The sequence below is a fragment of the Lampris incognitus genome, chromosome 2 (assembly GCF_029633865.1).
Source record: "Lampris incognitus isolate fLamInc1 chromosome 2, fLamInc1.hap2, whole genome shotgun sequence".
NCBI lineage: Eukaryota > Metazoa > Chordata > Actinopteri > Lampriformes > Lampridae > Lampris > Lampris incognitus.
The window spans coordinates 100609898-100681986 of NC_079212.1; the positions used below are offsets into that span (position 1 = coordinate 100609898).

The 72089-nt window shown below is 44.3% G+C and overlaps 1 protein-coding gene and 1 long non-coding RNA gene across 2 annotated transcripts; both read right to left on the reverse strand.

Annotated features, from left to right (window-relative positions):
* Nucleotides 1-3253: 3253 nt before the first annotated feature.
* On the reverse strand, nt 3254-42935 carry LOC130108335 (uncharacterized). Its single transcript, XR_008809873.1, has 3 exons — nt 42842-42935; nt 41303-41485; nt 3254-3306 (listed from the first exon to the last, which is right to left on the reverse strand). It is a non-coding gene; the product is annotated as an uncharacterized LOC130108335 (long non-coding RNA).
* Nucleotides 42936-52718: 9783 nt separating this feature from the next.
* On the reverse strand, nt 52719-64428 carry lsm3 (LSM3 homolog, U6 small nuclear RNA and mRNA degradation associated). Its single transcript, XM_056274573.1, has 4 exons — nt 64380-64428; nt 61684-61794; nt 58365-58460; nt 52719-53298 (listed from the first exon to the last, which is right to left on the reverse strand). The coding sequence occupies exons 1-4, from the start codon at nt 64398-64400 to the stop codon at nt 53218-53220; spliced, it is 309 nt and encodes a 102-aa protein (XP_056130548.1). The 5' UTR covers nt 64401-64428; the 3' UTR covers nt 52719-53217.
* Between the last annotated feature and the right edge of the window lie 7661 nt (nt 64429-72089).

The following is a 72089-nucleotide window of genomic DNA, read 5'->3' on the forward strand; positions in this document are numbered from 1 at the left end:
TTAGGTCATTAGTGGATTATTATCAGTTACCACAGCGAATGTATTGCCATAGTGGTAGTCATGGAATTTCTCCACAATTGACCATTTCATGGCCAGAAATTCCAACTTGTGAGCTGAATATCTTGCCTCACTTTCTGTAAGTCCTCTACTGGCATGGGCATTGACTTGCATTTTATCACCCTACTCTTGATACAGAGCAGCACTCAAGCCAATTATACTTGCATTCATATGGAGAACATAAGCCTGCTTTGGATTGGCAAATCTTAGTACCGGAGATGATGTTAACCTCTCCTTAATACACTCAAAGGCTTCCTGACAAGTAGATATCCATTTGTCTGCAAAGGGCTCCTTGAGATTTAGATACTTCCCTTGACAAGCTGCTCTCTTCTGCCCCTTTCTGAGAGGTGGGTAACTCATTGTGAGGTCATTTAAAGGCTTGACTATCTTAGAATAGTCTTTCACAAAATGCCAATAATAACCGGCAATCCCTAAAAATCACTTTAGCTGTTTGAGAGTCTGAGGTACTGGCCATGTTTTTATGGCAGCAATTTTTTTCAGGATCTGTCTCTACTCCATCTCTTGAGACAATATGACCCAAGTAATGTACAAATGTCTGGAAGAATTTGCATTTTTGAGGAGACAGTTTCAAGCCATTTTCCTTTAGGCACTGGGGAACATGGTATAGCCATTTTTTATGTTCCTCTAGGGAATCGGAGAACACAATCAAATCATTCAGGAACACAAACACTTCTTTCAGATTTGTGTCTCCCACTCACCACTCCATCAACTGTTGAAAGGTGCTGGGCGTGTGGGTTATCCCCTGGGGCATTCAATTGAACTTCCAAAACCCCAATGGGCAAACAAAGGCAGTTTTGGGCTTGTCATCCTCCTCCACCTCGATTCGATAGCAGTCGAACCATCTGGGTATTTTGTGCTTTGAAATGGGTGCATGAGATGACGTATTCAGGGCAGCTTTCTTTACGTTTGGGACTTGCATTACTGTTGGTTCCAGTTTGTCCCTAAACTGGAACAGAGCCTAGTTTAAATCTGGTGGATTCCGTTCTTCCCAGGATCTGTGCTTTTCTTTTAGTCCTTTTCGCTTGGCTTCAATAGCATCAGGGTTGGGGTCATCGGTGCACAATGTAGCTACATGTCCATCCTCACCACAATTAATGCGATACCAAGGGTGAGGTTTCTTATTGCTCTTGCCAAAACTTCAAATGGACTGTGGAAGGCTCTCTGCAGTTTCTTTTGGCTTACTTTTCTTTGCTTTTAATGCCTTAATACGAGCTTTCTTGTTTAAAGGTTCATCTATATAGGCTTTTAGCTTTGCCAGCTGTGCTTGAAGTTGTGCAATTTGCTTCTGCAGCTGTTTTGTCACTGCAAGAGTTGTGTCATCAGTAGTAGCTGACATATCTATGTCTGAGTACACACTTTGTGAATTGGATTGAACCTTTAACTTCTGAGAATCTAAGGTGCTGTGTTATGTGGTTGGATTTTGCAGCTCGCTTATCCTCCTCAGTTCGCACCAAGAGTAACAGCTAAGAGAATGGGGTGAGTTACATTTCTTTTGTTCCAACTTGAGGCTTGCGATTAAGCTGTTATCCCAGCCTCCCCTGCACAACTGTTTTAGTGGTCAGAGTCAATAGTTGCAAGTTGCAACGCCACCTCCTTTCACAACTTTACTCAATGTGCTCTGCAGGTATGCAGAGGGCTTTTTATCTGCATTTTGATTGGTGTTTAGAGATTTTGCAAACATTTCATCAACATCATCCACAGTACCATAAGCCAAATCAAAGAAGCTCAGGAAATCCTGGGGGCTGGAAAGAGGCTGAGATGTTTCCAAATGTTGGCAGCACGGGCCAAGAGACTTTCTATGGTCTTCCTGACTACTTGTCTCTCTGGAACAGGAGGATCTGCAAGATTGAACTCAACCAAAATTACTACACCAAATATCATAGTCAACCACCAGGTTATGTTATGGGTTTTTCCAGAGAATGGTCTTAACTTAGAGGAGCCTTGGTATGGTTGAGACAAGTCGCTGTTCTTCATGAGGTGTTAAACCACAACTCTTGGACCTCAGGTATACTAACCTGCTCAGGTGGCAATCAGTACACTGATCTCTAAGCAGCTGGTGAGGCTTTGGAATCTGACTTTCAAGTAGTTGGTGGGATATCACAAATCCGACATAGTAATTGACCTTACTGGTCCGAGTTTGATCTGGTTGCAAGGAGGCAACAACATTTGTGTCAAGAGGTAAGAAGGGCGGTTTGAGCCTCTGTATGCTCCTCAGATGGAACTATGCCATCACTGTCTTTTGATTTCTCAATTTTGCCTAGCTTCTCTAGCAGTATCCATAGTCTGTACCACTCATTTTTACAATCCCTTTTAAGTCAGCTAAGTAGGACTGAGTTAGGCTAGTGGGTAGCTTAATACTGTAGAGTGTGGACAAAAGTTGAATACCATGGGTGACACTAGGATCAGAGGTAGGTCTGTGACATTTTAATTTGTCATGAAGTGCGTTAATAGCTGTACCAAACTTCAATTCAACTATTGCTGTGTTCTCAAACTCAGGGTCAGCACTGTCAACTGCACTACTCTTGATATTGTCACAATATGTCTGCAAAAACTCAACCACCTCTTCATCTGTCTGTGTACCAGTCAATTTGGTACCTTAAGTTTTGAGACTCTATAACATTCAGTAGGTACAATGAATACCAACTTGATGTTTTGAGACTCTATAACTTTCAGTAGGTACAATGAATATCAACACTAATGTGTTATGGTAAAATTGCCAAACTGTATTCTATGTATCTGTCTATAGTTTACCAACCAAAACTCTTGGCTGGCTCGCCAATTTTTATGTAGCACTTGCATTCAACTTAGGCTATGGTTCTACTGTTTACTTAGGCTCTGAGGAGTGAATATGAAAAGATCCGAGTGGCTAACGAAACAGTTGGCAGGTTTATTACAGTGCATTCAACATTTCTCTTAGTTTTCGTAAACTGTAAAAACAAACAAAACAAAAACAAAAAGACACACACAATGAAAAGAGCTCTTGTAACCAAAAATAAAATGAAATAAAATAAAATGCCCTTAGTGCCCCCCCCCCCGGGTGTCTCGCTACCCAGGTAGGATAATTTGGTGTGTGATGATTAATCCTTACCTGGCAATTTCCTGCGAATCCATTGTCAATCCTGTAAAAGGGAATATGAAGCAGCTGGGCACACTGCTTCCAACTTTCGCTCAGTGTTTCACCACTGGGACTAGCTCGCCATCACGTTCCAGCAGAGTATTAACTCCAAGCTACAAATCAGGGGTCATAAAAAAATAAATAAAACAATCTGCATGTACAGCACAGAACAAATCATCATACAGTCTACTTTTCAAATGAAATCTATCCACTTCCTCAGAATTCAATTTCACAACCCTACTGTCTAGGGCTTTTTCTTATAGTTTTATAGTATTCCACCAAAAATGTGCTTAATTTGGTATCAGTAAAGCAAACCGTTGCTCAAATAAATTAAATAATCCTATAACATATAATTAAAATAGCTTTAAACAGGATATTACAAGCAGAATAATTTTTTTGCTGGAAGTGGCATGGAGAATGGATGGATGGATAACTACAACATATTGTAGCGTTCACCGTTATTAGAAAAAAAACACACTTCTTAACTTCCAACTGAGCATTGCTTTATTCACGGCTGTTCAATCAATCAAGCTTTACATTTCTGGTCAAATCTCGGCCACAGCCACGCCGTACACACCGCAATTAAGCCCGCCTCACAGGTCGTCTCTCTCACTTGTCCCGACCCATTAACCCTTGACCCGGAAACAGCCCCCCCACCCCACCCCGGAATTGCAAAACATCTCCCCCAACGAACACATATACCACCCTCGTGAACCTGAACACGCTACAATATTATCATGAATACAACCAATAAAAATACATTTGGACACGCCGTTTGCATCAAAAATACTTTGTAGAGCTGTTCAAAATACTTGGTCCTATTCTCTTAAGCTAGCAAAACGCTATACCGTTAACTAGCTACTAGTGCAGGCTAATTCAACTCACCGGAGCTTCCAAAGGGGGAGAAAATAAAATAGAAAACAATCCCAACTCCCTTGGCATATGTGACAACATAGTTCTAAAACTTCAAGAAACACTGATGATAGTCTAGTTGTACTTTATAACTCGTTTCTGCACTTCTCTTGTTTATCAACCAGAGTTTTCAGCTCTGCAGTTTCACACGCGTCCCTTTTTCTCTCGATCGGTAGGATTGGCGCTAACAGCGGGCACGCGCTCTCACTGAGCTGACGGGATGCGCTGAGGGTCAAAACAACCTGACTCGTGAGGAGTTGGCCCTTTGGTGCCTATATGTGGGTTACACATTCAACACCAATTTCATATCTGTTTTCAAACACACAAGGGCAAAAATCATAAATGAACGAATTCTTTTCATAACTTCTGGCCCTTTGTGGTTTTCTCCAATAACACCGAATTACAGAGTTGACTCAGCTAAAAATGGGTCTAGTAAGCAGCCAAACACCATCACCTGAGCCCACACAAGAGGCACAGACCCAATCTGAGACGAAAATCCTAGTATCCTTAAGCCAATACTAATTTGTGTTGGTAAACTCTTTAAAGCCCTTGCAAGGTAGCGTAACCAACCCCAGCTCAGTTAAATCTAATGAGCACTGAAACGCTGCCTAACTGTGACTGCAATACACAGAGGCAGACAAAAACAAAGTCTCTTAATTACCCATGGTTAGATCAGTTGCTCCTAAATTCCTGCAAATAGATACCAAAATCTGCCCACTTCAACTTCATTTCAGTTATGACTGCCAAAACCTAATAACCCCAACATGCAGACATAGGCTCAAGCCAAGGCAAAACAGGACCTGTGTTAATTTGTGTGTGGTTGGACAAGATCTGCAAAAAGAGTTGTGAAGAAACCAAGGCCTCAAATCATGCCATACTCAACGCAATAACAACCACATTTCCTTGGCAAAAACCCACCTTTCAGATGCACAAAAACAGTAAAGCTTGTGGCATCTAGCAGCCACAGCTAATTGTCAAAATCTTGATTAGTTATCCTCACGAACTCTTGTAGAGTCAAAACCAAACCTCAACTCTTTTCCAAAACAACAGCAGTCTCCCATCCAGCATATACAGACCTGAGCAGATTTGAAGGCCGAATCTGTAATCTAAAAAAATCAAAAGTGGAGCCCTGCTACTGAAATTAAGGATCAGATTAAGGGTATTTTTAGATGCAAAGCACCTCATGAACCTGGTTTCTAACTCACTCACAAATGGCATTTAGTCTTGCATTATTGCTGTACCATTAATCAAGTTTGTTTTTTGGGGGGGGGGACTCCAAAAATGTTTGTGAGTACATCTGAAAATATATGCTGTTGTAAAACTAACGATTTAGTGTTCTTCTTATTTCACATCATAATCCTCAATGGTAAGAATATCGGCAAAGTAGCTTCTTTCTTAGCCTCTGCCTTGTATTCTATCACTTGGTATTGTCCACGCGGTTTTAATTTGAGGTAGGATTTCACAGAGACGCCATCAACAGAGATGAATTAAAATGTACTCTATTATCCTTTACATGCTCAAACAAATCAATCTTCTGATAAAAGTTTTGGAGGAAAAAAACTGTTTTAAAAAGCGTTTCTGGTGTGTCAGCTTGCTTTTCTGGGTTTTTTTTTTTTGGTTAGCTAAAATCATGTTTCAGATGAGCTAGCTTTAGTGATGAACCATTGAAAAAGCAATTGATTTAAAATCTCAATGTTAAGTGTACAACTAGGATATCATGTACATAGACACATAGATAGATTGATAGATATTTATTATTTATTGTGTCATGCCACACCAATAGCCCATCCCTCATGTGATTACAGAACACCATTATAAACATCTAAGACATCAAACATCTGATGGCCCAAGCTCCAAGTTAGCATGGCCATTGAATAATTCCAAATAAAAACAATTCATATAAATAATGGAAATAATATGCAAAGTTAGCCACTCAATTGAAAATGTGCAGTCATTTCGAGGCCTACTTCTAATTACACTTACAAAATTACAAAAAATTGCCCCCTCTCTCAAACAACAGTTGCATTTCCCACCCATGACACACTATGCTTCTTTGTTTTCACAAGATGCAGGGTGGACCAGCAGTAAGAGTCTATTGTTGTGAGAATGTGATACACATTCGATCATCTTTGCTACCAATATTTCAATCAACAGCCAGGTTTCATGTCAGAGTGACTTTAAATAGACAAGAAACCCCTATCCAATTAGTGCAGCTCAGCTAAATGCCTATTGGTGCTGTTATTCTCAAAACTTATTCACTGATCTTTGGAGGCAAGAACTAAGAACTGGCTGTGGGTGAATACAAGGTTTTAACCTACTCTTAAATTGTAGATGGTTTGCCTTTATTAGTAATGTGTGTAAACAGCTACCTGAAAGGCCCTGTAACAGTTAATTATGATGTATTAAGAAACTGCAACTATGGGTTCTTTAAGAGTGACGTGTGTATAAACTCATATCAGTTAATATGGAAGAGAAAAACTCTGTACTGATCACATCCTGCCAGGATTTTGCTCCTGCATCTCCTCGCATCTGTCTGTCTCAAAGCTTTCCAACAGTCTGTATCAATAAAGGAAAAGAGAATTCTAAGGTTGCCCGTCCTATCATTATGGGCTGGGGCTTTAAAAACCCAAGCAGACCATCGGTCTGTACTAATTGTCCATGGTTTGATCAATTCTGCATGAACATCCACTTTGCGTCTGGGTTCCAAGTAAACAAATGCCTGAGGCTAACTCAGAGCTTGTTATGGCGTCCATAGTGTTACATAATACAAATTCCTTGGCTCATTAGGTTGCTTGCAGAATGCCCTGTGCCATGTTCAAAACATCATTACGTTTGGTAATCAGATCTTCTCTCTCATTCTCATGTGAATAAGTAAATAAACATGCTGTGAATTTTTGGGGCCCTTTTCATATACCAGCTACTGGTTTGTCTATTGATAAAAACATTTACAAGAGCTTAAAATTTCAAGTGAAAATAACAAGGGAAAAAAATCCATCATAATATAGCAACTCAATAAAGTTGTATTTCAAAAGGTAATTTAAATGATGATGCTCAGTTTCATTTTTATTACTTTCTCTAATGGACATGATAAAACATGGGGGTCAAGAGACTGGGTTCCTCAGAGGTGACGTTACCTAGAGCCAATGATATCATCTTCACACACTGGCCCTGAAGTCTCAAGGCAAACTTTGACTGACAGCCATTGAACAGAGATCTGGTTAACTGATGTAACTCCTGGAACATGGGAGCAAGGGAGAAAATAAATGTAGCATAGAGATGTCAGACAAATAGATGAACGTCTGAGGTCTGTCTTAGCAGCATGGCACTAAAATCACAGTTTTAGACATGGAGCTGGACTGGGGATATATCTGATGATCACTGGCCTCTATCAGGTAATCTACACTATGTATGTACGTATGTATGTATGTAGTATGTATGTGTTCAGCTAACTAGCTAGCTAAGTAGCTAGCCATCTGTGTGGTTGAATGTAAATGGCAAATCTGAATATAGGAAGCTGCAATGAATCCTGACCTCACTGCACAGGTTGGCCAAACAGAGGGCCTCCAAGCTGCCAATTTCAATTCCAAGCTTCATACAATGACTGTGAAAGTTGAAAACATTCAAGTTACTTGACCGTTCGCTTTACAAGCAGGTGATAGTTGCGAGATTGGGCCCCTATTACTCATCCAAACAAGAGGAAGTCTCTCCGTCTCTCCAGCCAATGTACTTTGAGCTCTGGTTGGTTTCAGGGTGTGAGGTGTTGACCCTCTCCCACCAGGCCATAGTAAGTCTGGCTCCATCACAAGGTTATGGGCGCAAAGCATTTGACCTGAGGACCCAATGACCCAATGACCCTAACCTTAACCCCCGTTTTAGTTAATAATGTTTTAGACAGACCTTTTCTTGTGAGCAAGAATAGACATTACCAAATAGGATAAGGATAATGATGAGACAGTGGGTTAGAGGAACAAATGTGTAAGGAAATAAGTAAATTTGGTCAAAATGCAACTTGATTGATTGATTGATAATTCGTTCACAGTGAAATAGTTTGTCTCTGTTGTTCTCTGTTGAAGCTTACATACCAGCTCCTCTGGTCAAGTCTTTCGACTTTGATATTGGTCAGATTCAGGAGGTGAGGTGGAGACACTGTCCCAGACAACTATCAGTCACGTGGTTATGACTCCTATCCATCTGACCTTAGGAACCTAACCCAGAAATTTGTTAACTTCTCAGCCAGGTACCAAATGTCAAGTTTAGACTCTGACTGTGGGACCAAAAACTCATTAAAACCCTGGTCCGGGGGTCCAGAGGGCTGAGGTGCACATCAAGATTCAAGATTCAAGAATATTTTATTTGTTCTGAGGGAAATTTATCTTTGACATAAAGGCTGCCATATAAAATTAAATACACTATAGTGCAGTAACAGACATAAAGTGTATAGTTCAGACAAGTGCAGACATAAAGAGCATTCAAATACATGCAACATAGCCCCTTTCACATACTCTTTATGTACTGAGTTTAAGAGAATCACTGATAGAGGAGTGGAAGAGTTTTTATACCTCTTCATGTATATTTTTATTTAATTGGAACTATGAAGCGTCTACCTGATGGGAGTAGATCATATTTTGAATACAGGACATGAGAGGGGTCAACAATAATTTTCCTAGCCTGTTTAGCTATAGTCTTCTCAAAGAGCATTTGGAAGGAGGGATGTTCCCTCACCCCAACACTTTCATTGCTGCGTGGACCAATCTGTTTATTTATGATTTTAACTTAACTGATACGTAACCAAACCAAGGTGAGATTCTGTAATGTAATATACTCTCTATCACAGCATGATACCCTCTGTCCCACCCCAAATGCCCTGAGTCTGCCCAAAAACTGGATTCACTGTTGGATCCTAGTACATACAGAATTAACATGGACATCTCGAGACAGATTACAAGATTAGAGTCAATATGTACACCCAAGTATTTGTAAGCATGAACCTGGGTAATATAAGTGTTAACCATGTCAGAAGACAGTTGATGAGACTTCACGCAAGCAAAGCAGCAGGCCCGGATGGTGTTAGCCCCAGGGTGCTCAAAGCCTGTGCCCTCCTGTTATGTGGAGTGCTTCATCATGTCTTCAACATGAGCCTAAGACTTCAAAGGGTCCCCGTGCTATGGAATACATCCTGTCTTGTACCTGTACCAAGGACCACAGACTGGCAGCATTGACCTCACATTATGAAGACCCTGGAAAGACTCATCCTGGAGTAGCTTCGGCCCACGGTCAAGCCACACTTGGACCCCCCCCCCCCCAGTTTGCCTACCAGCCCCGACTGGGAGTTGAGGATGCCATCATTTACCTGCTTAACCATGCCTACGCCCACCTAGATAAGCCAGCGAGCACTGTGAGGGTCATGTTCTTTGACTTCTCTAGTGCCTTCAACACCATCTGGCTGGCTCTACTGGGTGAGAAGCTGACAGCAATGCAGGTAGATGCCCCCTTTGTGTCCTGGGCGATTGACTACCTTACTGGTAGACCACAGTATGTGCGCTTGCAACACTGTGTCAGACAGAGTGGTCAGCAACACTGGGGCTCCACAGGGGACAGTCCTGTCTCCCTTCCTTTTCACACCTCTACACCATGGACTTCAACTACCACACAGAGTCCTGTCATCTTCAGAAGCTCTCTGATAACTCTGCTATAGTTGGATGCATCAGTCAGGGCGGGGAGGCTGAGTACAGGGCTGTGGTGGGAAACTTTGTCACATGGTGTGAGTGGAACCATCTGCAGCTCAACGTGACTAAGACAAAGGAGCTGGTTGTTGACCTGAGGAGGGGCATGACACGAGTGACCCCTGTTTCCATCCAGGGGGTCACTGTGGACACTGTGGAATACTACAAGTACCTGGGGGTGTATATAGACAATAACCTGGACTGGGCTAAGAACACTGATGCCCTCTACAAGAAGGGACAGAGCCGTCTCTACTTTTTGAGGAGGCTGAGGTCCTTCAAAATCTGCCAGACAATGCTCTGAATGTGGTATGAGTCTGTGGTGGCCAGCGCTCTCCTGTTTGCTGTTGTGTGTTGGGGGCAGCAGGTTGAGGGTTGCGGACGCAAACAGGCTCAATAAACTGATCCGCAAGGCCGGTGACATTGTGAAGGTGGAACTGGATTCTCAGGCGGTGGTTACTGAGAGGAGGACGCTGTTGAAGTTATGTGCCATCATGGACAATGTCTTCCACCCACTCCATGATGTGCTGGTCGGGCACAGGAGTACTTTTAGTTATAGACTTATTCTGCCGAAATGCATTACAAAGTGACACTGGAGGTCATTCCTGCCTGTGGCCATCAAACTTTACATCTCCTCCCTCAGAGTGTCAGACACTCAGAGTTAATGGTCATTGGACTGGCCCTTCACCTTGTTTTACCCAGTCGGGTTTCGTTTGTGCTGTTTGTTTTGTGCTGCGGTAGTGCAGTATAGATAGGGTGATGTTTATATATTTTGCTCTTATTTCTATTTCTTATTTTATCTTTTATTTTTATTTGTTTGTTTTTCTTTTATTTTCTATTTGTTTCTATTTTCTTGTTATCTTGTATCTTGTTAGTTTTTAGTTTTTTCTTTACTAGAGCATGAGTGTCTGTATTGGATCCAATTTCCCCCTGGGAATGAATAAAGTATTCTGATTCTGATTCTGATTCTGGATCAGTAGTGGAAAATGATTCCCCAGATGTCCTGGATCAAAAATAATTTCTTCTGTTTTCTTAGTGTTTACAATGAGATAATGGTCATCACACCATTGTAGAAACTTTTTAACCTCCAAACTCAAGCCAGAAATGTCACTGTCTTTATCCATAATTCACAAGATGGCAGTGTCATCAGAAAACGTGACAACAAAAGTGCTGGGATGACTACTTGCACAATCATTTGTATATATGTAAACAGAATAGGAGAACTCGCACATCCTCAAGGAACGCCTGTGTTAATGACTTTAGACTCAGATAATGTCTGGTTCACTTGAACCTGTCCTATCCAAACATGCCAGGGAAAAGCCATCCAACTCAACGAGTGAGCTAGAAATGTCTTGATGCAGCCAAGTTTCTGTAAAATCCATGATACATGACTCACGGTACTCGTAGCAGGTTCTGGTGTAAAGTTTGAGTTCATCCATCTTATTCCTCAGAGAGCACGCATTACACAGGGTCATTGATGGCAAGGGAGGCCTATTCCCTCTTCTTCTGAGCCTCTGTCTTACTCCCTCTCATTTGCCCCTCCACCATTATCTCCACAGCCTTTCCCTGTTCTTGGACTGGTTCTCTCACAATTGGTACCTTCCTGGGCTTTTGTAGTTACTCAGGCAGGTTGGCAAAAAGCTGTATGCTTGCCCTGCTGAAGGTTCTCAGTGACAAGAGCGTTTGCCTGTCCTAAATGTGTGTTTCCTGGTTCTTTCCGTGGAATGTTGTTGTTTTGACTGGCTTACTGTGAAAAGTAGCAAAAGCAGTCCTTCGCAGAGAAATCTCCAAAAACTCACCATTCTGCAGTGTAACATAACATTCATACAAAAACAGAAATGAAACCAGGACTTATTAATCACTCAATCACTATTAGCACACAATTTATGCAGCAGCGCAGTTGTCTGGGTCACCTGCTGAGCAGCGCAACAGGAAGTGCCAATCACAGAATTGTAATTTCATCCAGGTTATTGCAGAATTTTTCATACACTCAGAACTAATTGATTTAAAATGCATGTCTATGCAATGCCATATTGTCATATATTATAATACCATCAGTATGTTATTATTACCATTAGTATATGTGCACAGTGTATTTGTGTATTATCAATAATTATCATTATCTCCACCAATATTGCATTTGGTCGTGTGTGTGTGTGTGCGCGCGCGCGCGCGCTCTTGCGGCAGCCTCACCCAGTACACCGTCGATGCAGTGTCTTTGTCCACGTCTGCGTCTAGGTTTTTGGTCTTCGTTTGTTGGCTGGGAGAGCTGGCGCTGGATCGGCTGCCAGAGCTTGGTCTGTTGCGCCGTGGGCCTAGGGACCACGGCTTTGTCCGGAGCTGCTGCAACCGAGGAGGTAACAACGAGGGCGGTCTGGCGGCGGCCTCACCTGGCTTTGACTGGTGTTTTTGATGTCGTCGTGTGGAGTACGGGGAGGTGTGTCGAAGTAGTCGAGCTGGCGCTAGATCGACTGGAAGGGCTTGGTCTTCTTCATCGGGTTGCCACAGGGTCAGGGACCATGGCACTTGCGCCCGAGGAGGAAACACGGAGGGCGGTCTGACAAGACGCGTAATCGGGGCGGGCTAAGCTAACTGTTAGCCTATGCAGACTGGCGGTTCCGACAGTCATCCTGGCTGGCGTTTGTTTGTTTGTTTGTTCTTTGTTTGTTTAGCTTGGATATAGTATGTGTTACTTTGAATGTGTGTTCTTGTAGTTCTTGAATGTGTTTTTGTTTGTATGTTGCACTGCTGTGGGCTGAGGGAAACAGCATTTCGTTTCATTTCATGTGTGCAAGTACATGAGGTGAAATGACAGTTTCTGATTCCTCATATCCATCTATCTATCTATCTATCTATCTATCTATCTATCTATCTATCTATCTATCTATCTATCTATCTATCTTTGCTTCTATGTATCTGTCCTTGATCCAGAATGACATTTTTTAGCATCATCAGTAAGTATCAAACACATAAACAATGCTCATAAGGGGAACATATTGATTTAATGCTGCTGCTCAGTATTTATGTGAATATTTTGTGCATGACCAGATGTTCCAGTCTCAAAACACAGAAGGACATTTGATAATGACCGGAAAGAAGTCAAACAATGAAGTGCAAAAAAAAATTCTCAACGCAAGTTCACCCAAGTTCATCCTTTTTTATGGTAAAACTGCTGAGTATTCCTCCGAATGATCAGTTAGATCAAGCGCAGCTGGTCAAGCGCATGCCAAAACAGATAGCTCAAGTTTGTTTAAAGAGGCACAAGACAGACACTACATCTGTCTCTCTCCTATTATCTCATTTCTGCCAATGAAACTTATAGGGAATTAGTTCTGGACTGTGTCCCAGTGGTTTGTACCTGTGTGTGTGTGTGTGTGTGTGTGTGTGTGTGTGTGTGTGTGTGTGTGTGTGTGTGTGTGTGTGTGTGTGTGTGTGTGTGTGTGTGTGTTAAATATATGCATATACAAAGTTTTATGTGTTGTTAATGCCCCCAATTCTCACTGAGATAATTAAGTCAACACAGAGATACCTCTTTTGACTCTGTGTGTATGTGTTTGTGCGTGTGTGCGTGCGTACATCTGCACGTGTTTTGTAAATGCGTGTTTGTGTGTCTCCATGCACCCCCCTCCCCCGCACTGGCTCGCTTTCACTTTCTCATCCACTTATAATACAGTGAAACCCATTCATTTATCTAGTTTCTGTGAAGTGGCTAAAGTGGGTAAATAACGTTTCAAGGTGAAAATTCTCCCACCTGGGCAATAGAAGTTATTATTAGAGGCGGATGTTTGCCAGTGTTAACAAACCATCAGTTATGAGAAAGAAAGCCAGTAAACTGTCTCAGGGAAAAAATGCCCCCATCTCCATGAAATTATTATTATTATTGCGAGTGTGGCTTTCAGTGTAGCTGAGGTTATGTCAGAGAAGCCACAAATTACCTCAAGTAAATTTCCCTCCGACCTCTCGTAAATTTGCTCTTACCAGAATTGTGTGAGAGAAATTAATGTTGGATTCATAAAATTTTCTTAACTGCCCAAATTTGCTCTTACATGTTGAATGTTGAATGCCTCTTGTTCGCCGGTTGAATGTGGGTGCCAGGGATCCTTTAATTCCTTCAATTTGTCTAGTTAAAGCTCTCAAAATGTAAGAGTTTGGAGTGCATTGTGCCAAAACGACAAAATAACATTTGGAGGAATCCGAACAGATGATCGGGGTTTATCTTTACATCAGAACATGTTGCTATGAACAGGATCTAAGGGGAAAATGGAAGTTTACAAGTTCAGACATCAACATGTTGCTGGCAGAATAGACATAAAGGTATAAAACGCCATCTGAAGGTTTATACATTAATGCGTTCGTAAAGTCTCACCAGTTTCAGTTATACAAGAGCAGTTTTATCTGTATTTACCCCTCTTCCTTTATTTGAATCTGTAATAATTAATAGCTATGCAAACGGGTTTTTTAAAAAGCTGACGCAGCTCTAAACAGAACATGGGTTATTAGTTCACTTGATACTATTGTGTTTAGAAATCACGTCAGGACACAGCGCTGTCGCTCGACACAACCTCTGTGTTGCATTCTTTATTTTGACTCACACAGTGTCACGGGCAGACCCGATCAAACAACCCAGAGCCCGCAGGCATCACCAATTGATCCCAGCACAATAGAACAGCGCCAAATCAAATGCAGCACTGTCAATGTGTGCAGCCATAACACCCCCCCCCCCCCCCGGCAGGATTTAACAATAACAGAACTACTGGGCATCACACATCAATCAAGGTGCAATAGAACGATGCCAACATCAACCAAATGCAGCACTGGTGATCCAGTGCGCAGACATCACATTTCAAAGATTAAACAATCACAGAATCACTAGGCAACACATATCAATTAATCAAGGCACATATCAATCAATCAATCAAGGCACAATAGAACAATGCTAACATTACTAAATGCAGCACTGGTGATCCAGTGTGCAGACATAACATCCCCCCCCCCCCGGCAGGATTTCAAACATGAAAGGTTGACACGAAGTCCTCTAGGTGGCCAGGGCGTAAACATGTGCAAACAGGTCGCGAGGCAGCCTGAGGCTGGGCAGGCCAAGGTGGGGAGGGGGAAGGCAGGGGAAGCTGAGGCCCAGGAATGTCTGGGGCCCATGTAGGAGCTGAATGAAGCCCCGGGGCGTCTTGCCATGCTGAGGGAATGGCTAAGGTTGTGTCACCAGCTGTGTGTGGCAGAGCTGACACCTTACGCAGACGACTGGAGTGCCACCGAGTGCCATCGCTGAGGAGGTAGGTGGTTGGGCCCAGCTGACGGGTGACTTGGAGAGGAGAGGACCAGTATGAAGCCATTTTATTGTCCCTGTGGGGCCTGTGGACCCTGACCCAGTCTGACGCATTAATGTCTGGCACCATGGTTCGTTTTGACTGGTCAAACCGTTGCTTCATCCGCGTCTGCTGATGATTGACTGAGGCTCTGACCCCAGAGGGAGGTGCCTGGGGTGTGGAGGGGTGGAGTCTGTCAAGGGGCATGCACAGTTCTTGGCCCAGCATGAGAGAGGCTGGGGAGACGCCTGTGGTCGAGTGCTGTGTGGCCCGATAGTGCAGCAAAGTGTGACGGATGGCCTGCGTGAAAGAGCACCCTTGGGCCATGTGTGCTCTGAGGCCGTTCTTCAGTGACTGGTGAAAACGTTCACCACCGCTATTGGCCTGGGGGTGGTAATATGCAGTGTGTATATGACGGATGCCCTTGCTTTCGAGATAAGCAGTGAACTCAGCAGAGACCAGCTGAGGACCGTTGTCAGTGGTGATGGTCTTGGGGAGGCCCCAGCGAGAGAAGAGAGAGTCCAGGACGTCGATGATGACTTGTGAGGTCACAGTGGCGGAAGTGGTGAGTTCAGGCCATTTTGAGTGTAGATCGTAGGCGACCACCATGAAGCGTTGGTGGTGGGGAACTCCATGGATCTCACCACAAATGTCCAACTGCAGGTGTTCCCAGGGCTGAGAGGGCCAGGCGAGAGGTTGCAGGGGTGGTGGAGCCTGGTGGCCAGTCTTGCCACTCACAAGGCAGGCAGAACAGTCCTTCACCAGAGCCTCAATATCTCTGTCTATCCCCGGCCACCACACCAGGTCTCTGCAGTGCTGTTTTAGTTTCACAATGCCCAGGTGGCCTTCATGCGCCATATTCAAAACACGCACACGGAGAGCACCTGGGACCATTGTGCAAAACCCATGTGCCACGAAGGTGTCGTTCCAGCAGGAGAGCTCCTGTCTGACTCGGGAAAACGCAGCCAGCTCCTCTGGGGCCTTGTGAGGCCAGCCGTTCTGGATGTAGGTGCGGAGCTGGGAGAGGACAGGATCCTGTTCGGAGGCTGCCCTCAGCTCCTGCAGAGAGACATTGGCCAGGAGGGGTGTGTGTAGCATTTGGACAATGTCCTTTTCCACACAGTCAGTGTCCGTCTATGGAGCTGGGGTGGAGACAGAGCGAGAGAGCAGGTCGGCGACAACATTGTCTCTGCCTGGGGTGAACTGCAGGCTGAAGTTGTACTGGCGGAGGCGGTCAGACCAGCGGTGCAGCCTCAGGGGTTTGTGGCCTGTCCCAAATGTGGACAGCAGCGCTGTCAGGGCCTGGTGATCTGTCCTGAGGGTGAAGGAGCGACCATAGAGGTAGAGGTGCCACCTTTCACAAGCCCAGATGCAGGCTAATGCCTCACGCTCACCCACGGAGTACCGCTGCTTGGTCAGGTTGAGGGCACGGGAGGCGAAGGCGATGGGCTTCTCCACACCGTTCTGGGTTTGAGACGGCACAGCCCCTATCACTGTGGCTGACACGTCACAGATCACGAAGGTGGAGCTGGAGACGTCGAAGTGAGCCAACACTGGTGGTGAAGTCAGTTGAGTCTTGAGATCACGCACAGCATCACTGCATGCCTTTGACCACAGGCATGGCTTGTCCTTATGCAGCAGCTGGCGCAGGGGGGCTGTGGTCGCAGAGTACTGGGGAAGAAACCTCAGGTAGTAGCCTGTCATACCCAGGAAGGAGGCGACCTGGGCGGCCGAGCTGGGCTCAGGGTTGGCCTGAATGGTGTCCACGTTGGATTGTAGTGGAGTGACACCGCTCGCTGACAGCCGGAACCCCACGAACTCGATGGCTGGCACAGAGAGGACACATTTCTCAGCATTGAGAGTTAGCTTGTGATTGGACAGGGCTGCGAAGACCATGTTGAGGCGCTTGTTGTGGATTTCACTGGTGGGCCCGTGTACCACTATATCGTCCAGATAAATGGCCACGCTCGGTATGCCAGCCAGCACGGAGACCATGACTTTCTGGGAGCAGCTAGAGGCGGAGCTGAGACCGAAAGGCATCCTGGTGTAGCGAAACACTCCTGCATGTGTCACAAAGGCTGTGAGGTTTCAGCTGCTGGGGTGGAGGGGCACCTGTAAGTACCCCTGTCTGAGGTCAAGCTTGGAGAACACCTCAGAGCCATAGAACTGAGCAGTGAGTTCTTCTGAGGTGGGCAGTGGATACTTATCAGGGACCACTGCCTTATTTACTGCACGTAGATCGACGCAGACACGCAGGCCACCCGACTTCTTCTTAGCCACCACGAGGTTTGAGACCCAGGGTGACGCGTCTACCGGTTCAATGATGCCAGCTTCCAGCAGTTGTTGCAGCTCGGCGGAGACCCCATCACGGAAAGCCAGCGGGATGCGGCACAGTGGTTGGATGACAGGTTTCACAGCAGGGTTGAGGAGAGGTTGATGGGCGAAGGCGGAGAGGCAGCCCAGCCCCACAAACAGTGATGGCCACTTCTGCTGCCAAAGCGTGGCAACAGTCGGGATTGCTGCCCTCCCTGTGTCAAAGAGGGAGAACCCCAGAGAGGAGAACAGGTCCACGCCCATCAGATTGGCCCCACGGCGTGCCACATGAAAAACTGCATTGGGCACCAGCTTGGTTCCATAGCGGACAGTCACTTGGAGAGAGCCAACCAGATCGATTTTGGAGTCACCATACCCACAGAGGACAGCTGAGGGTGCGGACAGTGGCAGTGAACTGAAAAATTGACTGTCAGTATCAACATTCAGGAGAGACACACCTGCACCGGTGTCCAACAGTAGGGGGATGCACACATCATTAATGTTGACTGTGCATGATTTGAATGATACTGGCCCACAGCTCACCTTGTGAATGATGACGACTCGGGTGTGGCCCTCTGACCCAGCCGGGGAAGATCGACAGACGTTGGCAAAGTGATTTTGCTTACCGCAGCTACGGCATGTCTGGCCACGGGCAGGGCAGTTCTGAGCCCTTGAAACATGAGACCGAGATCCACAGTTACCACAGGACTGTTGAGGGCGGGGCCGAGAACGCCGTCGTTGCAGTTGCAAGACGTCCCCAGCGGAGTCGGCGCCCGCCTCGCTCTGGCTGGGTTGGGTCCCGAGGGGCAGCCGTGAGTAGAGGGAGGAGTCGTTGGCAGCTTGACTGGAGGTGGCCACTTGCTGTGTATTTAGCATAGCAGCACACTCAGCTGCTCTCTCAACTTGTAGTGCGATGGTAATTGCTCTGGACAGCAGCAGATCGTCTTTTTCCAGCAGGAGAGTCTCACGCACCTTTGCATTGTTGGTGTGTTCGATAAGCTGGTCGCGAACCATCTCGTCCTGAAGCGCGCCAAGCTTGCATGAGCTAGCTAGCCCTCGCAAATTAGCTACGTACTGCTGCACAGACTCACCGGGCAGTTGGTGTCGCTGAGGGAATATAAATCGCCGAAGGAGGGCACTCTGTGGAGCAGCGAAATGGGTGTTCAAAAGTCCAACAGCTTCGTGGCTGAGTGCAGCGAGGCACACCTGATCCCCATGTGCAATTACCCACCTCTCCTCCATAAAAGCCTGTGTAGCCGGGTGGTAAATCTGTTAAATATGTTAAATGATTTTCCACTTAAATTTAGTATAGTTTAGCTGTTAATATATGTAATTGTTACACTGTCAAGCCATGTAAAATGTCATTTGATGTATTTAAATTGTGAGGCAGATTGTGAGTGTATTTTTATAGTTTTGGTTGTCATTGCATGTTTTGACCAGTAAGTGGCAGTGGCGGACTTTTATTGTAACTCCGTGCAAGTTATCCAAGTGCATCTTGGGTATTCTCTCTTTTTTTCTGGTGTGGAGCGCCTGAAGATTGCGGTGTGACAGTGCTCTGACTCCGTAACGCTACTGGAGTTGATGTTCGGTGATTTTGGGCGCGAGCCGTCGACCGCTGTTCGCCATTGCAGGCATGACAAGGTAACTGACAGAGTGAGAAGTTGCGCGATCTTCAGGAAGTTCCACATGTCTTTGTTAAACCCTGTTTAACGTACATAGTCCACTGCCGTATTTTGCACCGTATTTTGTATTTATTATTTCCCTTTTTTTAAAATCTTTTCTGTTAAACTTGCCACATCTGTGAACATTTATGATCTGTTTGCTCGAAAGACACAGGAATGTATGCACTCAGTAAAACGATCTGCATTCGAAGGTTCAAACAATAAAATTAAAGCTACAAGAACCCCGGAAGTAATTGTGTCCTGTGTGGTATCTAATTCCCCGGGCTACATAATTTTGGTACCAGGAGTGGGGTGTAGCTAAAACATTTTTTTTAAAATTGGCAACAGAGTGGCTTATTTTTACTTAAAAAAAATACGGCAGTGGTGAAGATTGCTGGTGACGTCCGTTGGTGTTGAGTCTGAAGCCATCCTGCTGTGGAGGTGGTGACCAGCGAGAGACGACGTGAGGGCATCTAAGAGGTTCTGGTGCTTCCTGTTTCACACGACTCAGCCGTACCAGCGCAGAGGACTCCAGCGCTAACTTCAGCTACAAAGGCCAAGATCCAGCAAGGCTCCAAGTTAAAGACTGTCCTTGTAGTATCCTTGAACCAGGTTTTGAACTAAATATCATTTATACTGGACTGAGTAAAGATTAATATATCATTATGTCTAGTGATTCTGGTGATGAAGGGAGTTCACGTAATGATAATGGCCACACCTCAGGTGGCATAATGGGTATAGGTGAAGGTGCTACAAAAGAAATGCAGACCACCATGCAAGAGCTTGCCAGACTGCGAGATGAGCTCACCAGGTTAAATGGTGAAGCAAGGGCTCAGAGAGCAAGTGATAACAGTGCACCCACACGTTCATACATCTACGTTCCAAGAGAACGCCAGATCCAAGCATTTAGTGGGGAGTGTGGTACAGACAGGAGATCTGTCGAAGAGTTTATTGAAGAGGTTGAAAGGGTTTTAAGATACAGAGAGCAAACAACAGAAGAACAATGTGACTATATACTATCTCTATTGCATGGCCCTGCATTGGAAGAGGTGCGACTATGCATGAGGGGTCAGTCAGTGGGGCCCAGTGATTTATACTCTTACCTGAGCAATGCATTTGGGGAAAAGCGCAGTTCCACACAGCTTTTGCAGACCTTTTACAACCGTAACCAAACTGATGGAGAAGACCTCCGTGACTACTCCCATGCACTATCCCAGATTTTGAGCTCTGTAGTGAAACAGTCCACAGATGTAATACCTAATGAGAAAACTGTGCTCAGAGACCGGTTTATTGAGGGTTTAAGAGAAGCAGCACTCAGGCGTGAACTCAGGAAAATGGTTAGGGACAAACCAGAGAGCAGTCTTCTAGATGTGAGGAACGAGGCCCTCCTGTGGGAGATGGAGGACAGCAGGTCTCATCGTCCCAGGGTCATAAAGAGCAACCAAGTTACATCAGAGGTTCCGGAAACCCAGTGCTCTATTATTAAAACAAACAATGACCAAGGTATTGCATTAAATGATGTTCGGAGAGCAGTAGCCCATCAAGAAAAACAGCTAGCAGAGTTAGGCAAAACACTCGCTGATCTAGCCTTTGCTGTAGGTGAACTGAGTAAGCGCAGCACTCAACAGACATTCCTAGAGCCCAAGCCACGACCTAGACCCCAGCCAAAGTTCACACCAGATGGTCAGCCTATCTGTTTCAAGTGTAGAGGCATAGGTCACATTGCAAGAAAATGCTCACAGGCCAGAGGGGGTCAAGGGGACGCAACACCTAGTTCTTATGTAGTGCAGGAAAACTCGCACCCTCAGTTGTCATGAGCCACACAACTCGAGGGGAGGAAGCTGGCTCACCAAAAGAGACTCCAGACAGAAGCAGGATCTTAGAGCGTGCAGTCGGAGAATGTAAAACTGTTGAGGTGAAACTACGAGGTGTTACAGTGTCCTGCTTACTTGACACTGGTAGCCAGGTCAGTACAATTTCTGAGAGTTTTTTCAGGGAACACCTGTCAGTGAAAGGCGAAGACATTCACCCGGCATTTGAGTGGTTAAAGATCACTGCAGCTAATGGATTAGACATACCCTATATGGGCTATGTGGAAGCCATGGGTCTGACTATCCCAGAGCGAGGTTTTCTGATAGTTAAAGATTCTGAACACTCTTCCTCTGTTCCAGGTCTAATAGGGATGAACATTGTCAAAAAATGCAGAGAGCTAGTACACACTGAGTTTGACACCACACTGCAGGAGAGGTTTGACTCAAACTGGAGAGAGGCTTTTAATCATCTTCATGCAGTACATGCAACAGACAGACTCTCTTTCGCTAGGGTAGCTGGTAAGGATGTAGTCCATATACCTGCTTCATCTGCTGCTACAGTTATGGCCAGGGGACTCAGGACCGTGAGTGAGGATGGTTCTTTTTTGTTGCTGGAGTCTGTGGGTGTCCCCGTTCCTGGAGGTTTGGTTGTTGTGCCTACTTTGGTTTCATCGGGCAATCACATTTTTCCAGTCCGAGTCATGAACATGTCTGATGAAGATATCTGGCTAGGGCCACGGACTAGGCTAGGGGTTTTGACTCAGGTAGACTGTGTGAAAAGTGATGAGCTTTGTGAGGTACAGTTCCAGAGAATCTCAGCAGACACTGAACAAGTGAGTATCAGTGAACACCCCGAAACACCGACAGATGTGCAGGAAATTCTCGGCAAGCTCAATTTTTGTGGTAGCCCAGAACAGCAAGCGCAGCTGACTTTGTTACTGGAGAAGTACTCTTTTGTGTTTGCAACAGAAGATGAAGATCTAGGCCACACTGACAAAGTACAACATGAGATCCATCTGACAGATGACATACCTGTAACACAGCCATACAGACGAATCCCACCCACACAGTACAGTGAAGTCAGGGAACATATTGGCAAGCTGCTTAAAAAGGGGTCATTCAAGAAAGCTCTAGTGCTTATGCTTCGCCCATAGAACTAGTGAGAAAGGCAGATGGTAGTCTGAGGCTATGTGTTGATTACAGGAAACTCAACTCAAAGACAAGACGTGATGCATTCCCGCTCCCGAGAATTGATGAGAGTTTTGATGCGCTGAGAGGGGCAAAGTTCTTTTCGACCATAGATCTGGCGAGCGGATACCACCAGGTAGCTATGCATGAGAGAGATCGGACTAAGACTGCATTTACTACACCGTTTGGTCTGTATGAGTACGTGAGAATGCCTTTTGGTGTTTGTAACGGTCCAGCTACATTTCAGAGACTTATGCAAGTTACTATGAATGATCTCATTTTTCAGATACTCCTGGTCTACCTAGATGACATCTTGGTTTTTTCAGAGACATTTGAGCAGCATTTGGAGAGACTTGAGACTGTGTTTAAGAGACTGGCAGAGACGGGCCTTAAGGTGAAGTTGCAGAAGTGTGCTTTTCTACAACAGTCAGTAAAGTTTTTGGGTCATCAGGTGTCAGCAGAAGGTATAGGAACTGACCCCTCCAAGGTCTCTGCTGTTAAGAACTGGAAGGTCCCAACCACTGCCAAAGAGCTGCAGTCGTTCTTGGGTTTCTGTAGTTACTACAGGAGATTCATTCGAGGCTTCTCACAGATTGCCGGGCCACTGCATGACCTAGTCAACAAATGTTCAGGTGTGAAAAAAACAGGGAAAGTAGGTCACCAGTTTTGTAATATGTGGACACCAGAGTGTGACTCTTCCTTTGAGCAGTTAAAGGAAAAACTTACCTCTGCTCCCATTTTGGGTTTTGCCGATTTCACACAACCATTTGTAGTTGAGACAGATGCTAGTCAGCATGGATTAGGCGCTGTATTGTGTCAGCAGCAAGGTGACACCAGACGTGTCCTAGCATATGCTAGCCGCAGACTACGCCAGGCTGAGAAGAATGACCGAAATTATAGTAGCATGAAGTTGGAGTTGCTTGCCTTAAAATGGGCAGTTGCTGAAAAATTCAGGGGTTACTTGCTTGGTTCAAAGTTTGTTGTCCTGACTGATAACAATCCCCTCTGCCACCTCAAGACAGCCAAGTTAGGTGCTATAGAGCAGAGGTGGGTAGCGCAACTGTCTGTTTTTGATTTCGAGGTTAAGTACCGTCCTGGTTGCAGTAATGCCGCCGCAGATGCTCTCTCTAGGAAGGAGTTTGCAGGGGAGCCTGAAACAGACCCTGACTCGGATTTTGACGACTGTATCACTGTGTGTAACCTGATTGAGCGAGGAACAGTTCTGGATCCTGGTCTTGTCTCTAGAGGTCTGGAGTGTTACAAAGTGAGACAGATCCGTGCTGGGGAGTCGAGGTCTGGTGAGACAGGTACTAAACAGGGCAACACCCCCACACTGCCAGGTTAGACCAGAGAGGAGCTGGTAGGTTTTCAGGCTGGTGACCCCACCCTAAAAGAGTTTAGGGCATTTTGGGATCGGGGGAGGAGGCCATGTCCCAGAGAGAGAGCAGCCCTGTCTAGTCAAGTGAAAAGATTGTTGAAACAGTGGAGATGCATACAACAACGAGAAGGGTTGTTGTACAGGGTTATCACAGACCCACGTCATGGAGAAGTGTGGCAGTTACTCGTGCCTAGTTGTTTGAGGGACCAAGTTCTAGAAAATGTACATAACAACATGGGACATCAGGGCATAGAGCGCACTGTAAACTTGCTAAGAGGGAGGTGTTTTTGGGTAGGGCTATGCGAGGATGTTGAAAGCTGGGTTAAAAACTGCGAGCGGTGCATTTTGACCAAGATGCCTCAGCCAAAAATCCATGCTCCAGTTCAGGCATTCCTGGCCTCCCGACCTCTAGAAGTGGTGGCTGTTGATTTTACAGTGTTGGAGGCAGCTTCAGATGGCCGTGAAAATGTCCTTGTTGTGACCGATGTGTTTACAAAGTTCACACAAGCGTATGCTACCAAAGACCAGAAGGCTGACACTACAGCTAAAGTTTTGCTCAGGGAGTGGTTCATGAAATATGGGGTCCCAGAGAGACTGCACTCAGACCAAGGTCGAAATTTCGAGAGTGAAATTATAGCAGAGCTGTGCAAACTCTATGGGGTTAAAAAGACACGGACAACTCCCTACAGGCCACAGGGAAACGGTCAGTGTGAAAGATACAATCGCACACTCCATGACTTGTTAAGGACACTCCCACCAGAGAAAAAAAAGCGTTGGCCAGAGCATCTGTCTGAAGTAGTATATGCCTATAATGTCACTCCTCATTCCACCACAGGGTACTCGCCTTATTATTTGCTTTTCGGGGTACAGCCACATCTCCCAGTAGATGCTTTATTAGGGCGTGAGTGTGTGTCAGACAGGAAACAGGATTGGTTGTCTGTTCATCAGGAGAGACTCCGACAGGCACATGAGAGAGCCAGAGAGTACTCAGAGCAGAAGGCAGCTGAGAGGATCTCACTGCAAAATGAGAAGGTGTATTGTCCTCCTGTGGACATTGGTCAGTTGGTTTTCCTACGTCACAGACCCCCAGGTAGACATAAGATTCAGGACACATGGACCTCAACAGTCTACAAGGTAGTTGACATCCAGGGTACCACACACACTGTTGAACCTTTTGAGGGAGGTCCCATTAAAAGAGTTCATAGGTCAGAGTTGCGACCTTGTGCGAAACCAGTTCCCAAACCAAGAACTAGAACGAGGTTACAGACCACTACACAGTCTGTAGCTGAGGATGAGCCTGAGTCACCTGAGGCTGATTTTGTTATTGTTGAGGAAGTCATCCCTCGCCGGCTTGTGCAAGTACCTAACCTGCCTCTTGCAGCAGAAAGTGTTAGTTTACCTGTGACAGCACCCACAGATGAGAGTGACGGTGAAGGACCTGAGGAAGGTTATTCAGATATGAGAAATTGTGGCACAGAAACAGAATGTGTTAATGATGTGCATCCAAACGTTAGCGACAGTGACTTGCCCATTATTGAAAACAGGGACAGGCCCGCACTAACAGAGGATGCTGGTGGAGCAGGACGTAGAACCTATGCACCTAAACCTGCCATTAGGAAAAGCAAGCGGGAAATGGCTGGATCTCATTCAAACCCATTTCATCTGCCAAAGTCAGCCTGTAACGCAGTCTCAGTCAGCACAGACATGGTCTCTAAGGTTTTGACAAGGCTGGGTGCTGCTCTCTTTGAAAAGGCCTTGCAGGGAGTATTTGAGTCAGTTCATGTTTCGTAGTCACCGAGGACGTTGACTATATTTGCAGGGGAGTATGTAGCCGGGTGGTAAATCTGTTAAATATGTTAAATGATTTTCCACTTAAATTTAGTATAGTTTAGCTGTTAATATATGTAATTGTTACACTGTCAAGCCATGTAAAATGTCATTTGATGTATTTAAATTGTGAGGCAGATTGTGAGTGTATTTTTATAGTTTTGGTTGTCATTGCATGTTTTGACCAGTAAGTGGCAGTGGCGGACTTTTATTGTAACTCCGTGCAAGTTATCCAAGTGCATCTTGGGTATTCTCTCTTTTTTTTCTGGTGTGGAGCGCCTGAAGATTGCGGTGTGACAGTGCTCTGACTCCGTAACGCTACTGGAGTTGATTTTCGGTGATTTTGGGCGCGAGCCGTCGACCGCTGTTCGCCATTGCAGGCATGACAAGGTAACTGACAGAGTGAGAAGTTGCGCGATCTTCAGGAAGTTCCACATGTCTTTGTTAAACCCTGTTTAACGTACATAGTCCACTGCCATATTTTGCACCGTATTTTGTATTTATTATTTCCCTTTTTTTAAAATCTTTTCTGTTAAACTTGCCACATCTGTGAACATTTATGATCTGTTTGCTCGAAAGACACAGGAATGTATGCACTCAGTAAAACGATCTGCATTCGAAGGTTCAAACAATAAAATTAAAGCTACAAGAACCCCGGAAGTAATTGTGTCCTGTGTGGTATCTAATTCCACGGGCTACACCTGGTTCAGTCTCCACCACCTCGCCAGATAATTCCGTCTCATCGGTAGTGCCAGCGTACTCTGTACAGAAGTTTCCTGAGAAAGTGTTCTCCCTGTCGGCTTGTTTTTGACCAAACTCTCCCCCTTGCCATTTCCAGATCCAGGACCTCGTTGCATCAGCCCAGATCCCGGGAAGGTGCCAGCCTGCTTTCAGTCACCGCCGCCTGCCATATTCCTGTTTTTCTGTTGCTGACCATTTTGCTAAGGTGAATAAACCTGTTTGAGCACCACTGCACTGTCTCCTGCCCTCCCTGGGTCCGCACGTTCACCTAGGCCTTAACAATTATGTTGCGGTAGAGGGGCGTGGTTTAGTCTCGGCGGGGGGGGGGGGTCGCGCGGGAGCAGACGCGACGTGGAAGCGTGCCAAAGTAACAAACTGCCCTTTATATTCTACAGCGAAGCCGGGTGCTGGACTGACTGACACCCGCTGCAACAGACAGGCCAGAGAAACAAGTCTTCAGCACCGGCCAGAGCAGCGTGCGGAGACGGCATGGGGGAAATAAATGAGAGCCTGTGTTTTCGCCAACCCTCTATCTCTCAATCCTTACCATGGCACGAGCTTTGCCATATATATTACGCCAATTTTTTTTTCAACATTCTCTGATATTAGTGTTTCCGGGACGTGTGGACTTCTCCCTCTTTGAAAGACGCCTCACTTTTCATTTACTGTTTAACCCAGCTACCAACAATGGCCTTTTATTGCCATAACACATGGAAAGCAAACCTCTGCTGATTGTTTTCTGAACATTTTACAGTGGCTATAAAAAGTCTACACACCCTGGTTAAAATGGCAGGTTTTTGTGATGTAAAGAAAAAGAAAGAAACCAAATCACGTCAGAACTTTTTTTTAATTATGTATCTTTAATGTGAAATTGCCACCTAAAAATTCAAGTGAAAAATACAAATTTTAGAGGAAAAAAAGGAAAAATACAAAACTTACAATAACCTGGTTGCATAAGTGTGTACACCCCTAAACTGATACTTTGTTGAAGCACCTTTTGATTTTATTACAGCACTCAAGGCTTTTTGGTAAGAGTCTTATCAGCTTGGCACATCTTGACTTGGTAATATTTTCCCACTCTTCCTTGTAAAAAACGTTGTAGATCTGTCAGGTTGCGAGGGCATCTCCTGTGCACAGCCCTCTTCAGGTCACCCAACAGATTTTCTATTGGATTCTGGTCTGGGCTTTGGATGGGCCGTTCCAAAACACTCATCTTCTTTTGGTGAAGCTGTTCCTTTGTTGATTTGGAAATGCTTTGGGTCGTTGTTGTGCTGAATTCCTCTCCATCTTCAGCTTTCTAGCAGATGCCTGCAGGCTTTGCACCAAAATTGACTTGTATTTGGAGCTGTTCATGATTCCCTCCACCTTGACTAGAGCCCCAGTTCCTGCTAAAGAAAAGCAGCCCTAAAACATGATGCTACCACCACCGTGCTTCACCGTGGGTATGGTGTTCTTTTGGGGATATGCTGTGTTGCTTTTTCCACCAAAAATACCTTTTGGAATTATGGCCAAAAAGTTTAACCTTGGTCTTATCAGACCATGACACATTTTTCCCCACATGCTTTTTGGGAGACTGGATGTGTCTTTTCTGCAAAATGTAGATGGGCTTGGATTTTTTTTTCATGTGAAAAGGCCTCTGCCTTGCCACCCTACCCCATGGCCCAGACTTATGAAGAACACAGGAGGTTGTCACATGTGGGGAGCAACCAGCTGCAGAAATTCCTGCAGCTTCTTTAATGTTGCCTTAGGCTTCTTGGCAGCCCCCCTGATTAGTTTTATCCTTGTCTTCTTGTCATGTTTGGAGGGACATCCTGTTCTTGGTGATGTCACTGTTGTGCCATATTTCCTCCACTTGTTGATTGTCTTCACTGTGTTCCATGGTATATCTACTGCCTTGGGAATTCTTTTGCACCCCTCTCCTGGTCAGTACCTTTCAACAATGAGATCCTGGTCATCCTTTGTAAGCTCTTTGTGGACCATGGCTTTTGCAGTTGGATGCAACCAAGAAGATGTCAGGAAAATCCTACAGCAACAGCTGAACTTTACTTGGGCTTGATCACAGTCACATCACAACATCCACCATACCGAACTGACACTGGCCAAAGCTGAATACTCCAAAAATACTAAATTATCTAGTTTATTGGACATTCATTCATTCATCTGCAGCCACTCCTCTGGGGTCGGGTCGTGGTGGCAGCAAGCTAAGTGGGGCATTCCAGGCATCCCTCTCCCCAGCAATGCCCTCCAGCTCCTCCTGGGGGATCTCAAGGCATTCCCAGGCCAGATTGAACATGTAGTCCCTCCAGCGAGTTGTGGGTCCACCCCGAGGTCTCATCCCAGTTGGCCGTGTCCGGTAAACCTCCAAAGGAAGGCGGCGTCCTAATCAGATCAACCTCAACTGGCTCCTTTCGATGCAAAGGAGCAGCGGCTCTACTCCGAGCTCCCTCCGGATATCCGAGCTCCTCACCCTATCTCTAAGGCTGAGCCTAGACTGTTTATTGGACAATCGGATGGGGGAAAAAAGCAAATTAAAACTTAGTTGTAGCTCTAGTTGTGTCTCAAGAATAACAAATAAATGGAAAAAATAACAAACTAGACTGTAACTAGACCCATTTACATGGCAATCGGATTATACATATACAACGCTTGTTACCATCTGTTAGCACCTTTACATTGAGAACAGTATTGTTTAAATATTTGCTACCAGTACCAAAGTCACTGTGGCCTGCAGCCAAGCTATAGAAATTGGTTTGTCCACCAATTAAGAATGATATTTGTATGCATGGTTCTTGCAATATGGCATCAAACCCTTGTTAGTACATTATGTATGAGGACGAGTTTCATGAAATACTGTTTAATAATTCTTTCCATAACTTAATATATAGATAATACAACAGAATCTGTCCACTGCAAAGAACTTTACGGTAAAAGATTACTCAAGATATGAGCAGAATAGATGCAAAAATAAAAAGTTAGCCATTTATAACCAAAGTTGTGATTCAGATCCTTGGATCAGCAGCATCACAAGCACATGGCAACTGCCCCACCAGCCAAAGTGGCTGCTGGATGCAGGCCTCTCACCAGAAGACCAGCTCTCTGCCAAAACCCAATGTCATCACAGTGGTAGCAAAATAAACCTTGCCCAGTCAGACCAAGGCTTGAGTGTCTGGAAGGTTTTGCTCATTACAAGTTATACACATTCATTTAAACTATTTTTAAACTCACTGCCCATCATTGGTCGACCAAACATCCCCATGGTGCTTTTGACTCTAGAGTTTATGCCCATTTTGTTTTGTCTTAATTGGACGAAATTGGCCAATTATGGTAATTTAGGGGAACGTCAAGTAAAAGTATTGACACGATGTTGGGTAGACCAAAGCTAGTCTGTGAGTTTAAAAATAGTATCAGAAATATTTGAGTTTATACTCGACTAAACACATCAGAAACTATAGAAGGATAAGTTGTCTCCCTGCTGGAAGCACTACATGATAGTAAAAAACCTCTTTAAGCTATGTTAAAAACAGATGTTATTAACATTTATGTCCAACTTCATTTGATTTATAATTAAACTGATTGTCAAAAGTTGTGTCTTTGTTCAACTTGAACAAAGTATTATTCTACAGGATGTCTGTACATTGTTACACTTTTATGTTCATAAGGATACACTGAGACATGTACTTCCTGCTTCATAAAACTAGCAGTCTTCTGGGTTTTTGCATGCATCACTTTTTATAGTGGGCTAGCATGGTTAGTCTTGGTAACCACATCATGTGGTTTCCTGCTGCCGGGAACTATCATACTGGATTTACTTGGACACACACACACACACACACACACACACACACACACACACACACACACACACACACACACACACACACACACACACACACACAAATCTGTTTTGAACAGCTAAAGATGTTCATTTTTATGTTATTATGACCTGAAGCATGGCAGTGCTTTTCACACAAGGGGAAAATGTGACAAGCAGTGTCTATCTTTAATTAGTCAGTGAACATGACCATACAGCAATCATACTTTTCCACTATTCTCTTGCTCTACATGGCCAATAACAACCAAATTTAAGCCAAGAGCCAAATTATTTTTCCTCGTGTTTCCTCGATTCCTGTTATTTTGATGTTCCTCTTCAGTCACAAACTGAAGCAAAACTTCAGTATATTGCTTCTCGATAAAAACTGCAGGAGGTATCATCTTAAACTGGTTTAGATTAAGAGCAAGATATTAAAATTTGCTATATTCTAAACAGGCTCCACCATATAAAATGGATCTGATGCTCAACCACGTATCTACCTATGTACAGTGAAACCTACATGTATGTAGCCGGACATCCAGACGCAGGCTCAGAGGCCGAAGTGACTGGATGAAACAGACGCAGGTTACAGAATGTGACTTTAATTTCCTTGGTAGACTATGATGAGTTTTAGATGCCTTCAAAAAGCTGTTTGTCTTGGCAGTTTTAATGTCTATTTGTCCCTCTTTTTTTGACCCTGTGATGGCCTGGCGGCCTGTCCAGGGTGTCTCCTCGCCTGCCACCCAATGACTGCTGGGATAGGCTCCAGCATCCCCGCGACCCTGAGAGCAGGATAAGCGGTTTGGATAATGGATGGATGGATGGATCATCCCTCTTTACATGTGGAGGGGTTTGTCCCTAATGAACAAAGCAGAAGCAGAATATGATTAAAAGTTAAACGTCATCATCGCCGGTCACTCGGGGTCGAGTATGACTGTTCTCCTTCTAGGTCCTTGTGGGTATCCTTGCAAGAGGTCACCTGCGCATGACAGCTTTTTAAGTGGAGTGGCTGATGCGCCTGCAGCCACCACACGGTCCTTGGCAGGAGGTGGCCAGAGTCCAAAGGGATGGAGAACCAAGACGACTGGGGACCACCCTCTGTTGCAGCCTTCATCCACCTTCACTGTCGTTGTGACCTGGAGACATCTTCCACCAGTTCCGCCGCTGAGGTCTGTGTTAGATCGCGCTTCGTCTGGAACCGCCCCCTTGACCTATCTGCCTTGGGTGACCCTACCAGGAGCCACGCTGCAGACGGCATAACTCTTGGGATCATTGGTACATGCAAGCTTCTCCACCACGGCAAGGTGACGATCCAGGGGAAGCAAAAGTTCAATGTACTGCCTAGCCCTAGACAGTATGTGTGACTCATACGTGTCCTGAAAACATCCACACAGGCAACATCAGTGTTGCCCTTTCATCTAGTTTATTCAGCCGTCTAGCTAATCACGTGTTTTTCTATCGTTTCTGACATCAAGGGACCAAGACGAGTTTAAATCTTCAGTTCGTGTTTCTTTCTTGCAATACATGGGTGCTTTCAAGGGCCAAGAGGAAAATAAGGCTGAGGAACAAACTGTCTGCAGAAGGATAAGGCTGGGTGTTTTCAGTCCATCTGCAAACACATCTTTTCTTTCAATATTCTATTCAATTTTGTCACTGTGTAATTTCAGTCATTGTGCAAATACATAAACAAAGCTGAATCAACAAAAAGCTGTGATCTGTGACTTTTTGTTGTTGTTGTTTGTGTATGGGGGAAAAAAACCAACTATTTGATAAGTAAACTACCGGCCAGATTTAAAGATAAGGATGGGCTGTTGTGTATGAAGGGCTTATATCAGTATTTGATGAATGCAAATACCCAGACTTGGGAAGGCCCAATTGCGCTCGATCAGCAAAAACAGGTTATGTGCCACAGCATGTAGATGTTTGTTCCTGGGCCGGTGGTGTCTGCTGGTGCCAAGATGAGTAACGAGTTCCAAAACATGTTTTTATTTCTACACGCTGAATTTACCCTCCACCAGTCATCCATAATAATTGCTGTACAATTGGCACGTTATCCCTTGCATTATGTTGTACAGACCTTTGACACAAAGCCTTTAAGAATCACACAATAGGTCTGGCTGAAGGCCACCAGTGTGTGACTAACTCCTACAGACACCGAGACCGTTGTTTTCCTGGTCATACCAACAGCTGTATATACTGCTGGGTTGTGCAACTTTGACAGGCTACTTGAGGTTTTACCACTTGCATCGGCAGAAGTTGACGCAAATCTAATCAACAAAATGCTACTCGTTCTCATCCCACAGCGTCATATATTGATGCTGGTGACAATGTTGATATACTGATGTGCAAGGTACCCTTCAGCATCTGTATGAGACGCAACAGGTTGACGATGACTTACGTGTCTGTGTGAGACATGCTGGGTCAACCACAACCTTAAATATTTTACCGGTATGTCATAGATATTCATAAATCAGGGGAAAGAGGTTATGGACCACCCACCATGTCTCTACACCGATGCCGAATGGTACTTTGGTACCTTTTTCTCTTTTTTTGTGATTTTTTCACCCTTTTTCTCCCCAATTGTACCCGGCCAATTACCCCACTCTTCCGAGCCGTCCCGGTCGCTGCTCCACCCCCCTCTGCTGATCCGGGGAGGGCTGCAGACTACCACATGCCTCCTTCGATACATATGGAGTCACCAGCCGCTTCTTTTCACCTGACAGTGAGGAGTTTCACCAGGGGGACGTAGCGCGTGGGAGGATCACGTTATTCCTTCCAGTTCCCCCCTCCCCTCTGAACAAGCACCGCGACCGACCAAAGGAGGCGCTAATGCAGCGACCAGGACACATACCCAACCCGCAGACACGGCCAATTGCGTAGGGGCGCCTGACCAAGCTGGAGGTAACAACGACGCTTAACGTAAATATATTGTAACGTGCACGTTACAATGTGACGCAATGAGATGAGGACGCGTTGGATCTCTTGGGATGCCCTCCTGGCTCGGCATGTTCATACAGTTCAACTGGTTTGATAGTCAACGAATTAACTTAATTCTCTCTAGTCTTTGTTTTAGCTCTCTATATATCTGATATTATCTTGGCTGGCGAGCAGACCGCAACTTCAGTGGGAGTTGCCTGCTCTTTGAAAAGTTCTTAAAATCTGTAGCGCGCACGCGCACACACTGTAGGGTTTAGATGTGTTATAACTGGAAGAGTTTACATGTGTTATAACTGGAAGAGTTTAAATGTGTTATAACTGGAAGATAAGATGGATAAGGGTCACAAGGCCTTTAATGTCAGAACTTGCTCGGACAGAGGGCTCTCGATAGACTCTGCCAAGCAGACAATAACGCTGCTTTAGGGAGATGTGGTCACACAATGTGTCCGTACCCCCCCCCCCTTCAATACGAGCTCAAACGCCCTTGAAGTAGTAGCAGACGGAAGACATCCAGGGAAATGAGTCTATTGTGCTGCTTCCACCCGCACAATAACCCTAACCCCGCCCAACCCCGCCTACCCATGCGCAGAGCCGCCAAGTAGCGCATCGCGATAGGTAGCATAGCGATACAACACCGGCAGCGAGTGAGAACGGAAGTACAGGGTCGTTGCTATGGAAACGATGCACCGTCTCGTCTCATTGGTGTAAACTGGCAGGTTTTAAAATGTTGCAGAACACATTCTTTTGCAAGTAGCAGCAAGTTTCGACTCGCCTCGTCGCGAATTCACGGTGTAAACTCGGCTATAATGGGGATAACATCAAAACCTGCTGAGCTCCACTACTTTCTCCGGTATGTCTAAAGCAACAGTTCTCATGAACGGTTCGTGTGATATCGTACGAAAAGTTATGCACAGTTTTTCGTGGAGCGATTCAGAGCGCCTGCGTAATCCTCTGCGGAGGGCGCCCTCTGCCGGGGGGGGGGGACGCGGGACGCGGGGGGGCGCCCCCCCAACCCTAGGGTTAGGGTTAGGTCACCTGATCACAGCCTGGCCCACGACTACGTGGGTTACTACGACGAGGGAATGAGAACAGCCTGTCTAAAGCTGGCATCACTGACTGTGGTAGTCTTGTCATGTATTCTTGTGTTCCAGGAGCGATCATGTGTGAAAGAGACATGCTAGTTATGAAAAGGAGAGAGAAAATAAAAGAGGTTTGTGTGTGTGTGTGTGTGTGTGTGTATCTCCTTGATTTGGGAACATTCAAGAAGGGAACTTCAACACTATGCCCTTGTGTGGCTGTTTTCCCAAGTATTCATGTTGGTACATGACGGTGTTACAGTAGTTTGTTCCATGTGTGCAGGTACACGTGCCCTCACCATTTGTACCATGTGCCTGCTATTCTCACCTCTCTTGCTCGCTGTATCTCTCTTTGCTTCTCTAAAGGTCTCTGCGATCTCGGTGACCTGTAAAAATCTCACATCCCTGGGCACAGGTGACTCAAGGATAAGCAGACACACACACACACACACACACACACACACACACACACACACACACACACACACACACACACACACACACACACACACACACAACCACACACATGTGATGCAGTAGAAGCAAGGGCATGGCTACTAGATATCAAAAAGATGGATATTAAAAACAAAAAAACAAACTGCAAATCAGGGTCTAGCCTATGTCTGTTAGTTTCAGTTTTTTTAACTACAACTTTTAGTGTGCCCATGAGCAAGGCATTTATCCCATGACTGCTCCAGCAGAACTGCTCCGTGGCCCTCAGCCGTTGCAGTGTGGTGGGTGGCTTCAAGTAGAAAATAGTGACACACCACTCATCTGCAAAATGGGACCGTGGTGAAAAGGGGAAGTCACTGCTAAGGAAGAGCACAGGCATCAGCAAACTTCCATTCATTTAACGTGTGTAGGGACCTTTGTTTTAGGAAAAGACTTATGACTTTAATTGTAAAATTCACGTGTTTCAATTGAGTCCTTTTAAGGAACTAGATTCTGGTCGAATGCAGTAAAGTAAACTTTCCTGCGCTCTAAGGTCCTGCCTGCTAGAACAAATCAGAGTTGGTTTTAAATACCCCCCCTTCCCCCTATCCATCCATCCATTATCCGAACTGCTTATCCTGCTGTCAGGGTCATGGGGATACTGGAGCCTATCCCAGCAGTCATTGGGCAGCAGGCGAGGAGACACCCTGGACAGGCCGCCAGACAATCACAGGGCTGACACACACACACACACACACACACACACACACACACACACACACACACACACACACACACACACACACACACACACACACACATACCTAGGGACAATTTAGTATGGCCGATTCACCTGACTTACATGTCTTTGGACTGTGGGAGGAAACCGGAGCCCCCAGAGGAAACCCACACAGACACGGGGAGAACATGCAAACTCCACACACAGGACGATCCCCAAGGTTGGACTACCCTGGGGCTCGAACCCAGGATCTTCTTGCTGTGAGGCGACCACGCTAACCACTGCGCCACCGTGCCACTTATATATATATATATATATACATACATACATACATACATACATACATACATATAGATTACTCTGTACAGGCAATCAGCAATGCATTGCTCTTGTGAGCAAACTTAAAATTAAATTAAATTTCCAGTTTTCCAATTCTTATTTGGAGTTAGTAAACTTCTCTCTCTCTCTCTCTCTAAGCCTCTCATTTTCTGCATTTTATCTCATCCAACCCCCCCCCCCTTCTCCGTCTCACGCTCTCTTTCTCTTCTGGTGGTGTCAGATGGACTACATAGTCTACTCCTCAAAACACTTATGTGTTTACATCCAATGCAATATTTGATTGGGTGTTGCACTATAGTTGGCGTCGTTGTAGATTCTCTCTAAGCTTTTAGCACAGTTATATCTGCATCCATCACTACTGCGCCACAAACACTACGAGACAACTTCTGTTTGTTGGTTGGGGTGAGACCCAATATTTCACTGCACTACATCGAAAAACTACATCATCTCACGTTGGTGAAAACGGGACTTCTCATATGGTATACATATTCATAACCTTAACCTTCTCTGTGGGCAGTATACACACACACACACACACACACACACACACACACACACACACACAAAATGTTTTTAGGACATTTGGTCCCCCATGAATCATTGCTGCCCCTCAGCTAAACAGGGGGACATCCAGTGCGTACTGATTACATCACAGTTTAGCACACACATGACATAAAGTCACATTACAGCCGCATAAGCAAAACAGAAACACACGAAACTAAGCTCACAACGAGACTCATGCATGCAAACATTAAATTACAAGGACAGCATAAATCCTGATTAATAGAAAAGAAAAAAAAACATTTCCATCCTTTCGTTGATACTCTTATCAAGAGTGGTTTACTGCAAATGAGTGGGGGTAGGGATGGGGGGGGTTGTTTGAGACCCTCGGTGACTTTAGCAGAAATCGAATCAGTAAACTTCAGCTATGGGATGGTCTCTCAGCACGCATCTGGTTTTAGTTTATAAGGACTAAATACCAGCATTACAGCATTAAATACCAGCATTACGGCAGCACGGTGGCGCAGTGGTTAGCGTGGTTGCCTCACAGCAAGAAGGTCCTGGGTTCGAGCCCCAGGGTAGTCCAACCTTGGAGGTTGTCCTGGGTCATCCTGCGTGTGGAGTTTGCCTGTTCTCCCCGTGTCTGTGTGGGTTTCCTCCGGGTGCTCTGGTTTCCTCCCACAGTCCAAAGACATGTAGGTCAGGTGAATCGGCCATACTAAATTGTCCCTAGGTGTGAATGTGTGTGTGTTGTCCCTGTGATGGACTGGCGGCCTTACCAGGGTGTCCTCCTGCCTGCTGCCCAATGACTGCTGGGATGGGTTCCAGCATCCCCGCGACCCTGAGAGAAGGATAAGTGGTTTGGATAATGGATGGATGGAAATACCAGCATTACTTGGAGCTTTGACTCCTACTGTCCTGGATGTCAGCTCTTAGTGCAGGCTAGAGAGGAGAACGCCATTTACAGTAGCAGAAAACAACGATTGTGATTCACAATGACGCCTGACAGATGCTGTAAGAACAAGACTTCTCCAAGTCCTTCAGGCTGCAACATTCACGTGTTTCAAAGGATGTCAAACCCATGATCCTCCACAGACTGTACCGTGCGATAGTAAAAGGGTGCTTATGGCAGCTTACAAACAACAGACAAGGGCTTGTCTCAGAAGGTTACAGGTTGAAATCCCAGGCAGGGTAGGATATTCTGAGCAGGGGCGGGACATGTGAATGAGAACAACTCAATCCTCCCAAAATCAATCAACCTTTATTGATAACAAGGAAATTAGATTGTCACAAAAAAAAACCACACTTCTATGCACTGTCTGTTAACGCCTATCTGTCCTATCGGACTTGAACCTAGTTTTTTTTTTAATATTTATTTGTGTTGTCGCCACCTGACTAGATCCCTGCTTGTGTTGTATTAACGCTGAGATGTACATGCTTTGGAGTAAACCATCTGCTAAATGAAATTGTAACATTGTAACATTGTAACAAAAGCAGCATCAGGTTACGGGATAGTTGACCCAAGACAAGAAACCAGCTGGTATCAGACAGAAATCTGACACCGAAATCCACGAGTAGCATGGCATAAATAAAAGGAAAATGGCTTGTATTTCTTTAATCGTTGGAAAAAAAAAGATGATTCCTTGTCAATTATTTTGCCTGTTGACCCCATGCTAGTGGATTAAGTCTGCACTGTTTAGTGAAAGTACTGGATCGGATCTACACTCGGTATCAGCTGATACGTAAAGATTTTGTACTCTGAATCAGTATCAGCTGTGATAAAGCGACATCAATGCATCTACTGAAGAGTTTTACATATCCAACAGCTAAATATTGTTGTAGTGGGAATGTGTAAAACTGTGTATCTAGGATACGAGGCTGGAGAGCCTGCTACCTGCTTTAAATATATATATATATATAAAGCAGGCATTCCAATTTTCCTATATATATATCTATATATATCTATATATATATATAGGAAAATTTTCATTCCAAGTGTAGACAAACAATAGTGTATTAAAAAGAAAGACTCATATAATTTCCACAAGAAAACATGCATACAATCATAAAGATACACATGTATGTATACACATGCGGACAAAAACACACCCAAGCGAACTTGCAAACCAGCGTCAGGTTTTTAGCTCTTCAGCTAAGTTGGCAGACCTGTGGTGGCATCGTAAAATGGCCGTGGCATGTTAGCGTTTTCAAGCACCGTCTGTGGCGCTCATTGCATAATATAACTCTTGGCAATATATCTGACTTCCAGTTCAACAATGGCTCTTTTGCTGGGAAGGAGGACACGGCGTGGATTGTTATGTAACAAGCATTTCATGGCTTTTGCATATTAGTCAAATTGCAACCAAACAAGTGCTCACGGCAACAGGGCTGCGTTTGCTGCCTACAGATCTTGTTGGAAAGGGGGGGGGGGCGCTGGCTAGTTGAATGTGCTGTGCTAAAGATGAAGCCAACTGCCTTTGCAGTGAACGCTTCTCGCTGGTCAAAATCAGCAGTCTAGTCAGCACAGTGCCGGGTCCTACTGTGGATTTATGAGAGCAAACGTGCACTTTCCATCCCCCTTTTTAGGATCCGCATTTGTGCTTTTTGCACTTCCATGTCGACTACGTGTCTAAAATTCTAAATCACATCAACTTGACCTCCTCCTTCAGTAAATCCATGTCTTAAAGGCTAAGATCAAGCACAGCATAGACCTTTGTGATGCAATTTTCAACCGCCAGTAGTATTACGGTTTCTGAGCCAGGATGTACACCAGGACAAACTTTTTTTTTACCCCCCCCCCCTTTTCGCCCCAATTGTATCCGGCCAATTACCCCACTCTTCCGTGCCGTCCCGGTCGCTGCTCCACCCCCTCTGCCGATCCAGGGAGGGCTGTAGACTACCACATGCCTCTTCCGATACATGTGGAGTCGCCAGCCGCCTCTTTTCACCTGACTTTGAGGAGTTTCGCCAAGGGGCCATAGCGTATGGGAGGATCACACTGTTCCCCCCAGTTCCCCCTCCCCACTGAACAGGCACCCCGACCAACCAGAGGAGGCACTAGTACAGCGGCCCGGACACATATCCACATCCGGCTTCCCACCCGCTGATACGGCCAATTGTGCCTGTAGGGACGCCCGACCAAGCCGAGGTAAAACGGGGATTCGAACAGCCGATCCCTGTGTTGGTAGGTAACGGAATAGACCGCCACGCCACCCAGACGGCCCACCAGGACAAACTTTTGTAAAAATTAATATGGTGGCCTGTTGAGGCTACGGCTGTCCTAAACCTCATGCTGAAGACCACCGTGTATTGATTCTAGACCTTTATCACCAAATCCATGCCCACAAACTCAAACAGACCTCTCCAATTTCTCAAGATGATTTGGGTAAAGTGTGATATATTCCAGAGTAAGATATTTATATAACCTGTCAAGTCAGTCTGTTTAAGATTATGTTCTTAACAGATGATTCTGTCATTTTATTCTGTTTATTTTCACGGTTTTGCCATCATGCATACCAGTTATTATATCATTTCACTCACCACCTTCATCCTGGAGACCTTTGACTGGTATGCAAAAGTTACACTTCCAAAACATGTGGCTTTATATAACTGGGCGGAATCGGACTTGCTGAAACACGTCCGACGACCGTGTTTCACGGCCGTTTAAGACTCCGTTGTGAAGCTGTGTCTAGTGGTGGTCCCGTATCAGACACCTCCACGATGATGCCGGGGGGTAAAACGACATCATAACCCATCTGCACAATGGCAAAAACTACAAGAGTAAGATCCAGGTTGGAAAAAACTAATCAACTTATTATAAGGTAGCTCAGTGAGTGGCCAGCGTCTATGCAAACAAACACATGGGAATTCAAATGAAATCGTGGAACAAAAGAAGCCCAACAGATGGCAAACCTCACTTCTATTTTTCGTTTTGACAGCCCAAGAGTAAGTCCAACATTTGTTGTCCCCCTTCTGCCCAGGAACAGTTCATTAGGAAAAAAAAAAACACTGACAATTTAATCTTTACTTTTTAAAAGTAAAGTGATATTTTTTCCCTATGGTTTGTCTAAATGAAAAGTCCAGAGATGATCACCTTTACAAACAGTGGGCCGGAGCCCTCTCAGATATCTGATCTCCTCCATACATTTTCCTTTTAAATTGTTTTGCAACTTCCTTTAGTATAAATTGTTTACCTGTGTGCCAGCGATTCAAATAAAACCCGTCAGTTTTTCCATTACGAAGGTACGGTTTAACTATACACTCCTGTCCTCATCAGTACTGCGGTGCAGAAACAAAGATGTACTGTAGTGCAAATCTTCTGACCCATCACTGTTGCTGTTGCACGGGTTTGTTAGGCTCTTTGTGGAGGTAAGAAAAACAGTTTCTGCTGCTGTGATAGCATGTTTATCTGACTGTTAGTGTTTAGCAATGTGTTTATAGCCTTGGCATGCTTACCTTGTTGTTGTTCAGGGGCATAGACATACACAAGCACAGACATGTATGACACACAAACAAACACACACGTGCACACGCACGCACACACAGACACACATGCACACACATGTACGTGCAAACACACACGTGCAAAACAGATTTACACAGTCAAATAGGCACGGAGTCTTTTGCGCACATACAAACCCACACACACACACACACATAGCTAATTTATTCACTCGATAGAGTTCTCCTCGTCCGCATAATGAATCAGCCAGCAGCTTCATCAGAACCTTTCCTAATGAGTCTCCCTCTTGTCACTTGTCAGCTCTTTGACACTCCAGATCACTCAAGTCATAAATTCTTAAAAGTCTTTCATGGCAAAGAACCCCAAAGAAATCCTTACGACCACAGATTCCCATTTCATAATTTGGTCACGTCTATGGGAGCTCCCCATCTAACACAATTAAAACTATATTGCAGATGGAGGGATAGCAGAGGAGAGAGTGAAGCCTCTGATTTAAAATATTCATCCATCCATCCACTATCCAAGCTGCTTATCTGAATACAGGTCGCGGGGGATGCTGGAGCCCATCCCAGCAGTCATTGGGCGGCAGGCAGGGAGACACCCTGGACAGGCCGCCAGGCCATCACAGGGCCGACACATTCACACCTAGGGACAATTTAGTACGGCCAATTCACCCGACCTACATGTCTTTGGACTGTGGAAGGAAACCGGAGCACCCGGAGGAAACCCACGCAGACACGAGGAGAACATGCAAACTCCACACAGAGGACGACCCGGGATGACCCCCAAGGTTGGACAACCCAAGGGTTCGAACCCAGGACCTTCTAACTCTGTGGTGACCACGCTAATCACTGTGCCACCATGCTGCCCGATTCAAATATTCATTATTTCAAATTTCAAGTGTTAAGTGAATGTGAGAGCAACAAAATAAATTATTTACCTCTTTGCTGGGGACTCTGTAGATAACTGTGAACCAGAGGAGAGTCGGGTCAACTGTTTTAGTACCAGCACACCTCCCAAAACCCTTTTGGTTCAGATTTAAAGTTAAGTGGCGACACTGATGGGCTGTGCACACAGCATGTAGTTGCTGTACTGATAGGAGGTGAAGTAGGTGGCCAAGGACCTTAAAAGACAGTTGAGACAAATTTTTGACTTCATCACTGACTGATTTGTGTCGTCCCCATTGCTTTGATTCAGTTCTCTTTAATCTCCTCTTATTTTCCCTCTCTAACAGTCAAGTTCCTTTACATGCAAACACATCCTGATCTATGATCTATGATGCAATAAGGGTGAGAAACAGCCCTGACCTCGGAGTCAACATGGGACATTCTCCGTTCTGGCTTAGGTGTGTCTGTCTCCTGCTCAGAGACGTGTCACTTATCCCTTATCACTGTACCACTGATTCACAGAAAGTTGAATCAGTTCATCTGGACACAATATTTATTGACAGATAAGTGTCATCACTCATCTAAGTGACCTCGTCGTTCTCAACTGACTGCAGGTATCCCCACCCTTTTAAACAATACAGTGGCATAACGACCGAAACCAACGGTCGGTTTCATTTGCAAATTGGTGTGACCATTCCTGTAGTACTACCTCCTGTATGTGAAGTACATGGACTGAAGACAGCTTCAGGAGCAGACACACTTGGTCAGTGTTAAGGGTGGTCCTATTGCTAATGGTGGTGTCGTTTTGTAATTTAATATGGACTACCTCCAGTGCTTCATCAACAGGAATGCATGTAAAGAGAGAAATAACATCATAAGAGACCAGTGTTTCAACCCCCTCCATAATAATGTCCTTCACCTTATCCACAAAAATCAGTGTTCTGAATGTGATGTTCATTACTGCCTACCAACAGGTTAAGAATAGATGCAAGAAACTTAGAGATGTTATCAGTCAGTGAGTGAATCATACAAACAATAGGCCATGATGGCACATCCTGTTTATTTATATTGGGTAACCCATACAGACTAGGTGTAGCGTCCCCTGGGTATAATCTGTGGTACAACATTCTGTCAATAGCATTGTCCTGTTCTAACAGCCTCAGACAATCTATCGGTCAATCTGTAGGTTGTTATGCAACTGTATTGTTTGTAAGGGTGGAGATACCTGCATTCAGTTGAGACTGAATCACTTCGTGATTTCCTTACCTGGATTATTGAGCATGCATAAAGACATGTATCACTTATTACTACTATTATTACTGTATCCCTTGCAAGCTGGATTTCCTTAATCTTACAAAATACACAAAAGAAATACACGTATATTCCCAAACACATGTGAAAGCTATAGTGAGGGATTAACTCTAATCATATTCTTCTTTCTCTCTCCTCGTTTCTGTTCCTTGGTCTACCTCTCCCTATCTGTCTCTCTCTCTCTGTCCGTTTCATAAACCGGCAGCTCATCGAACTAGCAGAAAACAGGAACGACTGTCTATTTCTTTTTGTTTGTTTGTCTCCATTTATGCCTTCCTTACCTTATTTCCTTTTCCTTCCCTCTTTCCTTGTCTCGCTAAGCTTCACCTCAGTTCTGTACTGGCTTAAAGCCTCCGGCAATGAATCTGTCAGCTGTGCTATCTAGTGCTGTAAACTGCTGAAATGAAAGGTCTGGAAAACATGCGCGCATGCACACAACATGCACACAACACACACACACACACACACTAACTCCATGTGCTTCAGTGAATGGTTAACTCTAGAATAATCTCTTTTGTCTCTTACTTTCTTGAGAATACATAGGCCTGAAACATGAATCTCTCTGCCAATCCATCTCCTGAAGCTTAATTGTAATCTCATTTTAATATTCAAATAATTTTAAACATCTCTCCAACAACCTAAAATCGGAGTTGCAATCAGAACCAGGGTCAGTGCATGTTTTAACAGATAGGTAGCTTTCACATACAGGAAAATTACAAGTCGATAGATAGATAGATAGATAGATACTTTATTGTCCTACAAGAGGGTATTTGTTTTCAGCTTTATTACAGAACCTCACGTACAGTGAATGCATGCACACATACTATACATAGCACAGGACAGACATAGAGGACATGGAGACAACAACACATTAACACAACAATTTTGAGGTTCAGTGAGTTCAGAACTGTAATGGCTATATGCGGGGTCACTCTACCGAGACTGCACTCCTGTCGGTAATAGAACCACTGCGTTTGGCCAGAGCTGCTGGTTATTCCTAAGCTTTATTGCTGTTAGATCTGTCAGCTGCCTTTGACACGGTTAACTACCAAATCCTCCTCTCCACACTCACTGAGCATGGTATCTCAGGATCTGCCCTCCGTTGGTTCATGTCATACCTCTCAGGGAGATCTTTTAGAGTATTTTGGAGGGGAGAAGTGTCCAAACCACACGGTTTATCCACAGTGGTGCCTCAAGGGTCAGTGCTCGGTCCCCTTCTCTTCTCAATATACACCACCTCACTTGGTGCAATCATTTGCTCCCATGGTTTCTCCTACCATTGCTATGCTGACGATACCCAGCTGTTCCTATCATTCCGCCAGATGAACTCACAGTCTCAGCATGGATATCGTCATGCCTTGCTGATATCTCTGCATGGATGAAAGAACGCCACCTTCAGCTTAACCTATCTAAGATTGAGCTCCCTGTCATCCCAGCCAGTTCACCCTTACAACAATAGATCAATATCCAGCTCGGATCAACTCAACTCATGCCCATTAAGTCTGCCTGAAACCTGGGTGTCATGATTGATGACCAACTAACCTTTAAGGTTTATGTGGCCTCGATTGCTTGGTCATGCCAATTTGCCCTGTACAACATAAGGAAAATTCGACCCTACCTGTCTGAGCATGCCTCACAACTCCTGATACAGGCTCTTGTAATATCACACATTGACTACAACTCCTTTCTGGCAGGTCTCCCTGCATGCACTTTCAAACCTCTGTAAACGATCCAGAACACGGCGACACATCTGGTCTTCAACCAACCCAAAACAGCACGTCACTCCGCTGTTCATATCACTCCACTGGCTCCCAGTTGCTCCCCACATCAAATTTAAAACCTTGATGCTCGCTTACAAAACAGCAACTACGATGGCTCCCGCCTACCTGAACTCCCTCATTCATGTCTACACTCAGTCCCGCTCACTACGCTCTGCCAATGAAAGGCGCCTGGCACTTCTGCCACAACAGGGCCCTAAGTCACTAGCCAGACTCTTCTGTAGTTCCCCAGTGGTAGAATGAGTTACCAAACTCCATTCAATCCGCTGAGTCCCTCTCCATCTTTAAGAAGAAGCTAAAGACCCAGCTCTTTCATGAACATCTCCACACCTGATGGTATTAATAAAAATTCAACCCCCCCCAAAAAAAACCGCTTCTATGCACCCTATGCATTGCCTTTGTGCACTGCCCATTGACACCTATGTCCTATCGGACTTGAACCTAGGTTTTTGGCACTTACTTGCATTGCTGTCTCCTGACTAGATCCCTGCTTATGTTATATTAAGTCTTAGATGTACGTTGCTTTGGATAAAAGCTTCTGCTAAATGAAATTGTAACATTGTAATGGCAGAAGGAACAAAGGTCCATTTAAAGTGGTCTGTCTCCAGGTGAGAGACTGGTCCCCGAGAGCAGATGGAAGCAGGTGAAGAATGGGTTAAGGGGCTGAGGGGGTCCTGAGTTATGGTCAGTGCTCTACCTGTCATGGCTTTGCCATCCAGGTCTGATGGGTTGGGGTGGGAAGACCAATGATTCTGGATGCACTGTGTGAGATGTGGCTGAGCTGGTTCCTATTGGTGACAGTTAAGATGGTGAAAAAACGGGGGGGGGGGCAGGAAAGTAGCATGGGCTGAATTATACTTTTGTACAGTAACAAGAGAAGGTGAGGTTTGTCAGAGAGTGCCTTGAGAGGGTTTCACATGTGACACATACTTCAGTACATAACGCAACATTATAAAATGAATAGGGTAACTGGATAGAGCAGGCAAGTGACTAAAGGAATTTTGAATAATGTCTCTGTAAACATTGGGAAAAAAAGTCAAACTAACAAAGTCAATAAAAATATGCTGATAGTGGCATCTACAACACTGTATTTAGGGGCATCCGGGTAGCGTGGCGGTCTATTCCATTGCCTACCAACAAGGGGATTGCCAGTTCGAATCCCCGTGTCACCTCTGGCTTGGTCGGGCATCCCTACTGACACAATTGGCCGTATCGGCGGGTGGGAAGCTGGATGTGGGTATGTATCCTGGTTGCTGCACTAACGCCTCCTCTGGTCGGTCAGGGTGCCTGTTCAGGGGGGAGGGGGAACTGGGGGGAATAGCGTGATCCTCCAACGCGCTACGTCCCCCTGGCGAAACTCCTCGCTGTCAGGTGAAAAGAAGCGGCTGGCGATTCCACATGTATCAGAGGAGGCATGTGGTAGTCTGCAGCCCTCCCTGGATTGGCAGAGGGGGTGGAGCAGCGACCGGGACAGCTCAGAAGAGTGGGGTAAATGGCCAGATACAATTGGGGAGAAAAAGGGAGAAAATATATCCCCCCCCCAAAACAAACAAAATAACAAAACACTGTATTTATTGCATTGGTGATTACACTGATGTGAAACTTCTCAACAGAGCAGTTTATCCAGAGCATCTAAGACTGACAGAGCAGGAAAAGTACAGTGGCTTTCTTACAGACAGTCCCCTAGGACACTTTGGGGATGATGGTAAAGCACTGGTTACAGCAGGCGATGAACCTGTGACATTGTGGCTTAAAAACAGCATACTTAACCACTACAACACACTGCTTGCCAAGAGAAACGGCAAGGCTTGGAGATACAAACGCACACCTGCAAAGAATCACGCAGGACCAACCAAACCCACATGCACACTTTAAACACATATTTCTGCATGCAAAAGCACAAAACACACAAGCACACACAAAAACAAGCACACATAGCCTGCATAGACCATCATGCATTGTAAGCGAAGCGAATAGTACAAAGCATTGTAAAGAGTACACGGTGCACACACATGGGAACAATAAAACTGACAATGAGATCATCCGTGTATCACACAGCTGTGTTCTGTTGTTATGTAATCTATGGACGGGTGAAGAATACATGCAATACACACACACACACACACTCAGGTAGAAATACACGCACACACATGTATACACGCATCCAGACACATGCACGGACAAAGCTAGTGTGCCGTCTTATGTGTACACACAATGAGAAATAGTCACACAGAGCTGGAGAGAAAGACCGATACACTGATACAGGCATAGTGAAAAGAAAGACAAGCACAATAGAGAGAGAGAAGCAGCAAGACAGCGATGCAATGGGCCTCAATTATCAATTGGTTAGCTTGAAGTGTGGTGTATTTTCTGGTATCTCAACTAATTTTCATCATCAGACTTGCAAAACATTGGGGAGCGATGATATAATTCTTATTCATGCGACCATGTTGATGCATACCAACACCTCCTAATTGAAATGTTCCTGCTGATTAATGCCGAACGAGACCCATAAATCCCCATACAAGGGAAAGAAGAAAAGGCTTCTGATCCAACAAAAGAGCATAATGGGGTCCAAAAGACGGAGTCAGAGGTTACCTCTGACTATATAGTGAACCACCATGGGATAATATTGAACCATTTACTGCCTCAAAACATTTTCTTCAACAGCGTCGTCATTACTAGTGGGAAACCTTGCATGCTGATGCAGTCCATGGCACCATTATTGCCAGCTGGGTCACATAAGGTTGGGCCTAGGTGACCCAGCGGCTTAATAAAGCCCCGCTTCACTACAGCGTATACGTGTCAAAGAAACAGCATTGATACCATTTAGCACATGTGGTTCACAAGCGGCTGCTATTTACCCGAATGATTGCCTCTTTCCTCTGAAAACATGCAGCAGCCTCAATAAAATCATCCAGCTTCTTTCAATAAAAGTATTGAAAGCTGGATGTGCAAGAGGACGGCAAAGCGTCTTTGTGTTGATCGTATAGGATCTGGAACTGCATGTCCTAATTATGCCATGCAAGATCAGTCATTATAAACCATAGGCATGAAGTTTGGCACATTTGCCCCTAGTATAGCCTGACTTTTTCAGAATCAGAAACACTGTCATTTCATTTCATGCACTTCTGCACATGAAATGCAATGAAACATCGTTTCCCCCCGCCCACAGCGGTGCAACACAAAGACAAAAACACACACACCAAAAACTACAAGAACATATACACTCACTGGCCACTTTATTAGGTACACCTTGCTAGTACCGGGTTGGACCCCCTTTTGCCTTCAGAACTGCCTTAATCCTTCGTGGCATAGATTCAACAAGGTACTGGAAACATTCCTCAGAGAGTTTGGTCCATATTGACATGATAGCATCACGCAGTTGCTGCAGATTTGTCGGCTGCACATCCATGATGCCAATCTCCTGGTCCACCACATCCCAAAGGTGCTCTATTGGATTGAGATCTGGTGACTGTGGAGGCCATTTGAGTACAGTGAACTCATTGTCATGTTCAAGAAACCAGTCTGAGATGATTAGAGCTTTATGACATGGCGCGTTATCCTGCTGGAAGTAGCCATCAGAAGATGGGAACACTGTGGTCATAAAGGGATGGACATGGTCAGCAACAACACTCAGGTAGGCTGTGGCGTTGACACGATGCTCAATTGGTACTAAGGGGCCCAAAGTGTGCCAAGAAAATATCCCCCACACCATTACACCACCACCACCAGCCTGAACCGTTGATACAAGGCAGGATGGATCCATGCTTTCATGTTGTTGACGCCAAATTCTGACCCTACCATCCGAATGTCGCAGCAGAAATCGAGACTCATCAGACCAGGCAACGTTTTTCCAATCTTCTATTGTCCAATTTTGGCGAGCCTGTGCGAATTGTAGCCTCAGTTTCCTGTTCTTAGCTGACAGGAGTGGCACCCGGTGTGGTCTTCTGCTGCTGTAGCCCATCTGCCTCAAGGTTCGACGTGTTGTGCGTTCAGAGATGCTCTTCTGCATACCTCAGTTGTAATGAGTGGTTATTTGAGTTACTGTTGCCTTTCTATCAGCTCGAACCAGTCTGGCCATTCTCCTCTGACCTCTGGCATCAACAAGGCATTTTCGCCCACAGAACTGCCGCTCACTGGATATTTTCTCTTTTTCGGGCCATTCTCTGTAAACCCTAGAGATGGCTGTGCGTGAAAATCCCAGTAGATCAGCAGTTTCTGAAATACTCAGACCAGCCCGTCTGGCACCAACAACCATGCCACGTTCAAAGTCACTTAAATCACCTTTCTTCCCCATTCTGATGCTCGGTTTGAACTGCAGCAGATCGTCTTGACCGTGTCAACACGCCTAAATGCATTGAGTTGCTGCCATGTGATTGGCTGATTAGAAATTTGCGTTAACGAGCAGTTGGACGGGTGTGCCTAATAAAGTGGCCAGTGAGTGTATATCCTGAATTGCCCTTCTAGGATAAAGTTGTCTGAATCTGAATATCCAAACTAACACATATATCTAAAGTAAAAAAATAAGAAAAAATCACTGTCCAGGAGAACAAACGCCAGCCAGGACGACTGTCAGAACGGCCGGTCTGCATGGGCTAGCAGTTACTTAGCCTGCCCTGCTTCTGCATCCTGTCAGACCACCCTCTGTTTCCTCTTTGGGCGCAGCTCCAGTCAGGGCCGTGGTCCTTGGGCCCACAGGACGCAGCAGACCAAGCTCTCTCAGCCAATCCACCGCTAGCTCTCCCAGCCAGACACCTTTGACAGACCTCCCCATACTCCACACTGAAAACAGTCAACGCCAGGCGAGACCGCCACCAGACCACCCTCGGTGCTATCGGAACTGCCGGTCTGCGTGGGCTAGCAGTTAAGATTAGCTTGCCCCGCTTTCGCACCCTGTCAGACCACCATTGGTGTTAACATCTTCGGGCACAGCTCCAGGCAGGGCCGTGGTCCCTGGGTTCACAGGGCGCAGCAGACCAAGCTCTCCCAGCCATCAAACGAAGACAAACTTAGACGCAGACGTGGACAAAGACACTGCATTTACGGTACTCGGTGAGGTCGCCAAAAACGTGACTTTGTGCTGCCATCTTCCCACACCGGTACTGGGTGAGGCCGCTGTAAACATGAATTTGCGCCGCCATCTTCCCACGCCGGAAGTGGAAGCTCATAATAGTGATAATTTGGCTTCTGGTTTTTATCATACACTTATTTTAAAGAGGAAAGACCAAACCTTAATCAAATTATTAGGCCATGCATCATTTTCAGCTAATTCGTTTATGCAGTTAAAACATCCAAAGACACTTAGCCAAATTTTTTCCCGAGCTTGTAATTACCTTCATGAATATGTCCAGATCAATAGCCTCCACTTAAAACCCCAAACAGCAACTGGATATCATCGACAGACATTTCAAATGTTCAACTCCTCAGGAGGCAAAACACAAAATTATTTTGAAATGAAACCCAAAAATATTTATAAACTACTCACTTCTTGTGTAAAAGTCTGTATAAAAATATTTGTGATATAAAGCATTTGTACCCCGCTTGACAAATGATGCCCAATAAGACAAAAATAGACACCTCCAAATCATTTTCACTTTTTTTTTTGCATAACACTCAAAACCAGCTGTTCTTATTTGGTTTTTGGAGGCATTAGCTAATCTAATTGAAGGCTCACTGGGATTCATATTCAACTGATGCATACCAGTGTGTACAGTTATTGCATGAGGTCTATTGCATGTTGCTATGATTAAAAAATACAAGCAACTGACTTGTGGTTTTGGTAAAATATAGTCTTTATTATTTATCCAAACTTGGGTAACTGAACACGTGTTCCTGTATTGTCTTGCTTCGTAGACATACCTGGGAGCTGCCCTGTACTACTGCTGTGTATTGCTGGTCACCACTGTGTAGCTCTACTGAACTAGTTGGGGGTAGGTGTCTCACCCAGGAGCACCATCACACATTTTGCAAGATGAGAGCATTTCTAAATTAAGTCTCTCAGCCCACCTTTTCTCAGCCAGTTAGAGACTGAATATGCAAACTTCTGAATCACAAACCTTCCTCTTTCGAGTATTTCTACCCCTGTAGTATGCACAGATAAGACTGGTGGTGTGTGTGTTGGGCGGTGGGGCTGGGATGGGGTGGGTTGAGTGACATTGACAGATTTAAATAGCTGCAGCTGTGGGAGCCACATCAGACACATTCTGAGTCCTAGTGTGGACTCCCTGCTATGTGGCCTCACAAAAGAGCTTTATGATCAAACTCAGAAATAGTATTGACATGACAAGTGTAACTCACGTATGAAGTCATTAAGTATTAGTGGACCTCTATGGAGCGACAGGTGACATAATGGACTATGTATAACAGGCAGGGTATGTGTGATTCAACATACTTGCTAAAATGTATTAGTTTTCAGACGGTGAAACATGGGAGGGGCAGTGGGAATTCGTTGTCAGTCCCAGAACAGATTATAGACTTCAATAGCCCCCCCATTTCACTACTTATTTGTGGCAAAATCCACCAGCAACTCTAAAGACTCCAAACACATACTTTGTGAATACTATTTGATGCAGAACGTACAGTACAAACAAACCTGACTGGCAAGATTATGTAATCAGTAACCACTCGTCAGCAGAGTGGGGTAGTGTGACTACGTTTTAAAGGGTAATTTCGCTTATTTTCAACCTTATTTCCATGCATTAATTATATCAGTGGCATCTCTATAACTTGCACAATAGTTGACAGTGCTGTGCCACAGCCTGTTATGGCCACCATCCACTGACACTGATGGATGGCAGAGGCGCTTCCAAGGCTAATTGGCTGAAGTGTTTGTTTTCTAATCTCTGCTGCTGAGAAACTGTCGCGCACAGCTCTCTTAGCAGTAGAACTTAAATTTCTCTGCAAAAATGAATTTCACTGAGGCGGTTAGAATTTCAAATAAAAAATGTAGACCTTCAGCACTTAATGGGTGTGCAGGTTCTTAGAGGCAAAATTTTCCTTCAATAGGCCTGGGCTCAAGCCCTAATTTCAGCAAAACATGTGGACTGGAGGCCTGTGCAGGGTGTCTCCCCACCTGCCGCCCAATGACTGCTGGGACTCCAGCATCCCCGTGACCCTGAGAGCAGGATAAGCGGTTTGGATAATGGATGGATGGATGTGCCTTAAGTGTCAGGGTCTTTGAGCAAGACACTGATTCTCTGCTAGTCAATGGTGCCATTCTGTAGCTCATCCGGATCTCACCGCAACTGGGCCTAAATCGAAAAGAACGTTCTTCCAGGTGAACATAGCATCACCGATTTCATAACCTTTTACAAAGAGTTTAAAACCACCCCAAGCTGGGGAAAACTGTGACAAAGCTGCACAGCATTAACAACGCATTAAATCTATTCACTGTAGGCATCAAAAAAAGAACAATGTATAAGCAAGTTGCTCAGTAAAAATAGCCAGTTACCATTTGTGTTCTCTTCATTAATGTACATAAAGCACTTGTCACTGTGATGTTCCATTATGGCAGTGGCACTGTAAAGGATGCCCCTTACTGTGATTATGGGTATGACAGTGATGGAGCTACATAAAAAAAAACAAAAAAAAACAAACAAAAAAAAGCCTAGTGCTTCCGTCATCACCAAAGCACTGGAGAGAACATCCAAGGCTACTGTGGTCTGTGTTGCCATCTAGAGGAAGCTCAGGAAACAGTCAAAACTGGGTTTTAATGCCATACAATTTTTCTGTTTTACCGTTGATCACTACATGAAATGGAACATAATTGTAATAATTACAATTATTGTAATAATAATCTATAGTTTTTTGCATCTTCAGTGGGATCCACCTGCCACATGTTTACACTCTTGATCCACAACCTAGATTAGTACCAAAATTCATATAGGAAGGGTCACAGAGCCTAATTACCACAACACAAGAAGCACAGCTACTCTGATTTTGTGTGTGTCGGGGGGGGGGGGGGCTCAAATAACAATAAATTTGCTTTTTCACGTTCTTTATTTCTGGTTCAGAAAAAAAGAAGTCAAAATAAAAAATAAGTGACTCAACATAAGTCATCCTCCATCTTGACTTATAAGAACACCCGATCATTCTTGGAAATCATTGGTTGTGTTCAACACCCAAGGCTTTCAAAGGCATAGGATTCAAGTATGAATATGAAATCAAAAATATAAAGATAAATAACCCAAGCCACTGCCGCCACACACCTGAGTTACCTTGCCAAATAATTCAAAACTCCAGCCAAGTCTACCAAATCCAGAACAAAAAAAAAGTCAACCAAGACAACAAGGAGCACATTGAGATGTAAAAAAATAAAAATGCAATTAGAAAAAACAAAACAAAAACAAATCAAACAAAAATTGACACAGACATAATATTATAGAGATATTGCAAAGATTTATTTTTTATTTATATTGTTAAGTAAGCAGTAAAGAAATGAAAACGGATGAACTGTTCTTGCTCAACTCTGAAGCTGTGGGGAAAATATAGTCAGTTGAGACAACTCAGGACTAAATTATACAAAAAATGAAAAAAATGCACAAACACAAGTCATCCAGGCTACAAAAGTTACAAAACATTGGTCTTCTTTGCTTATTAAACAAACGACATTGCAATTGGACATCATAGTTTTTGATTCAATCTTTCCCAAACTCAGATCTTCCTAAAAAAAATCAAATTAAATACATATCCAAACAGTTGAACAACAGTGTAATTTCTGACCTCCAAGCTGAAAACATAAATGATGAGGGGAAATATTTGGGACCAGCCTGACCTGGGGTATGGAGAATACCTATCTGGGTTCAGCATGTCCAAATATCATCAACCTCCCTAAAAGGTCAGTTGTTAGGTCTCTTAATTCCAGGAAGTGGTTGGAGTTAGCCCACCCTGAGGGGAGGGGCCACAAGGACCACTCCATCTCCCCTGACAAACAGCATGGGGATGTTCCTCTTGGTTGACTGTGGAAAATACCCAAATATACATTTTGACTTAATTTTCAGTCACGGAAGATCACTGCCATTTGATAAAGACATATTTTGAAAATTAAACAATAAAATGGTAGAGTTCAGCGGCAACATTTAGGTTTTTTTTTCTGCATTGAAAAGTCTTACTCAGGCTGCCTACTTGTTTTTGCAACCCATCTAAGTGGAATAGGAGGAATTGTGTACAAAGAAAAACACAATCACTGTACATTAGTGCAATTTTGTCATCTCAATTGTCGCACACGTACGTAGACGATCATTACCACTAACACCAATTTTGTGGACAATGAAGACGGTAGCAAACAGGCAACGGAGCCTGAGCAAAGTATTCTGACTGATCTGAGCATACAAAAGTGACAGTTGAGCTTCAGGACTCTGCATACTGAAAACAAGAATTAAATGTTTTCACCTTTGCCTAGTTTGTTTGCAGGCTACTCTCAATTGATTTACCAGTAAATGCAATATACTCTAATCAACACCATCAGCACAAACAATACTCTACTTGGCCTACAAGACACATAAGATGGCGCTCATCAAACCAATAACAAAATGAATTTTAAGGGATGACTCAGTTTCCGGGTTTTTCATGATATGTCCTACTTACAGAGCCAGACATACTCATGGATACCCTTCTTGTGTCTTTGCATGCAATTTGAATATATGTTTAATGGTGCACTTAGCCTAGCTCAGCTCAATTCCTGGCTGTCTACCTGGATCATTAGAAGCTCCTCTCAAGGTTAACCATACTGTTCAACGTACCCTCAAACTGCACACACAGACATAAAAAAAGTATCCATGTTCTTTGATCCATCATGTGGTGCAACCTGGACACATCGTCAGTAATAACCTGAGGTCATCAGGTGTTTCGGGTCTTAACATCAGACACCCTCACCCGAACAACCCGGCCAGGGGTGATCAAGCCGCGACTTGTGTCCAAGTAGCGCATTACACCATGTGTTACCTCCCTTCACCCAGAGCCAACGGGAAGCCGTTTCGGCGGCTTCCAAGATGTTCCTAATGGCTCTTCTTTGCAGCCCACAAATCCCCAGGAGTCCCAGGACCTGGTGTAGAAACGAGCCTGCAAAGCCCCTGCAGCCCACTTCAAGTGGCTCACAGAGGGCCTTCCACCCATTCCTCCGACACCCAGCTACCAGCTCCGCATACCTGAATCTCTTCCTTTCTTGCACCTCCTCCATCTGATCTTCCCAGGGGACCGTTAGCTCTACCAAAACCACTTGCTTGGTTGCCACGGACATCAGGACCATGTCTGGCCTGTGTGGTAGCTGGTTGACCAGGAACTGCCAGTCCCTTGTTGTTGCGAGGAGCTCACCCTGGGCCTTTGGCTGGGGCTTCTCCCCTGTTCGAACAAAGGCAATCATGCATTTTGATGGGTGTTGCTGCAGCTGATCCCAGTGCAGATGGTGTCCGCTACTGCCCACAGAACTTGGTCATGGTGCCAATGATACTGCCCCTCTCCCGAGGCCTTTGGACAGCAGCTCAGGATGTGCTCCAAGGATCCCCTTTTCTGGCAGAGCTGGCAAGCAGGTGAGTCCACCAGGCCCCAGCTGAACAGGGTTGAGTTTCTCTGACTGTAATTAGGTGCAGTGAAAACCCCGGAAACCAAACTATCCCCCAAGTGTGCCGTTAACCATGACAACAATACGTTAATTACTGAATTAGTTTGCAACCAAAAGATTGTTTAAAAAGGTGATTGTTTTTATCTATTGACAGATCACGCACAAAAGAGATGAAATGTCTTTTTCAAACGAGCCTGATTCAAGGAAGAAGCTTTAATAATGAGGCGAACACAATCCAAATAATAAGCTACAGATTTTTCCACTCAATATTTGTGTATTCTAACCAAATTATATCAAGCCTATGTTTGTGGGTACATTACATATTTCTATATTTGATCTAATAAATGCAGCTGCATATTCTGTGATAATGCTGTCACAAACATTTTAAAAACTACCAAGGCTTTTTTTTTAAATAATAGCATTTTATTGTATTTGAGTGATACTTTAAAGCTTTCTCTGTTGTTTACAATATATGCTCAGTGAATACTGAATATATGCCATATTTTACTGCAATGCTGGCACTTTAAAGCTGTTTCAGTTGTTTACAATATAGTCCTGCAATAAATATTTGATATGTTCTGTCTTTTAATTTTGTTTCAATTTATATCTATATACGCTGCAGTGGCCCCTTTTAGACCAAAACGTTACGCTCCAAACATAGGGAGACAATGTGTTGAGATGGTGGTATTAAAATTGGACCGACCGCAGTCTATCGCACAGTCACCACCTATACCATGTGCCAGAAAAAAAAACATTATCAAAGACATCATCCTGAACATGCAAAGCTTGCCATGGGTGCTGAATGAGTAAATGGAACCTGAGGTCTTAAAAACAATTCCACCTACAGTGGTGCTTGAAAGTTTGTGAACCCTTTAGAATTTTCTATATTTCTGCATAAATATGACCTAAAACATCATCAGATTTTCACACAAGTCCAAAAAGTAGATAAAGAGAACCCAGTTAAACAAATGAGACAAAAATATTATATTATTTATTGAGGAAAATTATCCAATATTATATATATGCGAGTGGCAAAAGTATGTGAACTTTTGCTTTCAGTACCTGGTATGGAACTCCCCCCCCTTGTGCAGCAATAACTGCAACTAAACGTTTCTAGTAACTGTTGATCAGTCCTGCACATCGGCCTGGAGGAATTTTAGCCCATTCCTCCATAAAGAACAGCTTCAACTCTGGGATGTTGGTGGGTTTCCTAACATGAACTGCTCGCTTCAGGTTCTTCCACAACATTTCGATTGGATTAAGGTCAGGACTTTGACTTGGCCATTCCAAATCATTAACTTTATTCTTCTTTAACCATTCTTCGGAAGAACGACTTGTGCGTTTAGGGTCGTTGTCTTGCTGCATGACCCACACTCTCTTGAGATTCAGTTCAGAGACAGATGTCCTGACATTTTCCTTAAGAATTCTCTTGTATAATTCATAATTCAGAATGCATTGTTCCATCAACAGGCCCAAACCATGATACTACCACCACCATGTTTCACAGACGGGATAAGGTCCTTATGCGGGAATGCAGCGTTTTCCTTTCTCCAAACATAACATAATCAGGGTTTCCGCTAGGATTTTTCCTTGCCGGTCCAATGTCCGGAAAGAATTTATTTTACCGGACAAATGTGCAACTTACCGGACATATTCAAAAACAGTTTGTTACAAATGCAAATATAGCAGCCTACACTTAGGTTGAAGAAATAATGACAGAAAGCTCAAATCAGTTTATCCATTTAATGAACAATACACATTAAACAAAACGAACTGCAACGATTGTGCAAAACAAACAATAGCAAAACACTCATAACCAACAGAATACTCGTAACATTTAGCCCTGGCTATAATAGCAAAACACTCGTAACCAATAGAACACTCAGAACATTTAGCTCAGGCTGTATATGACACGGCAAGTAGACATTTTTATTTTCTCCGTTTTTTTTTTTTTATTGCAGCAAACTTCTCTGCTGCCGACTTAAAATCAAAGGTGTCGAGAGTGTCTTTGCAGCTTGCCATGTACATAAACCGCATCATAAACCGCTGATTTCGTTGCGCTGTCTTAATGTTCTGCAGAGAGAGGCTCTCTGCTGGCACACTCGACACGGGCAAGACACAGGCAATTTTAGCCAGTGTAGCCCAGTCGGGGTATAGCTCGCTGAACTCACATGTAAGCACTTTGGACTGGACAGCGGCGTCACGGCGACGCCCATTGTTTGGCCAGGAATAAGGTGGTAGTATCGACAATTAAAGAGCGGACCCCGATGGCGGAAAAGAGCACTGCAGGCTGTTAATGGGCTGTTTTGCTGTCAAAACAGAAATGTCAAGGTGAAGGATAGCCAACGTTATATCTAGGCTATGTTTTTTATGTGCACACCTACTGTACATTTTGACCGGCAAGTTTTTATTTTTCTGGTTTTTCATAATTTTACCGGTCAAAAACCAGTATTTACCGGCTAACGGAAACCGTGCACATAATTTAAACCAAAAAGGTCTATTTTGGTCTCATCTGCCCACAGAACATTTTTCCAATAGCCTTCTGGCTTGTCCATGTGATCTTTGGCAAACTACAGACAGGCAGCAATGTTCTTTTGGGAGAGCAGTGGCTTTCTCCTTGCATCCTGCCATGCACACCATTGTTGTTCAGTGTTATCCTGATGGTGGACTCATGAACATTAACCAATGTGAGAGAGGCCTTTAGTTGCTTAGAAGTTACCCTGGGTTCCTTTGGGACCTGGCTGACTATTACACGCCTTGCTCTTGGAGTGATCTTTGATGGTCGGCCACCCCCGGGGAGGGTAACAATGGTCTTAAATTTCCTCCATTTGTACACAATCTGTCTGACTGTGGATTGGTGGAATCCAAACTCTTTAGAGATGGTTTTGTAACCTTTTCCCGCCTGATGAGCATCAACAACGCTTTTTCTGAGGTCCTCAGAAATCTCCTTTGTTCTTGCCATGATACACTTCCACAAACGTGTTGTGAAGCTCAGACTTTGATAGATCCCTGTTCTTTAAATAAAACAGGGCGCCCACTCACACCTGATTGTCATCCCATTGATTGAAAACACCTGACTCTCATTTCACCTTCAAATTAACTGCTAATCCTAGTGGTTCACATACTTTTGCCACTCACAGATATGTAATATTGCATCATTTTCCTCAATAAATGAATGACCAAGTATAATATTTTTCTCTCATTTGTTTAATTGGGTTCTCTTTATCTACTTTTAGGACTTGTGTGAATATCTGATGATGTTTTAGGTCATATTTATGCAGAAATATAGAAAATTCTAAAGGGTTCACAAACTTTCAAGCACCACTGTATATAAAAAAACATAACACTTTGGTTTATGTTAAAACAAAAGTACACCACATTTTTTGAAAAAGCCGCAACATAACAGGCCATGAACTAAGTTATTGTGGAATAAGCTGAGTTAAGGACAGTAACGGCGAACTATACCTTATAGAGTTCTTCATATGTCTCTTCGTCAATCTCCACTGTAGTTACTGTCTCCTCAACGTCCCCTAAGATCATGTTCAGATGCTGGTCGTAGGCCTGAAAAAAAAAACAACTCATAATACACAACCACCAGTACCAAGCCCCAGTAAACGTCTGCCTTTTTGAGTTGGGTTAGTTTCTGGTTTGCCTGTCCGGTGTATGAGCTTAAACCGGTTTGATTTGATGCAAACCGGCTTAACTGGCATTCGTTATTATGAGATGTTCCGGCAAATTAAAAAGCAGCCTACATCAGCAACTTGTATCAATGGCGTCACGGCGCTAAATCCAACTTGTATTGCATTAGTAATAAGCAATGGCAATGTGAGCCACATGTTTGTTTATAAATGGACTAACGGAGCCACTGTCTGACAGGGCATGCACAATTTCTCAAGTCGAGTTGAGCTGAACCGGTACCACGCAGTAGAAAAGTACCATTAGCGAAGAGCTGAGGCCAGCAACAAGGTAATCAAATTTCATTAGAGGTGGGTGGGGGAAAGATGCGCACAGTGCGTTTGTTTACTTTGTTTGTGGGTGATGAAGGAGACGAGACACGGCAGACTTGGTGTCAAAGAAAACGAAAACTGCCCCAATATGGCAACATTTTGGATATGAAGCTGATAAAAGAAATGCGCTGAAAAACATAGATGAAGCAATGTTTAAATGGTACACTTCTTATTTGGTGTTTATTGGCAGTTGCCAAACCAACTTAGAGGTGCATTACCGCCACCAACTGAACCGGAGCCGCAACACTCTCATTCAGTCTCCATGTTCCACTTGGAAGCAGCTGCTGAGTCAAGTGTGATACTTAATGGTAAAATGCGGTATACCAGTTGTCTGTGAATGTTCTCATTCATCCAGGTCATGGTTATCCAAAGGAAATGAATCCCAAGCTAGTCTGGCTAGTCAAGACTAGTTTGGTTTAGTCAGAAAGGCACGAACTAATGAAGCCTCTTGGATGAGAGGCGAAACGTCTTCACGGATATATACCAAGTCCAGTTGCACTTGATTCAATTCCTTTGGATACAGTATACCAGTTCGATTCAGTGTTTGGCTTAATACCAACAGTTTCACATCGGCCCAACCCTACTGCCTTTGGCCAGCAAGATTGTCTGCTAGCAACTTTGGCAAGGAACCACTTATTTTTTCAGGGCTTGTAAAAAGAAAAAAGCTGGTGAAACCACTAATATGCTTCAAAGAAAGTTGAATCAGTTAATCTGGACACAACGTTTACTGACAGAAATGTTTCATCACTCATCTAAGTGACCTCTTCAGTCTAAGCTGACTGAAGGTATCCCCACCCTTATAAACAATACAATAACATAACAACCGAAACCAACGATCAGTTTCATATGCAAATAGGCGTGATCATTAACTAGTTTAGTTAGTGATCACGTGTGGCCATGTGTACTATTCACAGAGGATTTGGGAATGTTTGCAATCCCAGCATTGTAAGATGGTGACAGATGTACTCTTAGCCTCCCCCCTCGGTCCAGGGATGATCGTTTCCTCTTCACAAAGATGGCCTCTTGACTACCCGTTCAAACCAGTGTTCCTCCCTATCAAGGATGTGCACCCCCTCATCCTTGAAAGAGTGGCCACTGGCCTGTAGATGGGTGTACACTGAGGAGTCTTGACCTGACGTGTTCACTCTTTTGTGTTTTGCCATCTTCTTGGCCTGCGTCTGTTTAGTTTCTCCAATGTATAAGTCATGGCAATCCTCCTGGCACTTAACAGCGTACACTATATTGCTCCGTTTGTGCCAGGGGACCCGATCATTGGGGTGGATCAATTTCTGGCGCAGTGTGTTTTGGGGTTTGAAAGCAACTGAGACACAGTGTTGGGAAAATAACGCATGTCAACTTTTCCGACACTCCCGCCACATACGGAATCACCACTGGTTTACATTTAGGCAGCTGGTCCTTCTCTCTGATCGGCTGGTGCATTTCTTGGGCGTCTTCCTGGCTTTGACAAACGCTCAGTTAGGATAACCACACTCAACCAGGGCCTGTTTAATGTGGGATTTCTCCCCTTCCTTGGCCGCTGTGTTGGTGGGGATGTTGTCAGCTTGGTGGTATAGCGCCCTGATGACTCCTAGTTTGTGCTCCCATGGATGATGAGAGTCAAACCTTAAGTACTGATCAGTATGCATTGGTTTTCAGTAAACATCAACAATCAAATGTCCCCCAGCACCAATTGCAATTTCACAGTCTAAGAAGGCTAACCTGTCATTTTCACATCCTCCCTGGTGAACCTGATGTGGTTGTCCACAGAGTTTATGTGGTCGGTGAAATGTGGTATGTCCTGAGATTTAATTTTAACCCAGGTGTGGTCCACAAATCTGAAACAATGGCTAGGTGGTGTCCCTGGATAGAACATCAGAGCCCTCTTTTCCACTTTCTTCATATACAAGTTGACCACTATAGGTGAGAACCCATAGTACACCCATGCCTTTGCCTACAGTACTGTCCCCTGTATGTGAAGTACGTGGACTGAAGACATGCCTTCAGAAGCAGACACACTTGGTCAATATTAAGGGTGATCCTATTGCTGCGGGTGGGGTCGTTTTGTAATTTCATACAGACTAACTCCACTGCTTCATCAACAGGAACGCACATGAAGAGACTTAACATCATACAAGATCACTGTTTCATCATCCTCCATAATGATGCCCATCACCTTATCCACAAAATCCAGTGTTCTGAATGTGATGTTCATTACTGCCTACCAATGGGTTAAGAATAGATGTCAGGAACTTAGAGATGTTATCAGTCACTGAGTTAATCATACAAACAATAGGCTGTAAGACAAGTGATGAAAATGTTTCTGTCAATAAATGCTGTGTCCAGATGAACTGATTCAACTTTCTTTGCTTTTCATACCTAGATTATTGAGCATGTATATAGACACTAATATGCGTGTTTCATAACTAGATGTGTTGGGGTTGGAGGGGTGTTTACTAGTTCAACCTATAGCCACTTGTACACTGATCTCGGTGTGTTGTCCATCAAATAAGCTTCATGTCAAGATTCAATGCAGAAATTCAGGTAATTCTGAGGCAGGTCACCAACCAGATGGCAAGAAGCATTATGTGTATGCAGGTTCTCATTTCAATCCTACAATCCAGCAAATTATACTGATTAACATCCATTCAGAGGGGAAAACCAATTAATGAAATTAAAAACTGCGTAAATGTGGCTCTGTGTGTCAATATATTCAGTGTGGTCATTTATAATGAGTACTGCTTATACAGGTATAGATGTACATATTCAAACCAGCTTACATGCAGCCTGCCACGGAGCTCTCTGTCATTTCTCATCTTCACATAGATCCTTTCATCAAGACTGAGTCTGATCAGATCCAGGGGCTCCTCCACTGTGTTGGTGGTCTGTTGCTGCATTTCACATAAAATAATTCAGATTGAGATTTTTCATCCTCTTGGAAACAATCCACATTGAAAGAATTACAATCTAAACAATTTGCAAATATTTGCACAGCCTGTCATTTTCAAAGCAAATGATGTTTGTAATCATTTGAGTGATTTGTGTTGCTCCCCTTTAACTGCAAATAACCTTACAGTTTTATAAACGCCAAAATGAACTTTCATAGGATAATATGAAACTGACAAAGGCCTAGAGTAGGGTTTCTCAACAGGGGCACCCCCGGTGGGTGTTCAGACAATTCGCCAATGATGCGGGCACTGGGAGCATGGCAGAAGAAAGAGGGCATTTGTTAACAGCCATTCATTTCAGCTGACAACAGTGCTTGAAGTGGGCTGTACAGGTTTTGCAGTGAAATTGGTTTCCTATCATATTCGATGAACCTTTGGGCTAATTCGCTCTCCAAAGCCAAGCTTGTTCGCTCACATGCTGAACCAAATGAACATGAGTACTTTACATAGGCTAGCCTACGCTGTGCTCGTTTTGTGGCCCAGCGCTGCTGCTCTTTGACTTTGTTTATGTTCTGTTTATTGTCTTTATCACAGATTTATATCAACATTTATCGATTCCATCCATCCATTATCCAAACCGCTTATCTTACTCTCAGGGTTGCGGGGATGCTGGAGCCTATCCCAGCAGTCACTGGGCGGCAGGTGGGGAGACACCATGGACAGGCCGGCAGGCCATTATAGGGCCATTTTAATGATTCCAACTAATGAAATTAATTTTTTCACTGCCGTTTTCCCATAAAGAGTATGTGTCAGAGTGAATGAAAAGATGCAAGGCACACTTTGAAAATGCACCACCTAAGACAGAAAACAAGCGCTCCCTACATACGGACCTCCTAAATGCACGTTTGCTTTAGCATGAGAGCGAATTTTATGATTCATTATTTGGGGATATGAAGTCTTGAATTTGTTTGCCATGAGATTTTTTTTCTCACTTAAATTGACAAAATTAATTCCGTAGATTAGCCGTGATGCAGTCCTGATATTGGTTAAGTTACGGCATTAAAGTGACAGCTATGTTGCCTGCGCCTCATCTCCCAACCTTCCACTGGTCTTGCTTTGTGTATGCTTACACTGGTCTGACTTATTTCATATACTTAAAAAACCCACCAGAACGCAGGAAACAAAGTCTATGAAACTAATATTTTTCCTAGGGAGGTCCCCCAGACGCCCCTCTCTTTGTGACTGTCACTGAAATTTTACTTACTTACTTAATCTCTGGGTAAAAAAATCTCCAAATTTCTGAGGTCTCAAGGTCAGCAAGTATGACACACTGACAATGAAACAACCCAACATGGAGACTTTTAACCGTTTTCTCATGGTGGACTGCACACGTATGGACACGAGGTGTATGTGTGTGTGTGTGGGGGGGGGGGGGCATTCACCCAAATAAGGTTGAGAAACACCGACCCAGACAAAATGTTTGTCGCATTTTTTGCTGATGGCAAACTTTTTTGTAAGGACAAGAATATTAGATTTTGATTGTAAACTTAACACAACTCATTCAAATCTGCCACTGCAACATACTACAGAAGCAACGAGGATGGGAATGACAATCCTAGCTAAGGGTTTAGAGTGTTCTATCGCAAGTCTATTAAAATGATAACTCATATTGCTATTTGCACAAGTTTCACTGTTTTCATTACTGTTGCCGTCATTGACTGCGCCATCTTCTATTTTCATTTTTAATGTTACAATACCTGTTCATGATGGTTACTGTCTGCACAATCTGCCATTTGCACAAGTTAACCGTTTAAAATACCATTGCACATGTCACCTTACTATTGTACAGGCATTCTCTACTGTAGCGCACTGCCCTCTGCACATCCTAAGGCTGCAGTTTTTTATTTTACATATTTGTTTACTATACATATCCTGTTCTTGCATTTTGACTTCTCCAAGTACTCTATTCTCTAAGTACTTCTATCCCCCACGCGTGTTGAGCCTAGAACAGTCACTCGGTAGAAGTTTTTGCAGACCCTTAATTACCATGCAACAAAGTGTGACTGTCGAGTCAAAACTACGAGAGCTATTTGTTTCATACAATGGCAGATTTTAACAGTAATTTACGTTGGGTGACATTGGGTTAACTTTATACATATTGAAAACATGTACTAAACCTACTACTACTACTTTCGGCTGCTCCCGTTAGGAGTCGCCACAGCGACCAACTAAACCACGTTACACATAAATAAGCTAAGGAACGCGTTTTAGTTTTGCTCAACAATGCGTATGCATTGACTTGGCAATTAGCTAAAAAAAACCCACAAAGCTCTAAATTAACATAGGATAGGCCCACGTTTTACTAGCAGTACGTTGTTACGCTAACTAAACTGGCTAACTAAACTAGCTTACCTTACGTTTGTTTAGCAGGCCCAGCTAAGCTTTAAGGGGAGACACACACCAGGGAACTATGGTATTACTCTCAAGAGTGACTAGAATAATAGTTAATTCAACTGTTTTTTCTTCTTTAAATTCATCGTGTGCTATGTTAAGAGAATTATAGCAAAGTTGTACGCGGGCAGACTCACCGGTTCCACTTCATCCGCCATCTTTCTCCGTGAATGACCGGAGCTTAAGAGATAGAAGGGTTGCCAGGTTGGTTTATTTATATGGCAATGAAACCGAGTACGCAAGGACACAAGTCAATGTGCGTGTTTGTGTGTGCGGGGAGGGTCGATTAAGATTGAATGGATATATTTTTATTTATAGCTAGTCCAAAGAAAATCTTGAGCTTTAATAATGATCTCAGACGGGCAAATATATATTTATATTTATTTCAAAGTATGTATTTTTAATGTTGCAGGCCACTCACTGACCAATGTTCAGTTTGCAAGAAAATGAGCTTGTGAGCTTTAATAATGATCTCAGATGAGCAAATATATGTCTTTAACGTAGCATGGCGTTCGCTAACGAATGCTCACTTTGTTTGCAAGAAGATACGTTTCTCTGAACGCGCCCGCTTGTGCTAGACTGCTTCAAGTTTAAACTGCATTTAACGTTGCATCACTTCAGTAAGGGGTAAACACAGCGGTGGCGTGTGAGGTATTATGAGAACATTTTAGCTGGCTGCAAGTCAAATCCTGGCAACCTTACGCCGCGGGTGCAGTACCATTCTCCTCTCCCGTTCTTTCCAGAGCCTTCCGTCCTGCCGCCACCACGTCATCGGCATACCAGACGTAATGGTATTTTTTGTGAGTTATAATTTCATCACAGTTTATTTTTTTATTCTGCTAAAGATGTGTTTATATTTGTGTAGCAATGTTGGGTATTTTAGATGTTCCGGTTTTTGTTTAATTCTGTGTTTTTAGTGACTGCCTGCGCGACAGCTGTCAGGCAGGTCAAAGGTACCTTGAGAGTGGATTTTTTATTTTTTATGGTCCAGTGGGGAAGAGGCTTTACTGTCAGCTAAAGCTTTTTTGGGGGGGGGGGGGGGGGCTGTGATAACGATTTAACCAAGGAGGGGACCCACTAGTCGTGTTGTCGGTCGATCGGTATGCCACGTCTTTCACTTGCCCTTCGCTGCTGCGTGTGAGCATCTCTCCTTCTCTTGATCAAATCTATTACCCTGTATAATCGGATCTCGATTTGACATGATAGGACCGAAATGTCCAGTTTCCCCTTTCCGGACTCCATTGTGTTTCTTATACCAGTGTTTTGGGCGTCCGTGTGCGCGCGTTACCTCCTCACCCAGTCCAGCTCAGTGGTCAGTACTGCGGCTCCCTGGAGGTAGAGGAGGCAGATTATTGCAGTGGTGTTACCCATTCCACTCTCAGCTCCCACTTTATAGCTCTGTGGTGGAAGAAAGCCCTGCTACAAGCCAACAGGCTATGGTTTAACTTAGCTTAATAGGGGAACTAGATTCTAGCAGCAACAGATAAAGCACAGGAGAAAATTCGTTTTCAGCATAGAATTGGGGCAGAACAGGAAATTGAATCACAGGGGCATTAGACATAACCCAACCAATCCAATAAGATGTGATAAAGTAAAAGATCTTGAGTATATGAAATAACCGGCATGAATGGTGAGCTGTATTAAAAAATAGCCTTTATTGCAAGATCTTACAGGAAATTGTAAATAAACTAGTGTCCATTAGGGTGACAGTATCATGTTACTTCTGTCCAGATGTCACCACACACACACACACATACAAACACAAACATACACACATACACACAGACTTAATTTAAATAATCTCATTTCTCTTTCCTTTTTCATTTGCATTGGACTCCCCTCATCCCCGTCTTCCAGCAGTAGGTGACGTGCAGAGCTCAACCATGTGGTGTCACCCCAGAGCAGGAAGCTGGCAACTGAGGGGAAGGGGAGCTTTGCCTGTGTGATCACCAGTGGCAATGACTGGAAATGGCAGAAAACAGTTTAGACTCAATCAGATAAACTTTATTTCATCACCAAGTCCAAGACACAACAAGATCCATTGAAAAGTAATATGAACTTTTGCTCTAATTAATATTTTGCATGGGACCTTCTTCTGATCCATACATACTAATTAAGACTAACGGTGATACTGACTGAACAAGCTACTTTGCAACCAGATCAGCGATGTTTTAGTATTGTTAGAAGTGTCCATTTGGTGCATCTTTAGGCCTAAGTATTAGTCTTTCTTGTCTCACCTCTTTAAGGGAATTTGTGATCAAAATGGCTTATGTTTGTTGATTTGTAAAAGGTTTTTGGCAAATTCCTGAGTGTTTTTTTTTCTCTTTTTGAACCTTATAAAGTTAAGACATTTTGAACAGTGTAAATTGTGTCCTTTGCACTCATTTGGTGTCTGTCTCATTTGGCTTTTAGGTAAAACACATTGCCGTGTTAGGCCCTTTCACCATGTCCAAAACAGTCACTGTACATCCTTATAGATTTTAAAGTGGATGAGCAAATAGGGCTTCATTTTACTGTTCAGTGTAATTAAGCATAATGTTGAACTTTGTTAGAAGCAGGGAACTTGAATAAAATGAAGTCACATCAAAATCACCACCTATTCACATGTGGTGGGATTTCTTCGTTGCTGTGCTAAATGAGGGATGAGTTAAAAGATCAGGGAGAAGACATTTTGAATTGCTGCTTGTCACAAACCGGGCCGCACACAACCAAGCCAATTAGCAACCAATTTATTGAAAAAATAAGGAATACCCTAAGAGGAAAAGCTAAACTAACAGTGGCGTGTGTAATCAGTAAGATCAGTAGAGTAGGTGAATGCATGTGTAGATGAATGGTTGTATGATGCAGAAACACAAGCCAAACATCAACCAAATACCAAAGGGTGTCACAGGGAGGACAGCCCCCGAGCAACTGAGCTCCAAGAGGTTTTTGAAGGAGCACTGGCACACAGGGCCCCAGATGTTGCCAGTGTTGCTGATTACACTGCCACGCCCACATCCAGTACCTGCAGAGACAGCCCAGACGGCACACAAATTAAGCCACAGACAGACAGGGTGGAGAGGGTCGTAACACCCCCCCCCCATAAGACGGGGGTCCCACAGGATCTCTTGTCATCACAACAAAAGAAAAAAAACTGACACAATAAACTGAATGTTACAACTTGTGTACTTAAAACTTGCCAGTTCACAAGCCATTTCCCCCAGCAACCTCTCAACCTACAGCGAAATGAATAAGACAAGGAAGAACAGCAGATGAACAGATAACCTTACTCCAAAACTGGACAGTGCATCCGCAACCACACTGTCATGGCCTTTAATGTGTCGGACGTCCAGATCATGAGAGTGCAGGAACAGCGACTACCTAATCGGTCTCTGGTTAGGGCATCGCAGGGTGTGCAGAAAGGTTAATGGATTGTGGTCTGTGTAGACCACCACTGGTGCCACCCCAGAATCCACATAAACTGCAAAATACTGCAGGGCCCAGATCAAAGCAAGGGCCTCCTTCTCAACCACTGAGTAGTTTAACTGATGCCGGCTGAACTTCTTGGGAAAGAAATTTACAGGCCTGTCAACTCCCTGCTCGTCTGCCTGCATCAACGTGGCACCCACTCCCACATGGCTTGTATCCACCTACAAAATAAAAGGATGATCAAAACGGGGTACAGCCAACACTGGTGCTGAACACAAAAGAAACTTGCACACAGTCGACCACACAAATTGAGCTCTGGCCTTAAGCAAGGGGTGCCACAACAGTCGAAAAATTCTTACAGCAACAGCAGTAATACCCCACCATCCCAAGAAATCTCATGAGCTCCTTTTTAGTGGCAGGCTGTGGAAACTGCTCAACTGCCACCACTTTGGCACACACACGGGCCACACGCCTCTGTCTGACCACCTGACCCAGGTAAGTAAGTTGCACAAGCGTCCTCACATTTTGCAAGACTCACCGTGAGCGTCACCTCTGCCAAATGATCAAACAGTGCTCTAACCCACTGCATGTGAGAAAACCAAGAATCACCGTAGACCACCAAATCATCTAAATAAACTGCACAGCTGGCCAGCTTAGTCTCCACACGATTCGTCAGATGTTGAAATGTGGCTGGTGCATTCCTTAATCCAAACAGCATCACCTTATAGGAATACAGCCCAGAGGGAGTGATAAAAGCTGCCACTTCCTGTGCTCTTTAGGACAAGGGCACCTGCCAGTAACCCTTCAGCAGATCAAATTTGCTGACACACTTGGCAGCACCAACCTGGTCTAACGCAATCCTCCATATGAGGCAATGAAAGAGAATCTGGCGTCTGTCACTTTGTTGACCTTTCAGAAATCTGAGCAAAACCTTGGTGTCTTGTAAATGTTAGGCACCAACACACATGGAGAAGCCCAGCTTGATGAAGAAGGCACCGCAATATCATTGTCAACCATGTACTTGACCTCAGCATCTAGATATGTATGCTTCTCTGGGGGAAACTCTATAAAAATGCTGATGGATAGGCTGTGCATCACCCACATCAGTATCATGCTCGACCCAATCAGTTCGGGAGGGCACATCACCAAACGAACCCGGATAGTTCAAAATAAGCTTTTTCAATTTCCATAGCCTGTGCTTCTGGCAAATGGCCATGCAACCCCTCTAAATTCTTAAGGGCCTCTGCATTTTTCAACAGAGCAGACAACAACCCCTCGTCAGGCTCAGGAAGAGCATCATCAAACAAGACACTAAGGAATTCATGTGTGGAACAAGGTCGCTACAAAAGAAGATGGAATTTGAGGCTGATTGGTTTACCAGAGAAAGATGGAGAAGACACAAGAGAAACTGTCATTGGGATTCTCACAAGAATTGTACCACTGTCTATAGTAGACTGGCTGCACGAGACAGTGGATACTGTTCACCGCCTGGGAGCAAAGGGTAGTGCTGCTAACTCTAACAACACACCGAGGCCAATTACAATCCAATTCCAGATAAGAACTGTGCGGGATGACGTCTGGAAGTGATCGAGAAATGGGAGAGTTTACAGCGAGACGCACATACGCTTCAGGGGCTGGGGCCTCCCAAAGACCATCACCACTGACAACGGCCCTCAGCTGGTCTCTGCTGAGTTCACTGCTTATCTCGAAAGCAAGGGCATCCGTCATATACGCACTGTGTACTACCACCCCCAGGCCAATGGCGGCGTTGAACGTTTTCACCAGTCACTGAAGAACGGCCTCAGAGCACACATGGCCCAAGGGTGCTCTTTCACGCAGGCCATCCGTCACACTCTGCTGCACTATCGCGCCACACAGCACTCGACCACAGGCGTCTCCCCAGCCTCTCTCATGCTAGGCCGGGAACTGTGCATGCCCCTTGAAAAGCTCCGCCCCTCCACACCTCAGGCACCTCCCTCTGGGGTCAGAGCCTCAGTCACTCGTCAGCAGACGCGGATGAAGCAAAGGTTTGACCAGTCAAAACGAACCAGGGTGCCAGACATCAATGTGTCAGACTGGGTCAGGGTCCGCAGGCCCCACAGGGACAATAAAATGGCTTCATGCTGGTCCTCTCCTCTCCAAGTCACCCGTCAGCTGGGCCCAGCCACTTACCTCCTCAGTGATGGCACTCGGTGGCACTCCTGTCGTCTACGGAAGGTGTCAGCTCCGCCACACACAGCTGGTGACACAACCTTAGCCATTCCCTCAGCATGGCGAGACGCCCCGGGGCTTCATGCAGCTCCTACACAGGCCCCAGACATTCCTGGGCCTCAGCTTCCCCTGCCTTCTCCCTCCCCACCTCGGCCTGCCCAGCCTCAGGCCGCCCCGCGACCTGTTCGCAAACGTTTACGCCCTGGCCACCTAGAGGACTTTGTGTCAACCTTTCATGTTTGAAATCCTGCCGGGGGGGGGGGGGGATGTTATGTCTGCACACATCGACAGCGCTGCATTTGATTTGGTGCTGTTCTATTGTGCTGGGATCGATTGGTGATGCCTGCGGGCTCTGGGTTGTTTGATCGGGTCTGCCTGTGATGCTGTGTCAGTCTAAATAAAGAATGCAATGTAGCGGTTGTGTCGAGCGACAGCGCTGTGTCCTGACGTGATTTCTAAATACAATAAACTGGTTAAAGAAATTGCTAAACTGGAAATGTCCTCCTTGAATAAATGGGAGTGGTTCAAATTTAAAGTTAGACAGATTGTGATTAAAATAAGTAAATGCTCTTCTAAACTTAAAAAGCAGAAAAAGTGAGACATCGTGATATTAACAGATTGTTATAAAACTGAATTATCATTGGAGGAACAAGCTAAATTAAACAATCTTCAATCCTAATTGGATAATAAATAGTATCTGGAAAAAGCAAAGGGGGCATTTATTCATTCAAGAGCTCGATGGATTGAAGTGGGGGGGGGGGGGGTTAGTCTTAGTTCTTTAATCTGGAAAAACAAAGACAACCCAAAAAGAAAATTCAAAATCAAGACCAAATAAATGAGGAAATAAGAGCTTTCTATAGTAACCAGTACAAATCCAACTTTTCCAAGGAAAATTGTTGTTTTTTGAAAAAAATTAGAGAATTTAATAAAATGATGGATGATGAATTTAAACAATATATGGAGGATAAGCTTAAGATTGAATTGTTTGATAGAGCAATTCTGCGGATGTCTACTGGGAAGTCACCAGGACTTGATGGTCTAACCGTGGAGTTTGGGGGGGATATAAGCGAACTGCTCTTTAATGCCTTTTTAAAATGTATTTCAGCAAAAAAACCTCTCCCACTGTGAAGCAAGGCATTATCACCCTAATCCCAAAGCCAAACAAAGATAAACTTTCATTAGACAATTGGAGACCAATAACCTTATGATTACAACCTATTGGCACATGTTTATGCTAGTCGACTAAATGAGGGCTGAACACAAATAGTCGGATGAATGTCAGTCTTTATAAAAGGTAGTATACGTAACCATACCAGGCCCTTACCTGATATGCTTGATTATCGAGGCTTAATTGATAAGATGGCTTTGTGTTATTTCTTGATTTTTATAAGGCGTTTGATACCATCGAACATTGCTTTTTACTGGAAGCGCTACACTTTCTGGGTTTTGGAGAAAAATGTTGCAATATAATCGAGATGTTTTTCACTGACATATATAGTTCTGTATCTTTGAACCCCTAGATTCAAGGTACAACGTGGTATTCGTCAACGGTGCCCAATATCGCCAAAAATTTATTTTCGCCACCCAATTACTAACGATGCTTATTAAACTAGAACGACCAAGACGGTCATTATGACCGTTTTGGATTTTCAGTTTGTAAAAAAAAAAGAAAAAAAAAGAAAAAGAAAAAAAAGATACAGACCTGTCGCTCCCTGAATTCTCCTAAAATTGCATATATTTATATTTAAAAATGAGTTTTAGATCAAGTGCACAAAAAAAGTTATGATAAGATCTACCTAAAAAGACAATGAGCGGTCAAATTGACCGTCGCACAATTTACGCGTGGTCGTACGCGTCATGTCACTATTTATGATGTGTTTGGTTGCATCGTTTCCTACGCGAAGTTCACTGCTCTGTCCTAGAAAAGCAAAAAAAAAAACAAAACAAAAAAACAAAATTAGCGCCCTCTAGTGCAGAGAAATAGTCTAAATTTAATTTTTGATTATTGTCAACTTGTCTGGTTACACACGCCGTTTCAGACGTACCATGACTACCACCGACGTGTTGCAGTATTTACACAGGCGTTGGACAGCGGCCATTTTAAATTGTTTGAAATATAGTATTAAAAGTTGTTAAAATGTTAATTTTAGTGTCCGTTTCTTAACAGACATACTAACATATGTAACGCATTGATATCTCAATTGGGTATTTATCTTAACAGAGTACAG

Excerpts from the sequence above, each read along its gene's own strand:
- lsm3 (XM_056274573.1), bottom strand. The coding sequence starts at position 64,400 with ATGGCGGATGAAGTGGAACCG. Across the intron at positions 61,795-64,379 it reads TGGCGGATGAAGTGGAACCG|CAACAGACCACCAACACAGT; the intron begins GTGAGTCTGCCC and ends TGTGAAATGCAG. Across the intron at positions 58,461-61,683 it reads AGCTCCGTGGCAGGCTGCAT|GCCTACGACCAGCATCTGAA; the intron begins GTAAGCTGGTTT and ends TTTTTTTTTCAG.